The sequence below is a fragment of the Pinus tabuliformis genome, chromosome 5_2 (genome assembly GCF_031772625.1).
Source record: "Pinus tabuliformis cultivar Carrire ecotype Pingquan chromosome 5_2, CPIR1, whole genome shotgun sequence".
Taxonomy (NCBI): domain Eukaryota; kingdom Viridiplantae; phylum Streptophyta; class Pinopsida; order Pinales; family Pinaceae; genus Pinus; species Pinus tabuliformis.
In genome coordinates this window covers 565,871,314-565,943,402 of record NC_142306.1, presented here as the reverse complement: position 1 = coordinate 565,943,402, position 72,089 = coordinate 565,871,314, and the positions used below count along the sequence as shown (strand labels likewise).

Genomic DNA, 72,089 nt, shown 5'->3' with positions numbered 1-72,089 from the left:
TACTCATCTCAGAAGGCCAACTACTTGTCCAAAGGTTACAATAACCAGTGGAGATATCATCACTACTTCAGAGGTTCCAGTTGACATTTTCCTAACTGATTCTACTGGAATAAATGTGGTTTTCCCAATTGTTACAGGGATGGATTGAGCAATGTACTTAGGAACACCTTTCTTCCAGAATTTCCAAAAGTCTGAAGTGAAAGTTGATCTGCAAATAAGGAGATATGGTTATTTTCTTGAACTGGAAGGTAAAGAGCTATTTTTTCCTTTTATAAATTCCAGCTAACCCAATAGAATCAGAATGATTGAATGGCTAGAAACCTTACTGTCAAAAATGGAAAGGAAGAAGGATATTTTAAAAATTGATGAAAACATTGAACAAGGAAATTTTGACAGGGAGATAACCAATCTGAAACATAAATTCCTCAAATGCTGCTCTGAAGACCCAAATGCCTTTTGGCATGTGCATAAGCATGAAGTTGAGTTACCATTGAAAAATCACTTCAGTGGTAAATTAAGAAGATCAAAAGTTGTTCTGATGAACCAAGAACAGATGGTTCATTGTAAAGAAGAGATCAAGAGTCTTTTATAGAAAGGCCTGATGAGAAAAAGCAAAATTCCAATAGCCTACTTTGCTTTTTATGTAAACAGACATGCAAAGATTGTTAGAGGAAAAGCAAGGTTGGTGGTAAACTACAAACCACTGAATAATCTATTGGATTATGATGCTTATCCCCTTCCAAAGCCCTCCACAATCCTAACACAAATCTCAAAATCAAAGATTTTCTCAAAATTTGATTTGAAATTAGGATTTTGGCAGGTAGGCATCAAGGAATCTGATAAATGGAAAATAGCTTTTTCTATGCCTAACGGTCATTGTGAGAGGAACATAATGCCTTTCGGACTCATCAATGCTCCATCTGCCTTCCAGCGCATAATGGATGAGATGTTTGAAGGTATGGAGGAATTTATAAAAAAAAAAATACATTGATGTATTCTTTTACATTCTGATGATATACCATCTCATATTAAGCATCTGAAACTATTTCATCAGAGGATAAAAGAAAAAGAGATAGTCCTCTCTAAAACTAAGATGAAATTGTTCAGAACTATGATATATTTTCTTGGATATGATATCCAGTATGGTTCATATCAATTAATCCAAAGAAGTCTAGATTTCATAGATAATTTTCCTGATGAAGTTTTGGATAAAACACAGTTGCAAAGATTCTTAGGGAGCTTAAATTATGTCTCCAAATTTCTTCATCATTGGGCACAAGAAAGGAAATTACTGAATAAGAGATTACAGAAAGATCCCATTCCCTGGAATAAAGATTGCACAAATGCAGTCAAGAAAATCAAGGATAGGATTCGCAGAATTCAGCCTCTATGTCTGATCCAAGAATAATGGAAGAAAGTAATTATGACAGATGCTAGTAATATTGGATGGCGAGTTGTTCTTTGTCAAGAAGATCTAGAAAAGAAAAACTCATTGGAAATTGTCAATATGCTTTTGGACTATGGTCGACATCTCAAGAAAATTGGGCCAGCCTCAAGAAATAACTCAGTGTAGTTTGTTTGGGAATAGAAAAGTTTAAAGACTTTGTTATTTACACTAAGTTCCTGGTTAAGACAGATTGCCAAGCTTTAATGTTTGCTATTCACAAGTTTGAATTTGAAGATGCTGCTATGGCAAGATGGGTAATGACTCTCAGTCAATATGATTTTGAAATTGAATTCATTCATGGACATAAAAATTCTTTTGCTAACATGTTGTCAAGAGAATTTTTAGAGAAAAAATCTATTCACTCTTTATCCTGCAATTTTATAAGAAGATTTGAAGAACATGTTGAAATAGAAAGCAGACAAGGATGGGTCAGATATGATAAGAGAAAATAATTTTAGATCATGATGAAACATGGTATCCATTATCAGAAATCCGTTGGAGAGAAGGGGTTCCCAATCTTTGGACTTGGGAGGATCAAGAAATTGAAAATGATCTAGCTATCAGTGAGCTAGATTACTTGGTCCATATCGGCAACATTTCCTATGAGCTCTTTTATGAAGAGGACAACAGAATTGGAAATTGTAGGATTACTATTAGGCAGTTCAATAATCCTCTACAGAGCACTGATTTTGATCTAGAAAGGTAGGAGACTGATTTTTTTCAATGCATAAATTTAGAAAATATTTCCTCTAACTTATTTTATCATCTACAGTTTGATTATAGGTATGAATATTGGCCAACTTCCCAAATGAATCATGAAGATCCTTTTCTGGCCTGGTTTATCAAGTGGTGGAAAATCTATGGACTCTGCGCTCTCCTGATAAAGCCATATACCTTATGTCGACTAAAGATTGATGGGTTCTCAGAACCACATGCACACCTGACAGGAATCTTGTACAAGCATGTCGAAGACATTGTCAGACTTGAAGATGTTGAATTTATCAATGCACTAAGAAGGTGTGGACATATTCATTGGTTCATCACAAAGTCACCAAGATTGCCAACTCAGGAAAATGAAAGCAAAACAGCCTTCAACTTATGCACAGAGACAGAATTGGACATTCCATCAGAAACCCTTTCCAGGTATACAAATTCAAGAACCCAACATTGATGATGAGAATGATGATGAAAGGGTAGGATTAGGTTGCAATCAGATTAATGGAGATGTAATGTATTTCATCAAATTAAAAGCCAAAATTGGTTCCAAAGTGGAATACTAGAAAATCCTTATGGATACTAGTTCAAGATTAAATATTGTAAATAATACAATAGTTGATAGTCATCTCAGAAGACCAACTACTTGTCCAAAGGTTACAACAGCCAGTGGAGATATCATCACTACTTCAGAGGTTCCATTTGACATTTTCCTAACTGATCCTATTGGAATAATTGTGGTTTGCCCAATTGTTACAGGGATGGATTACACAATATACTTAGGAACACCTTTCTTCCAGAATTTCCAAAAGCATGGAGAGAAATTTGATGAGAAAACAAGGAAATATGGTTATTTTCTTGAACTGGAAGGTAAAGAGCTATTTTTTCCTTTTATAAATTCCATCTCACCCAATAGAATCAGAATTATTGAACGGCTAGAAACCTTACTGTCAAAAATGTAAAATAAGAAGGAGATTTTAAAAATTGATGAAAACATTGAAGACAGAAAGTTTGACAGGGAGATAGCCAATCTAAAAAATAAATTTCTAGAACGTTGCTCTGAAGACCCAAATGCCTTTTGGCATGTGCATAAGCATGAAGTTGAGTTACCATTGAAAAATGACTTCAATGGTAAATTAAGAAGATCGAAAGTTGTTCCAATGAACCAAGAACAGATGGTTCACTGTAAAGAAGAGATCAAGAGTCTTTTACAGAAAGGCCTGATTAGAAAAAGCAAAAGTCCAATAGCCTGCTTTGCTTTTTATGTAAACAAACATGTAGAGATTGCCACAGGAAAACTAAGGTTGGTGGTAAACTACAAACCACTAAATAATCTATTGGATTATGATGCTTATCCCCTTCCAAAGCCCTCTACAATCCTAACACAAATCTAAAAATCAAAGATTTTCTCAAAATTTGATTTGAAATCAGGATTTTGGTAGGTAGGCATCAAGGAATCTGATAAATGGAAAATAGCTTTTCCTGTTCCGGAAGGTCATTTTGAGTGGAACATAATGCCATTCGGACTCATCGATGCTCCATCAGCCTTCCAGTGCATAATGGATGAGACGTTTGAAGGTATGGAAGAATTTATAAAAAAAAAAATACATTGATGATATTCTTGTACATCTGATGATATACCATCTCATATTAAGCATCTGAAACTATTCCTCCAGAGGATGAAAGAAAAATGGATAGTCCTCTCTTAAACTAAGATGAAATTGTTCAAAACTATGATAGATTTTCTTGGATATAATATCCAGTATGGTTCATGTCAAGTAATCCAAAGAAGTCTAGATTTCATAGATAATTTTCCTGATGAAATTTTGGACAAAACACAGCTGCAAAGATTCTTAGGGAGCTTAAATTACGTCTCCAAATTTCTTCATCATTGTGCACAAGAAAGGAAATTACTGAATAAGAGATTACAAAAAGATCCCATTCCCTGGAATGAAGATTGCACAAATGCAATCAAGAAAATCAAGGATAGGATTCGCAGAATTCAGCCTCTGTGTCCGATCCAAGAACAATGAAAGAAAGTAATTATGACAGATGCCAGTAATATTGGATGGGGAGATGTTCTTTTTCAAGAAGATCCAGAAAAGAAAAACTCGCTGGATATTTGTCAATATGCTTCTGGACTATGGTCGACATCTTAAGCAAATTGGGCCAGCCTCAAGAAAGAACTAAAAGTAGTTTGTTTGGGAATAGAAAAGTCTAAAGACTTTGTTATTTACACTAAGTTCCTGGTTAAGACAGATTGCCAAGCTTTAAAGTTTGCTATTCACAAGTGTGAATTTGAAGATGTTGCTATGGTAAGATGGGTAATGACTCTCAGTCAAGTATTATTTTGAAATTGAATTTATTCTTGGACTTAAACATTCTTTTGTTAACATGTTGTCAAGGGAATTTTTAGAGAAACATTCTATTCACTCTTTATCATGCAATTTTATCAGAAGATTTGAAGAACATGTTGAAATAGAAGGCAGACAGGGATGGGTAAGATATGATATGAGAAAAATCATTTTAGATCATGATGAAACATGGTATCTAGTATCTGAAATTCGCTAGAGATAAGGAGTTCCCAATCTTTGGACCTGGCATGACCAAGAAATTGAAAATGATCTGGCAATCAGTGAACTAGATTATCTGGTCTATATAGGCAACATTTCCTATGAACTCTTTTATGAAGAATATGACAGAATTGGAAATTGCATGATTACTATCAGGCAGCTCAATAATCCTCTACAGAGGACTGATTTTGATCTAGAAAGGCAGGAGACTACTTTTTTCAATGCATGAATTTAGAAAATGTTTCCTCTAACTTATTTTATCATCTACAGTTTGATTACAGGTATGAAGATTGGCCAACTTCCCAAATGAATCATGAAGATCCTTTTCCGGCCTAGTTTATCAGGTGGTGGAAAATCTATGGATTCAGTGCTCTCCAGATAAAGTCGTATACCTTATGTCAACTAAAGATTGATGGGTTCTCAGAACCACATGCACACTTGACAGAAATCTTGTATAATCATGTCGAAGACATTGTCAGAATTGAAGATGTTGAATTTATCAATGCACTAAGAAGGTGTGGACATATTCATTGGTTCGTCACTCATGAATTCATTGCACGAATGCTGATACCCAATAGAGATGGGACTCAAATGGAATACAATGAATTCCACCTACAATCAGATCCAGAACAAAATCCTTTCATATCTATTAACTTTTTACAACCACCCAGAAATCACAAAAATGAGATTTGGGAATCCAAAAAAGAAGTGCATGTGCAGTACTTCACAAATTATCTTCTGGAAAGATTTTGACATCAGAACTATACTCATCCTCAAATTACTCATTTCGTATTCTAAATGTATCATGTCTTTTCTTACCGACAGTGGTGTAAAAATGTTTGTTTGTATATTTCTTCATAAAATAAAATATGTGTCTGTATATTTCTCTTTTCTCGTAGGCTTTTGAGTAAAAGTATCTACTTTGTAAGATCGAGTCATCCTTGATTCGATCCCAATATATTTTTTGTAAGATTGAGTCATCCTTGATTCGATCCCAATATCTACTTTGTAAGATCAATAAGATTGAGTCGTCCTAGATTCAGTCCCCATATGCCAGATGGTTTTCCGAAAGGAAAAGGGACAAGATACTATGAATTTGTCCATTCACATTTGAATCTAGACAATCTTTTGAGGACAGTTGTTTTACTTTTGAGTCATCAAGCCCTCTAGTCTATAAAAGAAAGAGGAGCTCATTTTGGGAGGGGGGTTGGTATGGGCGAGTAATGTATTGAGAGTTAAGAAGTTTGTAACCGATTGTATGTTTGGTAATAAAGAATATAACTAAATAATGGAAACTTATTTGCATCAATCACAATGATTTTTTATTTAACAAAAAAAATAATTAATTAATATAATAGGGTGGTGATGATGATGATAATTAATGTTCACTAAGACCAATGTTGTTTATCCAACTTTAATAAAGTAAGAGATTAATTGGGGCTCTTTAATATTTTATTTCTATGATAAAAAAATAAGAGAAAGTAGCTCTTCAAGATCACTATAGTTTTGGTGACTTAACAAGTCAAGGAGGTTGGTAGTGTGGCAAATGTTTTAGAAATGAGAAATGAATGTGAGTAAGATTCAGATAATCTAAGAGAAGATGTTTTTCATCTTCAACCCTCTTAGTATTGCAAAGGTGACAGATTCTTTTGTCCCAGGGTGTTTTGGGAATAGACCAACCCCCAATTTCACTTAGAAGCTCATGAGAATTAATTCTTATCTTTGCAATGTTCACCAATGCCCTATTTCACTTAGAAGCTCATGAGAGTTAGTTGTTTTTTCAAAGACAAAAAGATAATTTTGGTTAGCAAGCGTGGTGTTGATCACCACCTTATAATAGCTTAGCTTCCTTTTTCCCTCTAGCTCCTTATCATCCCACAATTTATCCTTAAATTTGGAGGTAATAGTATTTTTAATACTATATCTATTCCTAAAGATGATCTCCTCTTGTAGGCCCTAGTGGTCGAGCCAAGATTAGGCATCCTTATGCCATCCACATTTGAGATAAAGCTGAGTGTTTTGGCTAGAGTTAAAAACAATTTTTGGAAACTTCTTGAGTTCCATGTTGTAAAGCGTCTTCTTATACCTGAAATACCTAAATATAACCTAAGCTATGGAAGATATTTGTTGATGACACGAGTGTCATATGGTCTCACGGCAAGGAAGAGTTGCATCTATTTTTCCAGCATCTCAACAATCAATCCCCATTCATTAAGTTCACTATGGAACATGAAGTTAATGGATGTTTTCCTTTCCTTGATGTTCTCATTTCTAAGAATGAAGACAGTTCTTTCTCCCACCAAGTGTTTAGGTAGAAAACCCATATAGAGCAGCATCTTCATGCCAAATCCCATTGTCTCCTTGCTCAAACGATGGGTGTCCTCAACACGCTTGTGACTCGTGTGCTAAGGATTTTTTACGAAAAGAACCTTGAGAAAGAGAAAGACCATCTTCTTAAGGTGTTCGTTAATAATGGTCATAGTAGGCACCAAGGCCTGAAATCTTTCCTAAAAGAGAGCAAAGGTCCCAGAGTTAAGAAAGACCATAAGGATAGGGTATCAGGGGTTCATCTCCCGTTCATCCAGGGGACCACTGATAAGATTGCGAGGATCCTTAAGAGGCATGATGTTCCCTCTACCTTTAGACCCCTTAACACCATACGTAACTCCCTTAGGTCAGTAAAAGACCCTATTGACCCCAAGGACATGAAAGGAGTCTACGTTATTCCTTGTTCTTGTGGGACCCCCTACATTGGTGAGACAGGGCACTCCATTAATCAAAGGATTCACGAGCACTCAACTGACATAAAACATGGGAGGATCCGTTCTTCCGCCTTGGCAGAACATGTAGAAAATACTAAACATCACATATGTATTGAGGAGGCCTGTGTTATTGCCAAGATTGCCCCTTTTCATCACTGGAAATTTAGGGAGGCCATTGAAATTGAAAAGAGGTCGAGCAATCTCAATAGGGATGATGGCTGGAAAATTAGCAGTTGTTGGATCCTTGCCCTTTCTTCTTAGCCCGCCCCTGGTCCCCGCCCCTTGTGTTGTCCTTTAGTAAGTTCATCTCTGCTCTTCGATTTCTCGACGGTTTTTTTAGTAATCTTATTTAATTTTTCTAGTTCCCTTCTAGATTGGAAATAAGAGCAGATTGGTTCGATTTTATTATGTATTATAATTCCTTTTTAATTAACTTAATTATTATTATTTATTTATAATAACTATTATTATTATTGTTTAGTTAACATTATAACTATTATTTATTATTATTATCTAGTTAATTTCATCAGTATTATAATATTAATAACTATTTTTCAATAACTATGAATAACTATCAACAATATTTCTCCTACGGATTATAACTAGACAGATTAGATTATTTAACTAACTACATTAGTTAATCTTCTAATAAACCATTTAGTCCCAATAATATTAATATTACAATATTGTATATTTATGCCTTTAAATAAAATGAGTTAATTATAAATATTATCTCATTTCTCCTAAGAGAAATGATTAAAAACCAAATTAGTTATTCTTTTAATAAACCTTTACTACTTATTCATTGATAATATTAAGAGTTATTATTAAATAAATTGGTTTATTTAACTAAACAAGTTAGTTATTCTTCTAACAAATTATTTATTACATATACTTTTGATATTATAATATTAATATTTTATCCTTTAAATAATATCAAATTAATTATAAATATTAACTTAACTAAATAAGTTAGTTATTCTTCTAACAAATTATTATTTGATTTATTCCATATACTTTCAATAATATAATATTAATATTTGAGCCTTAAAATAAAATAAAATTAATTATAAATATTATCTTAACTAGTAATAATATATTCTTTCTACATAGTGTTAGTAATTGAAATGATTTAAGTTATAATAAACCTTTATTATTTATATTCTATTAAAACTTTTTGTCTATATACAATTAATAATTAAATACAATTCATTGATAGTATTAATAATAAAATAACTAACTTATAAATTATCTAAACTAATTCTCGCTATCCTTATCCCTTGGTCAAATCAAGTCAAATATAGCCATTGTCCCTATCCTTTGATCGAGTCAAGTCAACTATAGCCATTTCTTGGTCTATTATAGCCGTTTCCTAGTCAAATATAGTAGTTAGATGATCTTCTCTTTCTCTATTTAACACGCAGGATGATCTGGTTCTTCAACTCGTCCCGACCATGAACCACATTTGTTGGTTCAAAACACACTTGTTGATTTAAAATGTGTCGATAAATGATTGATAATGTGATTTACGCCAAAACCCATAACATATATTTGTTATAGTTGATAGATCCCTCAATTCTATAACTATATTTTCAATTAAAAAAAACACTAATTTCAAGAACAAAAAATTCAATTGTTGTAATTAATTAATTTATTAATCTATTACGCATTTCTCACAATCAACCCACACACCCGGCTAAAATAAAAGAAAGAAGAGAACAAAAAGACCGACCTTATTAGTCCATTTCAATTTAATTCAACTTATAACATCGTTGGGGCACCGGATGGCCTCCGAGGCCTCGACATAAATATAATGCTGACGAATGTGCATCGAATTAGTAAACACAATTTCCAACGAGATATCTGATAAGGCTGAAAATAATCAGCTTGCTAATAGGCGGTTGGTTGTATATGCCAGCCATTGAATTATTAGCTTGGGAAAATCCAACCGCAGGTATATACAACTGTCAAGTATATCCAACTGTTGGGCATTTATGACCTATAGACAAGTTCGTTATTTGTTGCCGTAAAATACACTTCTATGTTTTCTTTGTTGACATAACATATACTTGTATGCTTTCTGATATATATTTATGCTTTCCATAGGCATGCAATATTCTGACAAAGTAGTTATTAAACTTGTGGTTTTATAATGTCTGCCCAAGATCTCAGTGGAAAAGAATTGTCTGTGTTTTGGCGGATGCTGGAGCGTTTCCATGCGGCAGAGACCAGGGAGATCTTATCAAATAATCAGAGGCGCGTACCTGCAGTTTGGTCTCTACCTCACTGAAATGTTTAATAACTACTTTGTCAGGATCTTGCGTGCCCATTGACAGATTTTGGAAGCTTTCGAACTCCGGTCTGACCTGTGGAGATATTTTATGTGCATGTGGAGCTACGCTTGGCTTCAATTGCAAGAATTACATTTAAGTTGCGATGGCTGTTTGACCAGCAGTGGACAAAACGTTTGGTTTCCACTATCTTTTTGACGCCGTAAGGCGTTTCTCTCTCCGATTCTGCGAATCATACATTTTCCGCCGCCCTTTAGTTTGTTTTACGTTCGCCGGATCCTTCGAGGGCCGTCTATATCTGCACGCCTTCACCCGGTCCGGTAGGTATTGGGTGGGGCCTTGTATGCTGAGATCTCATGTCACGCTGGTCATATATGGATGTCTTCACACAGGATAATTCATTAAGTTTTTTTTCAAAGTTTCTTTAATGTATGGATTTTTTTTTTATAGAAATTTATTTACAACTTTTTTTTGAGTATGTGAAAATTAGGTCTATCTTCTATAATATAAACGTGTGGAATATTTTATTATACATTTTTTATCATTTTTCTCTTTCACATATTTTTTTTACATCTTTGGAGTAACACAATCCAATAACTATTAATTATGGTTTAACCCACTCCAACTTAACCATCACTCTAAATCCATCTCATATATTCACTCCAATTTAACTATCACTCTTAAATCCATCTTAACTATCACTCTTAAATCCATCTTTTTCAGGAACTCTAAATCCATCTTATATATTCCTAGTTGTTTATTCATTTCTAAACCATGAAATCATCATTATTAGGTTGCTTTTCTATTAACTTTCTCTTCTCATCATTATTCAAGTAATTTAATTGAAATAAATTTATTATTAATCAAAATAAACTTTAATCAGTTTAGCTGAATTTTTTTGTTATAAGAATATTTGAATTTTTTTGTTATAAGAATATTTGATTTGTATTAGTTAAGAATTATTGAAGAAAAATCCAATTAAGGTTAATACTAAATAAGAATTATTGAAGAAAAATCCAATTAAGGTTAATACTAAATATATTATTAAGTGAAACTTTCATACTTTTGGCTTTCCACATTTATAAGAGAGTTTCATATTAATTTTTGCTAATTTTAAAATGAATTATTGTATGCCTTGTTGAAACTTTATTAAAAGTTTATCTTTCACATATAATATTGCATAAACAACCTTGAGAGTTAGCTCATGTGGTCTATTTCTCATAGTTAATGCAGGTTACTATTGAGAGGTCACACGGTCAATTTACCTTGGAATAATGTTTCCATAGACATAGTTTTCATAGAACCACATCCAATATATATATATATATATATATATATCATAAACGTCAATAAACCTAAACTTTAAATTCCACAAAATCCAAATAAATTCTTTATTAATAATTAAATTACACCCAATTAATAATTCTCAATACCATACTCCTAATAAATAATAAACTTGTCAATCCTAATATAATATTCTAAAAATAATTAAACAAATTCAAACTTTATTATTGGATTTATGACTTCTATGAATTCTTAAAAGTGCACAAGTACATGTAATAAACTTTCTTACATAAACTATAAAATTTCTTTCTCATCTTTAACACAATTTATATTTCCTTAATATATGAATTCTTGAAAGTACACAAGTACATGTAATAAACTTTCTTACATAAACTATAAAATTTATTTCTCATCTTTAACACAATTTTTATTTCCTTAATATACTTGGTAACACCGCACATTCCATGCAACATAAAAATAAAAAAAATTACTAATATTAATGATTAAACTAATTCTTATTTGTTTATTAAAAAAAAAAAACAAATTATCTCCTCAATGATATACTTTTTGAAACCAAAACTTTTCCTAGCTTATTATGTCCAAATATATACCTATACCTTCATATCCTATTTTATTACTCATATGATTTTTTTCTTCAAATTAATTTACTACTCCTAAACCTACATCTACATCGTCCTTAATATCACTTCCATTGTAACCTTGACTCATATCCTTATACAACATGCTCTATGTGATTATTTTTTCTCTACATGCTATTGCATCTAAAATTTCTCCACATACTCTCACATCATAATATTTTGCATAAACATTATGTAACTAATCTTTGAAATACAATTAATAGAAATTGTATATGATAAACTTGATTGATTATCTAAATTCTTAGTTCTTTTAATTTATTTAAGCTATTTTAAACATATCCTTAATGAGGGTTCTTTGGAATGAAAATATTCTTCTTTTAATGAAGATAACGAAACCTTCAATTCGTGATGTATCATGATATTAATGTATTATGATACAAGTATTCATCATGTTTTTGGAGTTATGGTAGGTTGTGGCTTCCTAAAGGTATATTTTTCGCTTAATATCATTATCCATGTGTCATGAGGTGAAGAAAAATTTAAGCACAACTTGCAAGTTTGAGTGGTTGGGGATTCAAAGCAATGACACTAATTTATTGGATGCAAATCCCACATAACATGCTAGGGAAAAATCAACATTGTCACATATATACAACATTATTATTTCATATTATTTTAATCCAATGCACTTACACTATGCTTTCAAAAACTTCCTTAAAACCAACTACTACTACTAAATATAAGTCACGCAAAATAATTGCATGTTCAATAGAGAAGAAAACAACTATACTAGCAATTGCACCAAATGTTGCAAACAAAAAGTTGTAAGGTGATAGCAGAGGAAATTGTAGCATAGAAGAAAGAAGTTCTTAATGGTCATTGTAGCTTAACTTATGTGAATAACATATTGGAAATGGTTTATCAATTGTTGTCACATTTTTATCCTTTGTTAGTGTTGAGTTTGGATAAAACTATTGTGAGAATGTTTATTTATTCTACCCTCATCTCCAAGAAAATAGAGTACTCATAACAGAAACCAAATTGGGCAAGATGAGTTCCTCTACAGCATGACCATAAATTAGAAATGATTGTGGAAAACTAAACAATGACAATGTTGGCTACTCAAAACTTTCTTCCCTTACCTAAACACCATCAACAATGCATTGATCACCAAAATCAAAACTCGCGATCATCAGAATGTAATAAAAAATCACGATCATCAAAACATGCTCCGATACTTGTGTAACTAAGACATATTATTAAAAATATAGAACAACTTTCAAATACAAAAATTAAAGATAGATGTGGAGGATAAAGGAGACAAAATATTGTTTTCACTTACTACTCCCTACACAAATACAAAGAATACAATTATGCTAACAAAAAGAGAATGCTTTCCTGAGACCATCCTCATAATGTCACAATATACTTACATAATGTTAATGCTTCATTTATAGCTATAAAACAATGATTGTTGCAAGTAGACATGTGTAAAAACATTACAGTAACCAACATGGGGAGTTATATTGTTCTATTAATTGATCTTGGTTACAATTTTGGTATTCCACATGTTCTAGTCTACCATTTGTAACAAATCCATACCCCTTCTAACAAACTTCTTGTAAATATTTCGTAACTGGTGTGATGGACACTACACAAATGTTTGCCATTTTTAATATGTTATGAATGTAGGAAGAACTCTTCTCTTTGAATCCATCAAATATACTCAATAATAATAAATTTGGGTATTCGCGTATTTTAAGCATCACTGAAAATGTACTTCAATTAGTTGTAGATATAGCTAAGGACCTACTATTGAATAGCACAATTGGTGGGAATTTGTATACGAAATTTCTGATTTTTATTAAAGGACTTTGCCTGCAGATGCCCATACAAGCTTGGAAATTCATACAGAGAACCAGAGATTGACACATCTAGGCATGGTTTTTAGCATTCATCCCACATGACAAAAGAAGAAGAAAATGATGACACAAAATACATGACCATCAAATATAACATGGTTGAGTAGAAACACAAGGGTAAGTCATCCAAAAGACACTAGATTTATTTGTATTAACTGTAAGGGAAAAACCCTTTGTCTCTTTCACTAAATTAATTCACATCGTTTGTAGAAAGTCTCGACCCCCCATAATGGTTCAAATCTTCATATATAAAATAATTAGAGCAGAGAATGGACACAAAAATTTATCACTGCGAAAATAACAACGTAAATTAATGTTTTCCTGAAGACTCTACAATCATCATTCATAATGCTTTTTTTTTTTCTCAGGCAATGTCACTCCCCTAAGACTACATTTTGTTCTCCAAGCTATTTGACATTGGGACAAAGTGTATAGTTTCCTCCAAACCATTTGACAATTTGCTAGAAGTTCCTTCAAGCAATTGTTTCCCTCGAGCTTAAATGTCCCAGAGATCCCATAGTTATAAAATTTAAGGGACTCTAGAGGAACGACATGCCTCCAGCCTTCTGGTTCAAAGAGAATCCATTTATATTTAAGGTACCACCACCTACTAGCCATAATGGATTTCCAAACAGTTATGCACTAATCTTGGTAATTATGAGTTTATAGGGTTTCCTTGTCCTCATTTCTGTGTGTGCACTTCCTTCTCCCCTTTGTCCTATTCTATTCAAATGACTTTAATTTCCTCTTCTAATGCTTGGGTTTCAGTTTCAAGTTAGTTAGGGTTCCTTTCAAGTAGTTAGAGTCCTTCCTTAACCCTCACTTATATAAAGTTTATTTCATTTACATATTGTGAACGTAGTAATGTGTTCATAACAACCTTAAGGTATTTGCATTTAATTATGATTTTATTTATGATATATCATAATTATGACATATACATACCATTGTGTGATATTCCAAGAAAGCACCTGTTATATTATTAAAACCATTAACATTTGCAGTTGCAGACATTACAATATTATATAAATGCAAAATGACTCAAGTCATTACAACCCTCCTGTAAAAAATTAGACAGTGTCCTCAGTGTTCAATGTTGCTATAGTTATCTTGCATGCAATTGATTTTTATATGTCTTATAGAGTCTGCTCTCTTACTGGAAACGAGGTTAGTGCATAAATCAAGTAATCATAAACTAGAACATATCATCAAGTTAGCTCAAACATCCAAGTTATTATAAATCATGTGGAAGAGTATTATAGCTTTGATACTTACCTTGATTTGATGAATTCTTCTTTCTATGCACATGGGTTTGTTTGTCTATCGTGGCTAGGACATGGACAAAATCATGTCTTCCAGGACCAAAGTGTGGGATCCAAGTGGTTGCTCGAATACTTTCAGTACCCTCCAAACTATTTTTTCAGGCACTGCTTCAACAACATATTTCTCTAGAGCTTCTAGGTACCTTCCAAGCTAACGACCTAGGTACCCACCCCATTTTCATGCTAGATCAATTTCCCAAGGAAAAAAGGGTATCCAAAGGTTCGCCTCTACCCTAAATCATAAAGGGACTCCAGATCTTAGACCTTCACCCATATACATATACATATACATATACATATATATATATATATGTATATATAATCCCACTCACAATTATGGACACTACCAACCCAGGTAGTCTTCAGCCGACAAAAAAATAGAGATACTCATTACTTATCATAGGTACATTTCTGACCTAAAATAGGTGTAGTCATTACCAATCATGGGTATATTTCTAGCCTAAAATAGGTGCATACAATCCCATATATGTTTGTCCTAAACACATTACCCAACACATACTCATACACATGGCACAGTACAACTCTAATAACAAAATGCACATACACATGTACCACATATGCACATATACACATGAAATGGTATGTTACACAATGTGGTATATAACCTAGAGACCACCTTGTCTCTATGCATGTGAACCAGGCCATAACGTATCACTTGTTCTTCACATATTCTTAAATTCGACATGGGCACAATATAAAAATTATGTTCACATGATGTTCAATAATAAATCAACAAAAGTTCTCTTATGCTCAATAAATTTCCCCATCGGGTTAGAAATATTTTCATGCCATTCATATCATTTAATAAAGTTTTAATAATCATCTTTGGCCCACTATGATTTTGTTGCACCACACTAAAAGCTCGTTGGATCATCCATCATTTCCATGGACTCAACCAATCCACTTGGCTACCATATGATGTTCCATTATTGCCATGTTCCTATCAGTTTGCCCAATAAATTTCAATATGATATGCATGTATTACTTCTTTATCAAGAATTTGTGGCTTCCCTACCACCTTAACCAACTTGCTCCATGGTCCCAATCATGTAAATCAAAGGACAATCTAAAATCATAAGGCAATGTAAGAGGCACCAAACAACAACATCTCCATCACAATGAAAATAAAATCACACAGAAAGCAGCATGACCATGCAAATTCAAAAACCATTGAAAGTCACACAAGTAAAATTAAAAATCACAAAACTAAAATAATTTTAAGATTTACAGAATGTCCCAAGTTCAACATCCATGGCATTGTCAATCATCACTCAATGTATATACAAGTTAATAAAATTAATTTCCTTTCTTTTTCCACTTGTGGGGGCATTCTCGTTTTATGTGCTTCCCCCCCACAGGACCACATGAGGTGGGTTTCTTTTTCTTCTTAGTTTCATGGTACCTTTTCCTACCATCATCATTTCCCTTCTTTTAGGGTTTGGCCTAGTATGTAAACTCCTAGAAATTTTCTTGCAATCCAAGGCATTGCCTTATAAGTTTCGTTATCTCTACGTTGTAGATACTCAGCTTAGTTTCCCATTTCCAGAACTGAGACTTCAAATCTTCTATTCCTCCCATATGCTGGCATACATATCCACTTGTTAGTTCATTTATGAAGAATGAAAACACAAATCTAGATATCGATGGTCATCTTTTCTAGATGGACTCAACATGTTACCCGGGTACTTGCAACCTCATTAGTATGCATCACATAGTTTAGAGGACAATTCATCAAGAGGAATAAACCATCACAGTGAGTGAGTTTTAATATGTGATACCAGGAAATAATTTATTTCTAAGGACCATCCAATACATGCAGAATTGTGTGTGTTGTTTGCCATTATCCAAAGTCAAATCCAACTCAGGCTGAAAATGTAGTTGATATAGAAAAGATAGAAGCTTGTGCATAAAATTTTCCCTTGTTAATCCCACAAAACCATTATGAAAAAAATATTCATTCATTACAACAACAGAAAATCATGGTTATGAATAAGATAGACAATGGGTAAATTAAGGGATAATGGAGAAGTGAAGAAGAGTGCATTAATCACGAAGAGAACAAAAATAACGCAACACTATACACTCATCAAATTCTAATGAGAACATGGACTAATAGGAATACAATTATTTATTATTATTATTATTATTATTATATATATATATAGATATATATATATATATAGTGCACACTCTAATAACATTTCAATGTAAAACTTATAAATGAGATTAATTTTCAAAGATACTCGGACACAACCTCACATCTCATGCAAAGGTGATTTCCTACTGCAACCAAGAAGTATTAATATAAGCTTACAAAATCAATCACAAAATAAGGGGAAAATTTCCATAGTGTAGAACTAAACCTTAAAACACCTATATGAACCTCTGCCAATAATTAGGCATTTGGGTGAATTAGGAGCATTTTTAATTTTATATATGAAGAAATGATTTATGTGTTTGAACAATGATCTGCGTATTGAATGTAGGCTTTCTAGTTTTTTTTTTTGTTCTTACTTCCTTTAAACACCTAGTAAACCACAGTGAAGAAATCAAATGCATTCACTAAATTTTATTAAAAAATGATTAACACATATTAATTCTCCACAACATGCACATATAGAATGGAATGGATCTAGTAACATTTCACATTCCACCATGAAGAAAATTGCAGATAAACCTTAATCATGCTTATTTACACTACCCCTTAAAGAAGAGTAGGGTCATGCAAGGAGATGGTATCTATTTTTGTTCATTATTGGGCATCATATTATTCCCTACAATTAAAGGATGTTGAGTTTCCAAGATCATGGAAAATCATAATGTCAAATATAAAATGGGACTTTGTAGTTCATAAAACCCAAAAACACCATATTTCAGGTTCATTTGTGGACCACATTAATGGAAACAAAACATAGACGACCTTTCTTGACTACAAATTTACCTAAAAATCTATCAAAATAACCTAAAATGCTCAATGTCAACTACATCTACAACATAATGTCCTTTACGGAAATATTATCTTGACAAATATCATTCTTTTGTATTCATAGACAAGGACAACTACATTAGTATAATAACCATGCAAAACTTGTACCACAATTTTGTTACTAAGACAAATAGAGTTTGAAACATAACAACAAAATGTAAGCATTAAAACACATGGTCTTTATTGACAAAAATAAACAAATTTGCCACCATGTACAAGTTTGTTGACAAAGCGATTATGTGACATTCAGTTTCTATGGAGCAAATAGTTAACAAAGGAACAAATTAATTTAAATATATCTGGGACCAACCACGAGTAAATATCTTATGCCAAACAATGGAAAATAATAGTGCTTATTATATGTAGGTATGCAAACAAAATAATTCACCTTTCACCTCGAGGCCTGGCGTTGGAACCCAATGCTCTAATACCTCTTACAACAAAGAGCCACATTGTCCTTCCTTATAAACTCTTGATTCAGTTCCTTGAGAGAGAGAGATACACAATATCAATTATACAATTTAAAGCATATTTTACTATAGATTTTGGATTGTCTTTCAGATATCATTCCACACTATAAGCTAATTCTCTTCATTCCTCTGCCTACACAGAGAAAAAAGAAATTCAAGAATAAGGAAAGCTTAAGTAAGTTTGCAATATTTCAAGAATATTTATATCATGAGAATAATCATGAGAATATTTTGAAATCTGATTAGGAAAATTAATTATTTGTTTAACCTCATTTATTATAAAACATTTTCAGACTCTTCAATTGATATAAATCTCAATATACTTGGAAATCTCTTGCGTTCTCGGCGAGTCTACAAGTCAATTATGAAACATGGTGGAAGTTGGAACTTGGAGGGAGAGTATGTTTTCTTCATAACGTTGTCTGGTAAAATTTGACCTATCAACAGTAGAGGGATCAAATTCCCCTGAACTTATCTCGATTGTTGATTCACCAAATATTTGGCAAATCAACAATTGAAATAAGGATGCCCATCAAATTCAATGCACACACCGCGTGGTATTTTTAGCATTCTGTATATACTCATTGAACGTCGGGACATGTCCAAACATTATCCCCCTTTCTTTTTCATAACTTCTTCATTCAATTTGTTGGATGTGTTGAAGTAGAAATTAAATGCAATTCTCGTGAATAAGAAAATAATAATTGGTGAAAACCGACCACCATAGAAATTATTTCGGATATTACAATTTTGATAGAGATATTTTTGGTTACTTTTATCTTGGTTGTAAATTTTAAAATATTTCATAAATATAACTATCGACTTCACTCTTGTCCATACTATTTTGAAATCTACCATGAACTTAATTTCAAATAAAATCTTTATTCATATTAATTGTTTAATAAATTATTTCTTTAAAAGAAAAAACCATGTGTCCTAAGTACGCAGAGCTTCTCACCCCAATCCCATCTATAAATCAAACTTAACCAGCATTTGTATACCCTAACAAAAGTTAACAAACACTTCTATACCATAACGAGTTACATGATTCGAATATCCTCAGAAACTATGCACATATCAATTACTATAAATCAAACTTAACCAGCATTTGTATACCCTAACAAAAGTTAACAAACACTTCTATACCATAACGAGTTACATGATTCGAATATCCTCAGAAACTATGCATATATCAATTACTAATTTCGAAAGAGTCTCTATAAATTGAATTTACCTTTTTAGGTTCCCTGCGTATCTAAGATTTCATCTAGAATAGTAAACAATGTACCTTTTTTTTTGAATGCAATGCGGCATGGAGAAAACTCAGGCTTGAACGTGCCCATAACTACTCAAAAGAGAAGTGGAAACCGACCAACCCCCAATCCTGGTTTGGGATATTTTGAGAAAGTAGACATCATTTTAGAGAGACGAGTGCATCATTGCTATCTCTATTGATATGAATATGCATAAGGTAAACCATTAAAATGAGTTTCTCATGAGCTAAATTTTTAATTTTTTTTGTTAACTATTAAACAATTATTATTAATTATTAGTTTACTAGTACAACCACATTAAAAATATTAATGTGGTTGATATGGCTGAAGGCTTCATAAATATAACAAAAAAATTTATTGCAACAAAAAAACTATTGTCCCAAGAATAATGTCTTACCAATACACTCATTTATCTCATTAACCATATATAAAAGGTTGTGTCAACTCTAATTTGAGAAAAAAAAAGAATTACACGTATTATTGTGAAATAGACTATTTTGCTAAATAAAATTTTCTAATTAAAATATGAACTTATTGGAATAATCTCAAATCCCTAGGGAATTGGTGGGCAAGGAGCCACTTGGCACAAATCTAATTTAACTTGAAAAAAAAGAATTACACATCTTACTGTAAAATGCACCATTTTTCTAAATAAAATCTGCTTATATATTAATTTCCCCATCTAATTAGAATATGAACCTATTAGAATTGGAATAACCTCTAATCTAATTTCTTAAATTTATTAAAATTCAATGTAACTTAACAAACTTTGGAACACACTATAATTGTTGATAAGCATTCAGACAAGCATATGTTGAGCATGTTCCCTTGAGAATCAATATACGCCTTCAATTAAAAGAATAAAATAAAAAATCAGTGGATCCTCATCCTAACTATTGTACACATTACGGTGTAATTATATATATTTATATTAAAAGTTTAATACCATGTTTATCTAAACTAAAAGGCCAACTACCATCATAGTCGATTGAAGTGTTCTATATTAAGTATTTTGAAGTTGTTTAAATTATTATTTTGAAGTATTATGACTCCACAGCCGCGCGATCGCTTCTCCTGTTGTGATCTCATTATGATCTGCACTGGAAGATCTGCAGCTTCTCCCATTGCGACCTTGTTGTGACTGGGATCTTATCTCATTATATTTTATCTCGTTGCAATCTGCACCTTCTCCCGGGATCTCATCTCGTTGCTTTTGTTGCTGGCATTGGTCGTCTTCTGGTATCTACTGCTGGGCAATCCACTGTCATGAGATCTATGAGAGGAAGCATTGCTGCTAGCCGATCTACTACTAGATCCAGGGCTTTGTCTTCAAATCTGATTGCTTTAGCATGATGGTGGTGGATGAGATTTGAACCATTGCGAGCGTGACTATCTTCGGTGAAGTCTCCCACCCTGGGATGCTTGGCATCGATATTATTACTGGCACTGTTAACGAGTCTCACCACGATCTCCTAAGCTCTCTTCTTGACGATCTGGACTTCATTACACTTTGACTCTAATTCCATATGGCTCAGCTCTATCCGCCTCTGGGGGCCAAGCTCCTGCCCATATCGTCAGTGAAGCCCCAGCTCCCACTATCCAGGTGGTGGTCCAAGCCTCACTCGATGAAGCTTTGAAGTTTTCTGAAAGTACCCTAATTTGTCGGTTCAATGGTTTTTGGCCTCGACTGACAGCTCTCCATAGTTGGATCTCGAAGGTATGGAAGCCTGTCATTTCTGATGAAATTAATATCTACCCCTGTGCTAGAGGTTTCTTTATAGTGGATTTTGAAAACCCTAAAAGCAGACAATGTATTCTAGATTCCGACCCTTGGTTTTGGGAAAACTCAGGCCTATTCATGAAGCCATGGAACCCATTATTCAATCTCTCAACAACAGTCATAACTATCATTTTGGAAATGGTCATACGTGAATGACTTACTTAACGCAGTTGAATCCCAAAATGATATCTAATATAATGCACTGCGTAAAACCCCCATACTTAAATTCAAAAAGAGTGAAGGGATCTCTACTTGAATGGTTCATGAGGCACAATACTTGCTAAGGTTTTGCAAATGGGGTAGCAAGCTAAGTGGGCTTGATTGTGGGGAAAACTCCACAGTTAAGCGCGCTTGAGCCAGAGGCGATCTGGGATGGGTGACCTCCCGGGAAGTCCTGGTTACCGAGTGCAAGCCCCGGAAGTGATGATTGACGCTATGTGATTCATTTCACTAGTTTCAATCCCATTTCTTCACCCCTGTGAGCATCACCCGATGCAATGAGTGCTAAGTGAACTATTCAAAAATCATGAGAAATTAGTCAGTTATGACTACCTCTCATGGAAATGGTCATACGTGAATGATTTACTTAACGCAGTTGAATCCCAAAATAATATCTAATATAATGCACTGTGTAAAACCCCCATACTTAAATTCAAAAAGAGTGAAGGGATCTCTACTTGAATGGTTCATGAGGCACAATACTTGCTAAGGTTTTGCAAATGGGGTAGCAAGCTAAGTGGGCTTGATTGTGGGGAAAACTCCACAGTTAAGCGCGCTAGAGCCAGAGGCAATCTGGGATGGGTGACCTCCCGGGAAGTCCTGGTTACCGGGTGCAAGCCCCGGAAGTGATGATTGACGCTATGTGATTCATTTCACTAGTTTCAATCCCATTTCTTCACCCCTGTGAACATCACCCGATGCAATGAGTGCTAAGTGAACTATTCAAAAATCATGAGAAATTAGTCAGTTACGACTACCTCTCATGGAAATGGTCATACGTGAATGACTTACTTAACACAGTTGAATCCAAAAATGATATCTGATATCTAATATAATGCACTGCGTAAAACCCCCATACTTAAACAGTCATAACCTTAGCACCAGATTGTGTGAGATTGCCAAATCTACCCTTGCATCTCTGGAATTTCTCCTCGCTAAAATCCATTGGAAATGCAATTGGGAAATTTTACTACAGGTGCCTAGAGACAGAGGAATATGCCAAAACCACCTATGCACGCATCTGTGTGGAAATGGACTTTAGCGTCGGATTCTCGGCTGAAATAAACCTAACAAGTAAAGACTATGTGTGGAACCAGAAACTCGATTATGAAAGTGTCCTCTTCAAATGTCGATCCTGCTTTGAGATATGCCATCTAGCCAAAAACTGCCCAAAAGCCTCCTAGAAAAATTATACTAGAAAGAATCACCACAAATCTACATGGTGGGAAGGAACACAAAAAGAACATTACACTGTCATCAAGGAAGAATACTCTCCAAAAAACTCTGAATCACAAGAAATCAGGCAAGAAAGAAACAACTCTCAAGATAAGCACAGGGAAAGCCCCGCCCAACAAGAAAAAAGTGAACTCGACAACCCCTCAAGCATCAACAGTTATGAGGATTGGAATACCGTACAAAATAAATCTTCATTTAACAGCAAAGCAGATCTCCCAGATCAAACTTCTTCTCCGAATATCTTCAAAAGGATGAACACAACAAATTGCGAAGCTAAGATACCAATGTCCCAAGAACCAGAAGAGATGAAGGAGATGCAAGATAAAGGAAGTTGGAAAACGGTAGAGAAAAAAAAGAAAGCTACAGCACCAATCTCGCCAAGAATGATGAGAAGCCAAACAATTAAAAACTAAGAAAATTATAGGTATGATAGACCAATTTGGTCTTAGTGGATGTCAACCACCATCATCATCATCATAAACTTTGGAACAAAAATAAGTTGATAAGGAATATTTAAAAGTTTATATATGTGTGTGTGTGTGTGTGTGTGTGTGTTGGGGTTGGGGGGGAATAAGTTGATAAGGAAAATAAAAAGGAAATGTAATGAGAGAACATAAGTTATGAAGGTTTTATTTATTTTAAATAAATAAATATGTTTCTAGATGAAGTTTTTAAAATATTTTTTTAACAATGACCTAGATGTGATGTGAATCAAGTTCTATATATTGTAGTTGTGTTAGCTCAATATTACTCTACACTCCATAATATTAAATTTGCTTTGGCGAAATTTACTTTCATTGATTATGACAATATTTTAATTGAAACAATCATATTATAAATATAGCTTTTGTAATTATATCTTATACATTGAATAGGAAATTTACAATACTATAGATATCATTTAAAATATCTTACTTTTTTAAAGCAAATATACTAAGATTATTTTATTTATTTAAAAAAAATATACTAAAATTATCTTAATTATTTAAAGAAAATCACTATCATCACTTATTATTATTATTATTATCATCATTACTTATTTTTAATATTTAAAATATGTGTTTGCTGTTATTAAGTTATAATTTTACAAGGGAATTTAATATACATATTCAAATTTTCTTAAGAAAACAAAAATCTTCAAATTGAATTATTATTTCTAATTATTTTTTACATTATTATATATTTTAATTTTAACAAAATTTGATTATAAAAATATAACATTTATTAGTATATAATTAATATAGAAAACCAGGTAAATTTACATTATGAAAATCGATTAATGTGATGAGAAAACAAACATAAATAATGAATGTATATTGTTTTGTTGTACAATTTGTTAACAAATATTAATTCAAATTAAAAATAATTTTAAAAATTTTGACCTATTCCAAAATTATGATTGAATACCATATCAAAACTTCTTTCAAATATAACCAAAAAAAATTACAAGAAAAACAAAACTTTGATAAAATAATTGAGTATTTTGATTGAAATCATTATTTTAATTATATATAGATATATATTACATTACATTGTTCTCCTGCAACTTGCCTCTGAACTTAATAATTAAATTTCAAAAAGCAATCTAAAATATAAAATATTATTCATCAACACCTTAATTTACATACCAACCTCCTCACTTCCGGCTTTCGTTGTAATGGGCAACTGCATGAGTACTCACAAATAGATATATGTCATTCCTTTGTTCACACCCCAATTCATCCCTCCGCAACTTGGTTTTCACAGTTGTGCTTCTTTGTAGGCATATATCCTATATGTCATTCCTTTGTGCACATCCCACTTCATCTTTCGACAACTTGGTTTCCACAGTTATGCTTCTTTGTAAGCTACAAAGCCGGTTATTTGGACAGAACAGAATAGGTGTTCTTTAGTATTAACTATTACTAATTTCGGTTAAATATTAATAATTTTAATAATTATTATATTATTATTCTTATTATTAATTAATAATATTATAAATTATTGTTTTTAGTAAAATTTCCATTTTTTTCTCATGTTTTTATATTTTTGTTTAATTATTACTATTTTTTTTGGTACAATTATATTTTCCATTTATTATATGTTTTTTTTTTAATTTATTTATATATATATATAAAATATGGTATACCATTCTTCAATCGTGTAACAATGAGTTTCATGGTAAATTATGATACACTATGGTATCTAGAGAAATTCTTCAAATATTCACATTTAGACTTAATTGAGTATATAGAATAATAAATAGATATTTTATAAATTTTATAAATCAAAGCTTTATCAATTACTTTAAATAACATTTATTTTAAAAAAACAATCAAAATAATTAATTGTAAATTTAAAACCTATTTTTTCTAAATTACAATTTATTTAAAATTATATTATATAATATATGCCACCTTTTATTAAAATATTATATTTTACTATCCAAAATGATCATTTCGATTTATAAACTATAACCCGAGTTTGATTTTGGTTAACTATCTCAAATAATTCAATTTAATAACAATTCAATCTAACCTATATATTTGTATATTTTATAATTTAATATCTCACTTCTAGTATTTTATCAATAAATTTGTATGAGATTCTCAAAGGCCATAAATTACTTACCTAACATGTAAATATATTTGCATCATTTCTGAAACCATTTTGATTTTTGGTGATAAATAAAAATTATTTGGGTTTTATACCTAATTTCTTATTAATCTAGGTTTGGTTCTTCAATTTATTTTTTTCAACCTAATATTCTTTAAATAAAAATCATATAATCTCAAGGGTCAACTAAAATTGGAACTTGGTTTTGATCCTATTTATGATATCTTGATATTAAAACATATTATCGACATAAATTAAGACTAGTAATTTTTAAATAAAAAATAATTTATTACTAAAGAATCAAACTCACATACTTGTGAATATTAGGCTATTATGATTTTGTTGACTAACACAAACATGTTGGGGATAACTCTCCCCCAACCATAGGTTCAACTACACATTTTCTTTCTACAATTTGCCACCCCTGAGTCATCAATTTACTACCTCTTCTAGTGAATCCTTCCTATTCTAAAATTCTCATAGGAAAAGAATGCCTCACATACTCCTAATCATCTGTTAAATAAAACAATTTGTTTCAAAAATGAAAATGAATTCTTCATGTACATAATCTGTGCTTAAGTTAAATTTCATTAAATTACTGAGAGTTTACATAAAGTAAAGACATATCTAGTCTTCTATGGGAAATGTTTGAATTGAGCATATGTAAACAACAAAAATTATTATCTAACATGGGACTAGCAATGTGCTTGTCTTGGGGATGGCCATCTACCCATATATGGGAAACCATATTTCTTCCTTGAATGCCATGAAACTAGTTCATAACTATAGAAAACAAAACTAATATGAAAATGTGCAACAAAGACTGAAACAGTGTTGAACCTGATTCTTGGTAGTAATCAAAGCCATGTTGAGAGTTAACTAAAGGGATCATCCTGACCTTCCTTCAACCATGGTGGTCTTTCCCACTCGATAAGAATCTTGCTGAAGTTGGTTTCTGCATCCCACTATGGTTTCTCTTCTATTTTCTTATCTTTCACTGTTTCCTTGCTACTAGTGGCTTTTCCCTTCACATTGTTGCTCAATGACCCTTCTTTTGAAAAGGTATTATGCATGTTCAACATTGGCCCCGACTTCCCAAGACTAGGTGGTTTTACACCTTGAGAAACCAAGTCTAGAGGACTCGAAGAAGAAGAGTCAAAGCCATATGAGGAGTTGGTGGGTGTTGGAGGTAGGGATGGTGGAGGGAACTGAATTACCAGACCACCAGCCAGAACACGTAGATCCACTCTATCCTGGACGAGATGAAAGTTGAGGTCAATGATTCAGCCTTCCACAACATGCATAGTCTCATCTTGGTTCCGCAGGTGCTAGCTGAGAAGGTTCCTTAGTGCCCAATGGTCTTCCCCGATAGTTTCATTCTCCTATGCTTTTAGTTTCGAAATAATTCTTCTAATGGACCACAAAATATCTTCATCAAATCGTTTTGCCCCTAGAACATGCCATGGAGCATGAGGTTGACGCTATCTTCCCCTCCCTCCTATCCTAGGATAACCATGCTCACAGAATATGGTTGTCGGCTTGTGTCATCATGAGTTTCCCCTTTAAATACCACAAACCTCCGCTTTGTCCTCAACAATGTCAATTGTATATTGAACAAGCACCTACGTATAGAGATGAGATTTCACATCCTAATTCAACATTAAATGCCAATACTATGTCATCCAACCAACACATCTCATGTGTTGAATGAGACCTGCGGTGATGGTAAGCAGGTTGTGTCGTTATCCTTCCACCATTAATGTATTCTATCTAGTTGTGATGAAGGCTCTCAATATTGTTTGTCACCACTTGTACATCCAAATCCAACGATACATAATGCATGTGTTATCATGTAATTTATTTTTAATTTTTTATGGTTTTATTAACTTAGTTTTTTCCCATAATTTGATCTTACTTATTTTATTAATTTGTCTTTTCCCCATATATTTATTCTTACTACTTTTTACTCTTTTCTAAAATAATCTCCTTTATTTATTTATTATGATTTTTCCTTTATAATTTATTATTTTATTAATTATTATTTTCCCTTTTATTATTTTTTATTTGATTTATTTTGTTGTTGTTATTATTATTAATTTAATAGTATAAAAATTACATATTCTTCCACCACTTCAAAGTTACAATAGTAGTTATTATAAAAAAAATATCTAAAATCATAAATAAATATCAAAACATTTAATATATCTTTTAAATTTTAAATCAATAAAATAACAATTTTATTCACCTTCAAACACATTAGGTTATTTGTAAAAAAATACCACACTACATAGAAAAAAACATAAAACTTAACACACAGCCTTTTAAAATGTCATAACACTTAAATGGGAAATAAACTCAAAACTTGAAACACAACCCTTTAAAGTGTTACACTTACCTCATAAACAAGGGTGATAGTTGCATAACAATATAGTCCTATCTCCTTATGTTGGGTCTGTTTTTTGTCGTTATTTGAGAACACTTTGTTTCTACAAGATACATATTTGCACTACTCACGATGAAAGCTTCATCCACACCTCTGCACTCTGCACAAAATAAGTTAACCCCTGGGATATGCACACTTTGTAATTGTTATAGTAGTTTCACTAAACCAGTGAAGATATAAATAATTACGCAGTTGAATTAAATGAAGGCAAGGAAAACACTCAACAATATTATATATGAAGCAAGTGCATACCTAGAAATTTAAGTCGCATAAAATTAATCTATCAATTTCACTCTGAGGTGCGGAGGAAGCTTGCATTATGCCAAGTGCGAAGGTGCGAATAAAGCTTTCATTGTGTGGATCGTGGAGATGCATACGAAGTTTTCATTGTCTAGAGTGCGGAGGAAGATTTCATTGTGCAAAGGGTGGATAAAGCACAAAGAAAGCTTCCTCTGCACTCCGTACAATGAAATTAACTCAATTAAAAATAAAATATTTAGACATACAACGTCTTTCGAACTTTAAAAAATTAAAACATAGAACTACAAAGCTTCAATAATCAAAATAATAAAAGTTTCCATACATTATGTGTTTTCATTGGATATTTTATTGACTAGTGTGGGAACCTATAGTGATGGATATTGACTATGGTGCAAAAGACTCTGCACCCAGTATTAAAAAATTAGCTATGGCTTAGTCATACTATTAACATATATCAACATTTAATATCATTAATTTTGACGCATTTTATAATGATTATTGGTCATATGGAAGTACAAAACACTAGCCACATGAGACTTAGTTATTCATTTTCAGTGTGAATCCATAGTGTATCGCTTAGAGCTAGGGAAGAGTGCAACCTAAAAGAATCCATGAGACAATGAAATTTATGTCATTTAACCAAAGAATTAGTGTGGTTCTTTATTTGATTAACATATCTCACTATTACAAGGGATAAACACAAACATGTTATCCATATCATTTGTACACATCAACAACTAAACCAATTCACCATATACTGCTAAAATCAAGGATTACTAAGAAAAGTAAACATTTTTCTTTCCATAACGAGAGATATTTTCTGTTGTAATGGAACATTAGTGTTAATCCTTGCAATTAGAGCATTAATCCATGTACTTTAACTAAATATTATATCATGGAATCTTTGTAATGAGAACAAGTAGTGTACAAACTGTTGAAAGCATTTAGTACAAAAACGTGTGACAAAGGACAAGTGTGTATGGCAATCATATATGGAAAAATTATGTTGAGATGAAAATGTTTGTGGAGGTGCGGGAACCTACAGTAATAGATATTGATTATGATGCAGAAGACTCTGCACTCAGTGTTAAAATTTTACCTAAGGCTTAGTCCTACTATTAACATCTATTCAATGAATCGATTTGCAATTAGCCCATAGTTCATGTAGAAATTTGATAGAAATTGCAACTGCTCAAGATTCAAACTAAAAAACAAGAGACACAATTCTACTCTACTAATCTGCGGAATGAAAACCACAATTTAGAAAAACATGCATCCACATGAAATAAGAAAAACAACAAATACACAGTGATTTCTAGGGAAACCCAACTAGGAAAAACCCCTCAAGCCTCTTTGCATTAATCAGTTGAATAGAGAAACTATTACAATTGCCAACTCCAACTCTAAGCTTAACCTGCAAAAGAATAATTCTTCTCTCTTCTTAATGAAAAACTCTGGCCAATACTTAGCTAATTATTTTCTCACCAAGGGTCTTATTTCCTTACGCAAATCTTGAGGAAATTAGCCCCTAAAATATAGGAATTTCCTCCAAATTGATTTCACAACTCCCAAGGATTGATCTTCTGACTCACGTAGCACCTATACACTCAAACTAGTTTACAATTGTTGTTATGTTGCCTTTTCATCTCCACTTTAGCTGAGGAACTCAAATTCCTTGCAAGAATTATCTATTTTGGGTTGATTGACTAGTTAACTGACAACTCTCTGAGTTAGATTGTTGTCCCACTGCACAACTGACCTTCAACTAACTCTATCAATAGTTAGAGGTTAGTTAATTGAATACAACTGAAAATAACTGAACTGGATTACTAAAATTTAGCAATCACACATGCATAACTGAACTCCAAGCCCTCTAACTCAAATTTACTGAGCTAACTGAGTGACAAGATCCATGTCACACTAGTTAACTGCCTCCAAGTTGTCCTGTTGATGTGGAAATTTGATTTACTCAATTTAACTAAGGCTAAAGTCAAATTGATCATTCCTTGCTGTATTTTTTCAACAGTTCAATTGCTTAATAACATTTATTCTAACACATTGTGTAATGATTACTGGCTATAAACATATCAAGAATATTATATCCATCAATATTATAAAATAGTATTTTTGGCATTTATTCATCGAATCTACGGGTAATCAACACATTGTTGAGTGATTAATAGCATTTACTACATGTAAACAAGTCAATAAGATGCACAGAGCTTTGCAGCGAGTATCCATCATAGCGAATTAAAATAATATTTGAACCCCCTCTACACGCATCTTCCGCGCATTGTCTTGTTTGATGGTGATATTTTGAGGAATGTTACATAGATTCAATCAACGTCTTGTGACACGAATTAGTGGATATAAAAAAATTAACAAATACTTACTTAATTTACGATTAATAGAAGTTTTATTTCCAATAAATGTAAGTATGTTCTACATTTGTTCAGAAAATCGACACATAATTAGGACATCATTCAAGGGCTTCATAGAATATTAAAATAATAATTAAGGCTTAATCCTACGATTAACAAAAGCTCCCTTCCTGGTAAATGTAAGCATTTATTAAGTGAATCAACACGCAATCAGGACATGTTTTGAATTCTTAATAACATTTACTCTAATGCATCATGTAGTGATTATTTCTTATAGATAAATCAAGGTTGTATCCATTGATATTATAAAATAGTATTATCAACATTTATTTGGTGAATCGACGCGTAATCAGGGCATCGTTCGAGTGCTTAATATTATTTACTGGTCATATACAAATCAAGAAGGTATATTTGGCTCCATAGCCAATCCCAGTTCTAGCTGATTGGAAGGATGTGTGGAAGAGGAATATGTGTAGGAGAACCTTTGTTCCCCCATTTCTACACCTATGCATGTTCTTGCGAAATGGATTAGTGGATATTAAAAACTTAATTAAGGCTTAATCCTATGATTAATATATATATTTTCATATCTTAATGGAAAGTACTATCAAAATCATAAGTGTTCGTATGAGAGTAATGGTGAAATCATCATATATTTAGAGCTTAAGTGAATGAAAACTTGTTGAATTTTGTTATTGGTCATTGTTTCTTGGTTCTTATTTGTTTATGCTACAGAGTTGTCACATTACTATGTTGTTTACAGTAAGAGTAAAATGTAACATGTTCCACTTGTCTAAAGGTTTTCCAAGTCAGAATGAACGAGGGAACACAAGCCAATGAAATATGGACCCTTGTTTAGAATCCAAAAGTGAAATGGAAGACAAAGCTTAAGTATTCTTGTTTCAACTTTGAAAAATGCAGCATGGCACAGTATACATTACTGAGTAAACCCATAATCTTTACGAGGTCAAAGGACAAAGTTTAGTACACAGAAAGGAATGAAGTGGCAACTTCAATTGACATCTCTGAGAAATTCATGGCTAATAGATGTACTCTTTATGGAAAGAACATTTATGGTACTCTTTATCTTATCTACTCAATTATCATCTTTTTATGAACAAGGATGATGAAAGAGTTGAGAGACCTATGTAATGATATACAAAATTAGCTAATTGATGGTGATTACATTTTATTCAATACTTAATGCTAGCTAGAATTAAAGGTAGCAAATTAGAGAATGGGTTCACAACAACTCTAGGTTTCTTGGAAGAAATATGTAAGTATGTGTTAAGAAAAGCACCGAATCTGAGATTTGTGCTTACTTAGGTTATGTATATATGAAAAAAGGTTTATGAAGCAATGTAATCATGATGATTACTTCAGGAACACTGCCTTAGAATCCATGTGGGTATATTTATATTTGCTACACCATCTACTTAGACAAAATTACATTGAATGTAATAAAGAATCAACTGTAATTTGTCCAAGCTTCATAAACTGTGAACTTTTTTCTAATTGCATGTAATATAGTTACTGTTTACTATTTCCGCTATCTGAATTTATGTCAAATTTGAAATTTGTAATTATTATCAAAAATACAATCATTATGAATTAATTGTACTTTTTTCGTTGCAATTGTGTCAATAACTATTGAAAGAAATTAAATTGGTGGAGCATGTAGATTTATCATGCATATTCAGTCTTAAAAGTAGAAAACTGATAAAGCAAGTTCAATTACGTTGTTGCAAATATTTATTTAAGAGATGATTTCATTGAATGGAAATATATAAAAAAATAAAAGGATATTGATCCAATTATTACTATCAAACTATATGTTAATATTGAGCAGCTTTTATTTTTGTTTAACGATACTATTCATGGCGATAAATGGATGAATAATTCAATTCATGATTTTTTACTGCTAAAATCATAGGCAATGATCCATTATCTCTTACTCAAACCAATGTAGGCTTAATATTGAATAAGATGCATCCATGATATGGGAAACATGTGATTGGCTCTACCTTTAGGTCCACTAATAGGTTTTCTCCATAGCTAACATGTGGCATAGCATTCATTCATGTGTGTGGGAGAAAATTTGTGTTCTTGTTTCCATACATGCATTCATTCGCATAACCTTTCTCCTACACGTATTTTTATTTCAAATCAAATGTGCAATGAAATCATACAACAAAGTTTATCCATATAATTACATATCATTCAAAATACCTAACTTAAATCCTCTAGAAATATATGTGTAAAATAACATGAAAATTAACATTTAGAAGCGTTGTACGGGTTGGAGGTGTGTGGAAGAATTGTGCAGAGAGAATATGCGCGGACATAAAACTTTAAAAAATTCAATTTAGTTTTTCATCTTATTTACCTAATGTTATAAAGTTCATAAAAGCTCATATGCATGTTTACTATTTATACAAGATTAGTAGATAATAGATACCAGAACATGTACTTAGATATTAATTATATGTTCTCATATTTTATTTTCTCACACACAGATTCTCCCACACACACCCCCTGTTTTTCACATCCTTTAATCTGAATAACTAAATATATAAAAGTTTAAAATGAAAAAATAACTTAAATAGTTATAACAGTTTTTGATTTCCCAATTATTTTTGTAGATTTCTATTTCAAAGTTTTTTCTTCTCTCTGTACATACACTCTCTCACATATACATCCTCTTCTGCACATTCTTTTTTCGTCACACATTCTTTATTCTTATTACAGTTTAATTTTCTAACATCCGGACTTGTGCTTTTATTTTGAAAAGCAATAGTGTGGGTCTAATCAAATTATCGATGGTTAACCGTAGCATTCACATCAAAGAGAATATTTCTGATAAGGTAGCTTAATCGCAATTGTGAACCCACACAATGTACAAGAACCATGAATCTTTGCAAATACAACTTCCTTCATTAGATTGAGGATATTTGCAAATCAATCATGACAATCATCATAGCCTTTGTCAGAGTCTCTAGAGCTACTAAAACACAATTCCTTTTTACCCTATTTTAAAATTGTTTTGCAACCTATGAGAAATATATAAATTAAATTAGGAAAAAAAAATTTGGTTTACAAAAATATGGTAAAAATAAGTTTTTTCACCTAGAGTATGGTAACCGCTAAATCAGTGACGATCTACATTGACATAGGGTATAACTAATGAATTAAAAGAGGTATATGTATATGTATATGTATATGTATATGTATATGTATATGTATATGTATATGTATATGTATATGTATATATATATATATATATATATATATATATATATATATATATATATATATATATATATATATATATATATATATCCGTTACGCTTGGGCATTAAACATTATTTATTCGATGAGTTTGATAAAATGTTATTATATTGTTCATTAGAGGGCATGTTGAGAACTGTGTAACATCCCTCTTCTAGATTCCTAGTTTGATAACGAGATAAGATGGAATCATTGTATGGTCCAGTTTCATTATTGTTGTTGCATTTGTTTTTTTTAATTGGGTCATTTGATTATTCTATGTTATTATTGAGTCTTATAATGATTTGTGTATTTATGTTCTTGATTGGGGTTTTAAGGTCTGGCCTGAGTAGGCAATTCCAGGAGACTGGATTTATGCTTATGTATCTCACTTCTAACTACCTTCTTGGGGGTTTTGTATCTTTTCTCTTGTAGTTTGTGACTATTCATTTCAATAGTTTCTTTTGAGATTACATCTTAGTTCATTCAACTGCAAGACCAGGTGGGTTGTTTTTGTTCTCGACAGGGTTGGTGTTATGTTTAATGTAAATAGTTTTGTTAATTTAGCATGTTCATAGCACCCTTGTGTTCTACTTTTTTGTTTTTTATGGTGAAAAACAAGATGACACGTCAGTGAGGAAGAGTAGGGCAAGGGGTTGGTAAATGAGGGGAGTAAATCCAAGGTTACATGTTAAGAAATGGTTAAGGTGAGGCTATTAATCCTTACCTTGTCAATAGAATTGATATTAACGACCCTAATTCTGATCAAAAAAACTTTGGCAATTAGCTTAGATATTTAAAGATGCTTCTAGAAAAGCTCATAAGAGATAGACATGATGAACATAATATGAGAATCTCATTCACAAATGATCTCCAATGTAACCAGTGGTAGATGCATAATATATTAGTGAGTCTGCAAAGGGGCCAACGGTGTCTACAGGTAAAACTAGACTCCTTTGAAGGCAAATTGGCTCACATGGAGAAACATGTACATTATGTGTTTCAAACTCCGTCGTCAACTAGTTCAGGACCAGATAATATTGTTTGGTAACTACCCCTAATATTCAATGGCTCTTGGTTGTGTATTGATCCTAAAAAAAATTGGTTCTATGTTCCTTTTTTTTGGGTAGTGAAGTGATTTTTCACAATTTTTACTGTGTTCTTGCTAATTACCTACTGGCCGATAAATCTAGTAAGAGTGAGGCTAGTAAGATTTTGTTGATTTGTTCACGAAAATGTAATTATTTTGCATAAATGAAAACCTAAGATTCAAAAAAAACTCATACCATTTTATATATTGGCAAAAATAAATACATATTACGAGTTATATACATGCAGCACAAACATATAGAGCCGAAATTCCCCATAATTATATAATTGGAGGAACTTATTACTTATGCAATGGAAGAATCAAGGCATGTGACTATGTGCGGAAATAAAGTGATTATTAATTTTTTTTATCAATTATAGGATTTGCAAACTTAGCCACAGAACTTTATCATAAACTCCATGCAATTTAAAACATGCAAAAAGAAACATAGCGTATGGATATGGAGTTCCAAACCCAATTTTTTAAATTGTAAAAAATAATTAAATAATAATTAATATTATGCCACAAATTCATTGTAATGACAATAAGTAACATAGAAACAATTGGTACCATTGAGTACAACAGTGTGTGAAAAAAATACAAATACCAAAAAGCAATCATCTAGAGTAGAGTGTATGGGAAAGTAGTGTGCAAAATAGAAATGTATGGAACAAGTATACAGAGAAAAAAATGCCTATGAATGTGCGGAAGTTGGAATGTGTGTAAAGGAAACATCAAAATAAACATCTAAATACTGGACACGAATCTAGTCAAAGTAAAACATTAGCTAGTAGCAAAGCAAGTTATCGAATAAATGTTATTAAGGACTTGAAAAATGTCTTGACTATGCCCCGATTCGTCGAATAATATGCTGAAAAGCCTTACATTTACATAAAAGAGATCTTTGGTTAATCATAACATTAAGCCTTAGTTAATTTTTTAATATGCATTAGTCCACAATGTGGGAAGTTAATTGAGTTTATGTAACATTCTATCAAAACATTCATGTAGAATAAGAAAATATGTGTATCAAATCACATGAAAATTGATGTTTTGCAATATGGAGAAGAATTGTGCAGAGGAGGAATATGCGTGGAGGTGCAAATGCGGGAAAATAAAATTTCTCTACCACATAGCCCTCTTTCGTACATCATTTCAATCTGCTAAGAGTAAATGTTGTTAAGCACTCGAACGATGTCCTAGTTACGTGTCAGTTTACCAAACGAACCCTGAAAAGGCTTATATTTACCAACAAGAGAGCTTATATGAAACATATTATTAAGCCTTAATTTTTTTTTTAATATGTGGTGATCTGCATTGTGAGGTTGGTTGAGTTTATTTGACATTTCACCAAAACATTATTGTAAAACGTTAAAATATGTGTCAACAAACATGAGAGTTGACCTTTTTGGAATGTGCAGAAGAAGTGTACAAAGGGATAGTGTGTGTGGAGGTGTTGAAGTAGAGGGATAAAGGTTCTCCTGCACATATGCCTCTTCTGCAGATCCTTTATTCCACACACTTAAAATTTAAAAACTTTCCATCCTACAAAGTCAAGTTACAAAACTAATTTTAAAATTCCAATTTGAAATTAGTTTCAAAGTTATGAATTTATTTAATCATAGTATTAAGCCTTAATAAATGCTTAATATAACCTTCTCTACAATGCAGGAAGTTGATTAAGCTTATGTGACATTTCGCCAAAACATTGTCATGGAACAGGAAAATATGTGTGTTAGATACCATGGAAGTTGATGTTTTACAACATGCGGAAGAAGTGCACAAAGGGAGAGATTATGTAGAAGTACGGATGTAGGGGAATAAGGGTTCTCCCACACATATCCCTCTTTTGCACATTGCTTCAATCTGCTAGAATGAATACTAGCTACAAATCCATTTGCACATTCTTGATATTTTTAAAAGTAGTGAACATTACATAACACTTTAAATTAATTGGTATTAAGCATTCAAACATTGCCATTTTTACGCAAGGATTAAGCCTTAATTAATTTTTAAATATGCAATGATCTACACTGCAAGGGGTCAGTTGATTTTATATGACATTCCACCAAAACGTTGTTGTGGAATGTCAAAATATCTACATCAAAAATGAGATTTTGCAGTATGTGGAGGGGGAATGTATGCACAGGTGCAAAAATGGGGCAATAAATGTTCTCGCATACATATGCCTCTTCTGTACATCCTTTAATCCATATATTAAAAATTTAAAACCTGTATTAAAATTAGAAAATCAAAAAAATTGAGATTAGTTTTAAAATGTTAGTTTTTAGCCTAATGTGAATCCCTAGAAAATTAAAGTACTCATGTAACTCTTGGTCAAAAATCAATGTGTCGAAAGGAAATACATAGGGAGATGTGGAATGTGCTCCATTATTTCGCATACTAAAAATTTAAAAGTTGTCTACCATATGGAGTCAAGTTACGAAATTGGGTCGTGGAGACAGTGATTTGTCTACCCTTCTTTGGCATCCAATATACATGTAAACCAAATTCATGCCCCAAACCTTAACCATACAAAAACACTAATTAATTGATTAATGTGTAGTATTGTATGGAAGGGAAGTGTGGAGGGAGAATGTATGCGGAAGTTCAGAACATTGTGGAAGAAAGTTTGTGTTCCTTGCTCCACACTCCCATTCTCTCACACGACACTTCTTCCTCACACTGATTAAAAACACACATAATTTAATGTTGGATAATAAGTGTTCAATTCACAAATGTGAAATCATTAATGCACTTAGTATTCGAAAAGCGTGAATACCAAGGTTCGTTGATTCTATTTTGATAAAGTTTTTAAATGAATAGGAACAATAATGTGAAAGAAACATCAAAATAAGCATGTAAATATTGAACACAAATCTAGTCAAAGTAAAACATTGGCTAGTAGTGAAACAAGCTGACAGAGTAAATGTTATTAAGCACTTGAATAATGTTTTGATTATGTATTGATTTTCCAAATAAATATTGAAAATATTATACTCACAGGGGAGCTTTAGTTAATCGTAAGATTAATCCCTCTGTTTTTTTTATTTTGTAACAAAATATCATTTCAGGTTTTTGTATAAATTGCTTAAGATTTGTGTCCGAGATTGAAAATTGGGTTTGAAATAACACAAAAAATAACACTACCCTAAACAAGCAGTAACCCAATGCAATAAAATTAATATTTAAATGTCATTGTATCGTTAAATAAATCTAAATAAAAACATAATTACAATATTAATAAAATAGTATGTTGATATCAATTTCCAAATCATGCCAAGCATAGCAATCATGAAATACAATCCTATTAATTGGACTATCTTGAGTGGGAATTTAAGAAAAGTGGATATGGTTTTTAATAATCAATATTGGAACAATCTTTTCTAATTGCAGATTAGGAAAATAATTACTAGCTATATTGATGACAATCAATGGTAAATGAATGCCATTAAAACCAATAGCAATCAAATGTCCTTTCAGAACTTTGATGTCAATTCGTGATATAGATGTCTTATAGCCTTCCATGTACTATGTGTAGGCTCATTGGCTCTGAACTCATTTCTAAAAGCTATGGGAAAGTGGCTTGCTTCGTTTGTTCTTAAACTTGTGAGTGTTATAGAGGTTTGATTTATCATATGTCTATTGCTTTTTGAATTTCCTAAGTCTTGTTGTACGCTTATTAGCACTGAACTCGTTTCTAAAATATCTAAGCAAGCAATTTTATTCATTTTTTCTAAAACTAACGAGTGTTATCGGGATTTTCTTTATCATATGTCTATTGTTTTTTTATATATCTAAGTATGGTTGATATCATCATTGTCAGAAATATTTTTCTAGTGAAGTGCCTTTTGAAATTGTTTTTGTTTTAAGCCAAAATTACTTTAAATGGAAACTTTGTTAGGATTTTGAAAGACAATTTCGATATTCTTGGCCTTATTAATTTGGTGTTTCATTAGACTCCATCGTAGTAGTTCCACGGAACTCGTAAGCTAAACGGGGAGCATTGTGTCACTCGATTTCTATTATTTTGTGAAATAATACAAGGGTTTAGTTTTTACTCTTCCAATACTAACAGTGACACAAATGGCCCAAGGAAGCAATGGCAGAGGCATGTAGAAAGTGTTATATGTAGTCAATTAAGATAATTTAAAAAAAATTAATGATAATAATTTAAAATAAAGTTACAATTATGTGCATTTATTCTGGAAAAGTGCTTTTAGAATTTTAATTTAATTATTAATGACTATGAGGTGGATGGCAAGGATTTAACCTCCATAGAATATTATAAAATATTCTTAGTTGTGCATATAGGCATGCCTATTTAGGAATAAGGCTTTTAGAATTTTAAATTAATTATTTATAATTATTAGGTGGATGATAGGGATATTATAGAATATTCTTAATACTACACATATCAAATGTTGAGATTTATTTTCAAAGTAATTATGCTCTTTCTACTTTTTTAATTGATTTTAAAAATAATGTTATATAAACATGTGTTATATGAATATGAGTTATGGTTTTTTGGGCATGTGGTATTAGTAAGCCATGGTATTGGCCCATGGGATTGTAAGAAAGAATATTTATAAGTTAAAAATCTTCATGATAAAGCGGGGTGAATCTCCATGGGAAGAATGTATGAGTTATGGTTTTTTGGGCACGTGGTATTAGTAAGCCATGGTATTGTAACGAAGCATATTTATAGGTTAAAAATATCCATGATAAATTTGGGGTGAATCTCCATTGGAAGAATCTTAACTCATATATTAATTTTTTTTATAATTATTATTATTAATAATGAATTATATTTTAGTTAATTTTTAGTATTTCTAAATATTTTTGGCATTTAGGAAGTGTTTTGATACATATTGTCATTTATAAGTCATTTAATTTATATGTTTGAGCTAGTAGCATTCACAAAATGTTGAGATTTATCACCAAAGCAATTATGTATTTTTTACTCTTTTAATTAAATTGATTAATTAAAAAAATTGTGTGATACTAAAATAGTATAGATCCATATGTTGAGATTTATCTCCAAATAAATTATGTATTTTTTATTCTTTTAATTAAATTAATTAATTATGTCGGCTCTGAAGCGATTACACAGCAAAACAAAGCACGAAACCCTAGGCGTCGCCGCTCGAACCTGCGTAAGCCACTATAGGTGCGGCCACTGACAGTCCTATGGCATCAGCTGCAGGAGGGGAGAGCTCTGCCTCCCCTCCACTGGACAAGCCCACAACTGACAAGAAGCTATCGACAGAGAATATGCACTCTGCAAACGCAGACCCAGAAACAGCAAAAGACAAGCCAAGGACGCAAGAAGAACAAACGGACTCAGATCGAAACATAGAGGACGACGCCAGCAATAGTAGGCACAATACGACGAGAGAAGCTCAGACTAAAGTTACTTCTGCAACCTGTATTCCAAAAGCAGCAGAATCGATCAAGGTCGAACTGCCAAGCCACCGCATAAATGGGGAAATCCAATATATGCAGGACTATGCACTCATTGGAAAGTTCTTGGGATTCTGGCCCACCGAAAAAGCCTTGCAAGGATGGATCGCCTCAAAATGGAAGCCCAAAGGACAAGTGACTCTACAGCTTGGCCCAAAGGGCTTCTTCACAGCCATTTTCAACTGTCTAGAAGACAAAACAAGAATATTCGAAGGAGGACCGTACTTCTTCAACTCTTCAGGTTTGTATCTAACGGAATGGAAGCCCAGATTCAACCCTGATAAAGAGGACTTTAGTTGGGCCCCTGTCTGGATCAGAATGTATTCCCTCCCTGTGGAATACTGGCGAGAAGAAACACTGGCAGACATAGGCAACAAGTTGGGGACCTTCATCAAAGTTGCAACTGAAACCAAAACGCGCAAATACACCTCATATGCCAGAATCTGCGTCAAGATTCACCTAACCAAGACCCTAGCAGACACGGTAAGTCTCTTTCACGATGACTTTGAATGGAAACAAACTTTAGATTATGAACACATCCCTTTTCGTTGTAGGAAATGCCATGAACATGGCCACCTCTTCCGTGATTGCCCATTAAATGTGCAGCCCAAGGCTCCTGCCAATGAAACCAACACAGACCCAGATGGCTTTACAAAAATCCCCAACCGCAGACGACATGCAAGGAAAAACCAAGCAAATCCGCCTCAAGCCTCTAAGGCGAACCCCCAAAACCTCTTCGCCGCTCTTGCCACATACGATCCACAAACCAGCCCCAATGCAGATGACCCAGATCAGCTGCACCCGACCCCGCCCAACCTCAACCGCTCAACCCCCCCATCTTCCTCCGCTCCAGCCTCCTCCGAACATGTTAACCCTCCCTCTACAGAAAAATCAATCTATGTTTCAGAGCTCGGACTCCCAAACATTTCCAAGGGGAAAACCTTGCTGAATGAGCATCCCCAGGCTTCAGAAATGGATCTTGATGCAGCCCTAGCCCTGAGTCTTCATGAAAGTGAAGTGGGGGAGACCCTCATTGCCTCTAACAATATGGATGAAGATCGAGATGATGTAGATCTAGAAGAGTTCAACATCTCCAAGCTTGACATCTCCAAACTGGAGACAGCGTGCCAGCAAAAAGAGTATACCTCAATCCCTCCTTGGCAAATAGACAAAATCGAAGGAGTCCTAACAAGGGTTCAGCATCATAAAAGTTTGGGCATACAAGGAGGCAGTCACTGGGATGGAAGGAAAATCCTTAAAGAAACAAAGAAAAGGGGAAGAAAAATAGATCTACAGAGAACAATAGTATTTGGAGAACTACTTATGGATTCGGGGCAATTCCCCAAGTTGACCAAGTTTTACAAACCCAAAGCTCAATCTCCATGAAGCTCATCTCATGGAATGTAAGAGGACTCAACAGTCCCTCTAAACACAGAATGATAAAAAACTTGATAATGCAAGAAAAACCAGCAATAGTCTTTCTTCAGGAAACAAAATGCAACAGCACGACAATAGATAGTCTCAGCAATAAAGCTTGGGCAGGCAGCAGTTCAATCTCAGTAGATGCCTCAGGGGCTTCTGGAGGTCTAGCCATTCTATGGAACCCGCAGATTGTGTCTCTTGATAATTTTCACGCTACTCTGCATCTCATACAGGCATCATTCCACCTCATCGGAACCAAGATCCATGGGCATCTCACCAATGTTTACTTCCCGCAAATAATTCAGCAAAAATTAGACCTCTTGGAAACGATCTCCCTCCTTAATGAAAACAGACGCTTCCCTTTATGGATAGGGGGGGGCGACTTCAACATAATAAAATCCATGGAAGAGAAACAAGGGGGGCGCACCAGACTCGACAGTGATAGCAGCGGCTTCAAGAATTTCATTCAAAACAATCAGCTCATGGATGTCTCAACCTCCAACGGCATCTACACCTGGTCGAACAAAAGAAAAGGAGCCCACTATATCGCCTCACGACTAGACCAGTTTTTAATTTCAGATAACGCTATCCACCTTGGAGGCGACTTCAGTGCAGCAATCATCCCACAAGGAGGCTTGGACCATTGGCCCATTCTACTCCACTGGTCAAGACCTAGCAACTGCAGCAATAGACCCTTCAGATTCGAGGCCTTTTGGCTCTTAAACACCAAATTCAAGGAAGTGGTAAATCAAGCCTGGAAATCCTTCATCCCGCCGGCAGGAGCTAAGATGTACCAGTTCCAACAAAAGCTGAAACATCTGAAGCAAACTCTAAAAATATGGAATCGGAATCATTTTGGCAACATACAGGAAAGCAGACAGAAACTGGAACAGCAAATGAAAGCACTGCAACAAACTTTCATTTTGGAAGGACGCACAGAAGAGCAAATTCAACAGGAGCAGGTCCTCTGGAATCAAATTGAGGAACGTCAAAAACAAGAGGAAATTCTATGGCGGCAAAAGTCTCGAATAAACTGGCTCAAAGAGGGTGAGAAAAATACAAAATTTTTCCACAAATCCACCATCCAGAGGCGCATGCACAATAAAATCATTTTTGTCGACAATCAGCAAGGTGAAAGAGTAGAGGCTCACGAGGATATGGAGAAAGAGTTCACAGGATACTTCAAGGACATTCTAAAGGAACCCAGCGGTAATAGGGATGAGGCAATCCGGGACATCACACAACATATTCCCAAAATTATCAATGAGGATCACAATACTCAATTGCTCCAGCCAGTTTCAATAAAGGAAGTAGAAGAGGCCATGGCTCAGCTCAAAGATGGCAAAGCGCCCGGGCCAGACGGATTCACAGCCAATTTCTTTCACGAATTTTGGGAACTCATTAAAACTGAAGTATGGGAGCTGGTGGAAGAATCCCGTAGCATGCACTGGGTCCTCCCGGCCTTAAATTCAACCTTCATTGCCTTGGTGCCCAAAGAAGTGGCATCAAACAAACCTGAGAAGTACAGGCCAATAGCGCTTTGTAATGTGATTTACAAACTCATCTCAAAAGTCATTGCAAATCGCCTCAAACCGCTATTACCCTTGCTTATATCTCCAGAACAGACGGGGTACGTTGAAGGCCGACAGATCATGGACGGAATTATCTTATCAAATGAAGTCATACACTCATTAAAGATGCTCAAGAAACCAGGTATGCTTCTCAAACTAGACCTTTCCAAAGCCTTCGACAAGCTAAGCTGGAATTATATTCACAAAATGCTGTTGGCTTTTGGCTTTAATGCCACCTGGACCAGATGGATCATGAACCTCATAACCACTCCCAGTTTCTCAGTCCTTCTGAATGGATCCCCCTCACCTCCTTTTCACCCCACTCGTGGCATCAGGCAGGGTGACCCCTTATCTCCGTTCCTCTTCGTTCTAATGGCTGAAGGCCTTAGCAGGCTCCTCAAATCGGCTGTTTCCTCCCATGCTCTCAAAGGTATTTCCCTCCACGGTCGTGCTCCTCAATCGCATCAGCAATTCGTTGATGACACTTTGCTCTTTGGGCACCCTTCAGTAAAAGAAGCCTCTGCTTTCAAATCGCTTCTATCTCTCTTCTCTAAAGCCTCTGGTACATCTATTAATGCTGCAAAATCCCAACTCTTTTTCTTCAACACTCCCCCCTCCACGCAAAGGAACATAGCCTGAGTTCTGGGATTCACAATATCCCACCTGCCCTCTAAATACCTGGGCGCTCCCCTTTCCGATTCAGCAATCAAGCAAGCATCCTGGAGATCGCTATTGGACAAATTAGAATCCAAGCTCTCTTCCTGGACTTTCAGGGCTCTAAATCTGGCAGGCAGGCTCGTTCTCATCAAATCGGTTTTACAAGCCATGCCGCTCTATCTCTTTTCCATATTAGCAGCTCCAAAAGGGGTTCTGAAAGCTATACGCAATCTTCAGAGAAACTTTCTCTGGGGATCCACAAGCCTGAACAGGAAATGGGCTCTTGTCAAGTGGACAGAAGTATGCAAAAACAAGTCAGAAGGAGGGCTAGGCCTTCGGGATCCGCTGCAAAGCAACAACACCATGGGAGCTAAAATCTGGTGGAACTGGGTCTCTAAGCCAAACACCCCCTGGGCACAACTATGGCAAGCCAAATATGCTAGAGGCAGTCAATGGAATGACCTCATCCGAATCAACCCAACTTCGCAGGGATCACTCATTTGGAACAATGCAAAAACACAAAGTCGCTTCATTCAAGATCATAGCTTCTGGGAAATTCATTCAGGCAAAACCGCCAGATTCTGGGAAGACTCATGGCAGCAACTTCCCAATCTAGCCAATTTACTCCACAAACCCCTATGGCAGGCCCAAATGAATCAAGGAAGCATCCCACTGGTACATCAGTTCTGGCAGCCCTCTCCAACCCACGACTTTCAAACGTGGAAACCGACACGACTATGGCAAATAGATTGGCAGGGAGAAGCATATACAGACATCGATCAGGAACTCAACAATAGGAAAATCCGCCTCTCCTCTCAGCAGGATAAACTCAGATGGGGCTACACAACCAAAGGCACTTTTACCACCAAAGAAGCTCATCACTTGCGCTATTCCAACCTACAGGCGGACAAAGATCAACTCTGGGAAAAAGTCTGACAAGCTGGGTTATGGCCCAAAATCTCCACCTTTCTTTGGCTACTCAGCAAAAAACGCATTCTCACTTGGGACAATCTGATAAAAAGGGGATTTATAGGGCCATCCAGATGCCCTAATTGTAACATAAATTGTGAAACCATCAATCATCTAATGGAAGAATGCCCATTAGCAAAACAAATCTGGGAGAAAGTCGAACACTGCAATATGAAGGCACACCCCAGGATGGAGGACATAACAGCAAACATAAGGACCTGGGACAAAACTCCGTTTAAAAGCAAGATCCTCAACTCCGTGTGGCGCATCATACCTGGCTTTCTGTACTGGACCCTATGGAAGGAACGCAACCATAGAATCTTCAATAGCACTTTCAGATCCATAGATGACCTCTGGCTTCTTCTCAAAAAAAATATACAAGAAACTCTGGCCATCAGAGTATGGAATGATAGTGATATGCCAGAAAGTCCTCAGGAACGCTGCATTCTGAAAGAGTGGAATCTTGAACTCAAGTCCCAAGTCACGACCACCACCAAACCTTCCACCAGATCTGCTTCTCCATCTTCTTGGTCCCCTCCTGAACCCAACTCATACAAGCTGAACTTCGACGGCGCTGCCAAAGGCAACCCTGGCCCAGCAGGCTACGGAGGAGTTATTCGTAGACACAACGGAGAGGCAATACAAGTATACTATGGCACAATGGGTACAGATACTAACAATGCAGCGGAGTTAGAGGGTCTTTGGAAGGGAATATGTATAGCTGAACAGAATCACCTCTCCCCTCTGGAGGTTGAAGGCGACTCTCTTATACTCATAGCAATAGCTAAGAGAATACAAGCTGGAGCTAAGGCAGTCAAGGTAGCAAAAAGCTGGAGACTGCTAAGCCGTCTAGAAGCCTTGGAGGAAAAGCTAAACACCTCCCACAATTTATCCTTCCATCATGTAAGGAGAACGGCCAACCAGGTAGCAGATCGGCTAGCAAATCAAGGGGTGTCACAGTCGATACCTTTCTTTTCAGGCTCCCTAGATACAGTTGAAGATGCTCAACTCAAAAAGGACTGCATCTCTTTGGTGCAAAAAGACCTCCCCTCCCCGGATGCGGGTGCATGCGAAGGATGAGCGGCAGGTGGCTCGTCACATGGGCAGCTGCCAGCCCGGACGAGCCACCATAAACCAACACGCCCAAGCAATGAATGCGAAGGAGGAATTAGACAGCGGAAGGACCAGTTGGGCTCCAGAACAATTCATGGTGATAGGGATTAACCTTGGGAAGTTAAATTGGTTTAAGGTGACATTCAATGCGCAGACTAGTACAAGGATTATGGCAATCCATAAGAGCGTTCACAATGTGGCATTCCCGCATTTCTCAACGAGACCTGAGCAAATTCTGAAGGCGACAGAGCACACTCTGTCCAGGTGCAAGCTTTCACCGAGGATTTCTGTCAAGAGAGGTAGGTGCAGAATGCCTGAGAGGCAAAGGATGAGCAGCAGAAGAATTGGTTCGAGGGGCCGTCCTGCAACACAAAGGCCCGCCACTTCACCCTCCTCCTCTTTTGATATTCCTCCAGAACCGGGCAGCAGCAGCAGTCCGCGTCGAACAGTTGGCCACCGAATTGAGCGAGACAAGGGAGCACTCATGGAGTGTGGTCACCGGGAACATCCAGCAGTTAAATACCGCATCCCTTGCACATTGGAGAACAACACGCTCATAGTTTCAGTTACTGTTGAGCACTGCAGCGACCTCCGGAGGCCACAAGACAACCTGACTGTGCCAAGAGTGGATATGCAGGTCCCCAGGGTGGACTTAAGGCGACCCACTCAAGCTGACGAAGTCGAAGCCGGTCCCAGCGAGCCCGCTCAGAAAGGGATGCGCCTGGATGTGGAGGAAGATAAGAAGCTAAAGGGGTTAGCGATGGAAGATGAGCCTTACCTCACTGATGAGGACTAGCTCAGAAGCCTCTCCGTTCTCTCGGCCAGGAATGCTACTCTCGGTCCATCTCTTTCTGTTTTACTCAGTTTGTATGTCTGTCAAAGGGTCAATGTCCACCGCGAAAGCTTATGTGTCGTCCATGTCTGTTTACGTGTCGATTATGTCAAGTAATGGGTCCATCGTGTCAAGTTATATGTCCGCTGTGTTGGCTCAAAAGCCTGTTGTGTCGATTACATGCTGGTTATGTAGGTTGAAAGAAACTGGTTCCTTTTTGCCAGGTATTCTAAATGGATAGTCATGGGAAATTCTCTTCGGAGAACAAAGGCTTCGGCCCTTTTTGTAAAATTGGATGTAAATTTTGGTTTTTTGTAATATAAATTAGTGCAGTCTTACGGAGAAAAAAAAAATTAAATTAATTAATTAAAAAAATTTGTGATACTAAACTAGTATAGATCCATCTTAATTGTGGATCTATCAAGCGTTGAGGGAATAAAATATATTCAAGTGTGAACCTCCTTTAGAGTGAAAACATGAGAAAAGTTTTATACCTAGAGAGATTTGATCTCTTTAGGCACTTGATAGAGCCCTAGTTGAGATTGATATCTCTCTTTGAAATATATTTTACTTAACATGAGTATTGAAATATATTTTTAATTAATTATGATACATCATGCTGCCACATCATGCTGACCTCAAATACCACTATAGCTTTATTGGAACCAATCATATGCTGCCATGTGTCATGTCGTACTTCCATGTCATGCTGACACCAAATACCACTGTAGATTTATCAGAACCAATCATATGTTGCCACATGTCTTTATCAAAGCCAATCATATGCTTGCACATGTATCTTATCATAATCAATCAGATGACACCACGTGTCCTACTTGAGGAGAGAGAAAAGGGCTCGTTCGCCTCTAGTTTTATGATGAAATCCTTTGTAAACCTTTATCGGTGTTCCCTAGTAGTTTTAAATGCAATCGAAACTTTTATGATATCACAACTTTTAAAAGGTTTAAACTTAAGAGGTTGAAATTCCCTAATCGTCAACCTTCTAATGTGTTGATGCTCCGACGTGAAATCTCCTCCAAGATTCGATGTTGCAACCGTCGATCTTCTATCTTTGATATATCAAACCTCTGATATGCGATGTGCCTATATGCCATGATGCTCTAATGTGCAATCTTCGATCTTCCATGTTGTTGGACCTTCGATATTCCTTCTTTCCTAAGGCATAAATCCTTGAAACTTCAGAAGACCATATCTTTTGATCCAGGAGTCCATTTTTGGACTTCAACATATCATTGGAAATTTTGTTCATAGCAATTTCTAATGGAGAGGATCTAATATAGGCTTTGAGTGTTTCTGTGGCTTAGAATATGACTATAATCTTCTCTTCTCTTTTGCACTTTGGACAATGGAAAACACATTTTGCAGTAAGAGACAACAACATACATCCGACAAGGCTAAGGAAATGAAAATTATCCAATTTAATTAGCCATTATTTGCAAACCAGACATCCAAATGAGATTAAACTAGTTATGATATGACGATAAGAACATATCGAACTCATTGAAGCAATCCAAACCCTCAAAATCAAATAGTAATATGACCAACCATTCAACTAAAGGGTCCTCATAGTGAAAATTAAGTGAATAAAGGGGGGATTGTGTTTTTACCACAACAATAGCAACACACAGGAAAGAAACATTTCTCTCTGGAAAAATGATGGAAATCTAAGAAAAAGGAATAAGGTTAAATCAATCAAAGTGCTAGGATTCAAATTTTCAATGAAATCCCAATAACGAATAACAAATTTTTATCATTTTATATATCTCCAAAATTGATTATAATATTCATGTTTGACAACAATTATTTAATTGATACCAGCTTAAACTTAAAAAATAAAAGCATATCATTGTGTTTAGTAATAAATATGAACCCTCATTGTCATAGGTAGAGCCATTACTGCCAACGGACATTCATATCCTCGACAGGGTTACCTCTTAGCCCAAAAGAAATGTTAGTATCCCATCTATGTTTGAATATTTGAAAGGAGACATAATTCATTAACAACTCTAAAAACAATTTTCTTGGCTTGGTAACCAGATATTGACAATGCCATTCACAAGTGTTAATAGTCATGAACAATCTGACTCGTCATGAGACCTCTCATCTTACAACGAATTTTGATAAGCCATTATCTTCGTTTGGTGAACAGATATGGAAATGTCATACCCATCAAGACCCATGATCATGGTAGGTTGGCTCATTACTTAGACCCCCTATCTTTCAGGCATTTTACACAACTTTTAATTTACACTCTGATACTTTTATCATAAATGGGGAGACATATTTTCTCCTTAAGAGATTGGGATGACTTAGAAGAATTATATAAATGCTAAATGTGTTTGTTGGTTTTTGTTCCTTTAGGAAGAGTTATTTATAATATAAGTTGTTCCAAAAAAAGAATTATCTCTTATGCTATAAAGTGAGATTATCAAAATGATAAATAAAAAAATAATAATAAGAATTTCAATAGCGAATAACATATTTTTATCATTTTTTATATCTCCAAAATTGATTATAAGAGTCATGTTTTACAACAATTATTTAATTGATAGTAGCTTAAACTTAAACAAAAAAACATTATCATTGTGTTTAGCAAGAAAGATGAACTCTTATTGTCATAAGTAAAGCCACTACTACCAACAAGCGTTCATAGCCTTGACAGGGTTACCTCTTAGCCCAAAAGAAATGTCAGTATCCCATCTATGTTTACATATTTCAAAGGAGACATAATTCATTAATAACTTTGAAAATCATTTTCCTAGCTTGGTAACCAGATATTGACAATTCCATTCACAAGAATTAATAGCCATGAACAAGTCGGCTCGTGATGAGACCTCTCATCTTACAATGAATTGTGATAAGCCATTATCTTGGTTTGGTGACCAGATATGATAATGTCATAACCATCAAGACCCATGATCATGGTAGGTTGGCTCATTACTAAGACCCCCTATCTTTTAGGTATTTTACACAACTTTTAATTTTCACTCTGATACTTTTATCATAAATGGGGAGACAAATCTTCTCCTTAAGAGATTGGGATGACTTAGAAGAATTATAAAAATACTAAACTTGTTTGTTGATTTTTGTTGCTTTAGGAAGAGTTGTTTATAATATAAGTTGTTGCAAAAACATAAGTTGTCTCTTACGTTATAAAGTGAGATTATCAAAATGATAAAGAAAAAAATATAATAAGAATTTCAAATATGAATCTGAAAGATAGAAATTTGATAATTAACTTGATATTCTTCCTTTTATCAGTGAATTTTATTAACTAAGAGTAAAAAACTCCTGTGTATTAGACCAAAGGTGGGTGGAAAAGTCCCTCCAACTAAAAGGTTGGTAATATCACTAGGATTAATCCGAAACAAAGGTGAAATCTACACACAAGGGGATTACAAATGGGACCAAGAAATATTGTGGAAACAAATCCAACCAAGAGACAAGAGAAAAGCAATCCAAATAAAAATGGAATTAAAATAGAAGCAAACCTACTGAAAGAAAAATCATGAAATAAGAAAAATTCAAGTGAAACAAGATAAAAGCAATATCTTGATATAAGCAATAAATATATTGTTATGTTCTTTGCATTATGTCAATAATATCAAATGTTGTCTCGGTTGTTCAGGTTTTTATTCAAGACTTTTATTTAAATCAATTCTCTAACTTAAAGGAGAGTTGTGATTAAAGTTTTCATATGAGAATTTAACAGGAATGTTATTACCTTTATCAAATATCACTCTAAAACATGTAACTTGGAATAAACATATCTCGAAAGAGAATAAGCAGGACAATAAGAACAAATCAGAAGTAAAGGAAATCTCCATGAATGAGTTTTATTTGCACCGAGGGGTGAAAAGGAATGCCAATAGGAGAAGTGGGGAATGTGGAATTAAGTAAAACCAAGACTTAAATAAAATTCCATCGAATAAATTTAATTTGCATTTCCAACTGCAAAACCTAAAAAATGTCGATTGATTGCTTAAAACTAAGATCCATCTCTTTTCACATTCTACATATGCTTGAAATCCATGAATGTGGTACAAACTTCAAATATCTTTATGAAATAATGCCCATGACTTCATGTAATAACCAGAGCCATAACTCCATTCCTTGGACCTAGATCCAACAATCTTCATCCACCAAAGCTTGAATAGGTTTCAAATATGCAAAGTATGGCATGATCTTGCCTCAAAAAGACCTAAAAACTATATATAGTTGAAATATTATTAGATTCAGGAATTTTCAACACAACATTTGGTAAATTTAAAAGCTTTTCATATAAGAAATTTAGATATCTAATCCATAAGTAATTCCTGTATAGGGAATGGTTTCACATCAAAATAGCCCATATCATCATCTTTTTGTGGAAATATTCTAGGAAAAGGGTCTACTCTAAACAATATCCTCTCCAGCATAGCAAATCCATGTCGTCTGAGGAATTGGAAGCCATTGAAAGATAAAGATCTCATTAGTACCAAAGCTCAACAATACAACCAAACCATAAAATACCCAACTCAAAGCTTAACGTTATATGCCTCAATACATCCAAAGCATAAAAAAACTAACTCAAAGTTTAACATTATATGCCTCTTATTGTGAGACATGGGACTCAAAAACTCTCCAAAATGAGCTTGCACGTTGGGGTGTCCATGTTTATAGATAGCATACCATACCATGTCAATCTGGAGCCCGAGAGAAGAAACCAAGTGTTTTGGACAATCCATGGAATTGTGTGGAATTGAAAGGTGAAAAGCAACACCAAAATTGTTTCAAAAGTTCTCCATGGAAGGTTTTCTCCAAGGTGATATTACCAATATTTTAGTTGGAGGGCCTTTTCCACCCATATTTGGTTTCATATATGGGAAATTTTTACTCTTATCTAATGGAATCCATTAGTAAAAGGAAGAATAAAAGGAAGATCATTAAACTATTATTTTCCATGTTCACATTGAAGTTCTAACATTGTTATCTTCTATTAGCATTTGAATGATCACTTACCTTAATACACACAAGAAAACTATTTTATAATAAGCCGTATCCTAAAACAAATACCAAGGTTACAAAAGAAACGCACCAATTTAGTATTCTATAACTCTTCCATGTCATCCCCATCTCTTAAGGAGAGGAATTGTCTCCCCATCTATTAGCACAAATTATCAGAGTATAAATTAAAAGTTGCATGAAAAACTTGAAAGATAGGGGGTCTCCATACTTAACCAGCCTACCATCGTCATGGACTCTGATTGTTATGACATTATCATATCTCGTCACCAAGCCAGGATAATGGCTTACATCACTACGCTATAAGACAAGGAGTCTCATCACAAGTCAACTTGTTCATGGTTATCAACACTTGTGAATGGCATTGTCATCTCTGGTTACTAAGCCAGGACAATTGTTTTCAAAGTTATTAATGAAATATGTCTTCTCTGAAATACTAAATAGTAGATGGGATACTGGCATTTCTTTGGGTTAAAAAGGAAACCCTGTCAAGGCTATGGATGCCTGCTAGCAACAATGGCTCTACCTGTGAAAATGAGAGCTCATCTTTCTTACTAAACACAATGTTAAAATTTTGTCCTTTAGTTTATGTTGTCATTAATTAATGGTTGTTGTAAACATGATCTTACTCTTATGACTTATACAAGAATTGTTCAAAAATTATTAAACTTTGTTTTGAGGGATTTCATAGAGTCTGAATCTTAGCATTTTGATTTTATTCTGCTTTGTTCCTTTTCCTTTTAGGATTTCATTAATAATAAACCAGAGATGACTAGTTCTTCCTAGTGTGTCTCCATTTTTGTGGTAAAAACACAACCCCCCCCATTATTCACTTAATTCTGATTATGGGGACCCTTTGATTGAATCTTGGTCATGTCGCTTTCTGATTTTCTGAGTTTGGATTGCTTCAATGTGTTTGATGTTTTTTTGTCTTCTTATCAAAACTCTTTTGATCTCATTTGGTTGTTTGGTTTGTAAATGGTGCCTATTTGAATATTGGATATTTTTCACTGCCTTGGCCTATTAAAATGTATATTTCATTTTCATTTTATAAGTTATAGTTATTTGTAAATGTTTTAATATTTATTTAATTCATTACATAGCCCTCGAGACCAAGACCAAGTCTTATATTACAAAGTGGCTTTTATATTATGAATTGGCTTATTGATAAAAGTTGAAAAAGGCATATTAAAAAGAATGCACATATCAAATCTAATATCAAAGCTTTGAGTGATTGGGACTTTGACATCGGAAGAATCCTTTTGAGAATCCCCAATATCAAAGTCCAAACTATATTATGAAGAGGCTTAATAAAACATTTATCCAAAGTTTCGAACCCATTTAATAAAGTGGTTGTAATTCTTTGCATTACACATATCGGAATCCATGGATATTGTAATATTAAATATCTTTGATATAAGCCCCTTTAATATGCAAACTTTGGTTCATAAAACCAAAATATTTTACATATATTTTCATCCATGTTCCATGTCATTGTTCCACTCCCACATATTAGAGGTAAAGCATATCAAAGATTTCCTTTCGAGATACATTTAAAAAACTCTTATATGGCATTACGTCGATATTCCGATAGCGATATAACCTCTAATCTCTGACCTCTAATATAACCTCCTGCTCTGATCTTCGATATTCATATCCCTATGATCTCTAACTTCTGATATTCATATCTCGTTGATATTCCGATAACCAATCCTTCTGACCTCCGATAATCATCTCCCTCCGATCTTTGATAATCATATCCCTCTCACTTCCGACTTCTGATATTCCACTCACCTCCGATATCCAGACCCAATACATTATTTAAAAAGAGTTCAATAAGATATCGCGTCTGCTCCATATCGGAGCCTCCCGATATCGGTGTATCGACGTTTTTCATTTGTGCGCATTGTTAAAAGTTCCAATGAGCTTACCTGCAATACCACTCAGCTCTTTCCACGTGTCACTCTTGCTCTGGCCACTATTATTATTATAAATAAAATGCCACATAATTAATTTAAAAAGGGTCTCATGGCATAAATGAATTTTTATATGTATTATAGCGTTTTGACCTATTTCACCATTTTAATAAAATCCTCTATTCACAACTGATTTTATTATCTGTTATAGCAGAGAGGCTTCCATGGCTGACGATGGAAAATAGATCCAGTCAATATTCTCGAAGGAACCCCACCAAGTGGCATAACGCTGGATAAGAATAGATAGAGGTGGTTGAAAAGTGTGATTATATCCTGTCATAAGCAAAACAAAATCATCAACAAACTAAACTGAGCATTTTCCTCAACTGTGTCCATCTACATTTGACCATAAGCCCAACCGAAGGAATCATTTTGTTTCATTTTCTTTTAATTAACTCTGAGATTAAAGAGGCAAAGTAATACTAGAGCTTTTAGCTTGTTTGTATAGAAGGAGTTAAGGCTCATTTGCACTGTGATGAGATCATATCCATCTATGCAGACATGGAATCAATTTAGAGACAGTAGAGGACCTCCACTATTGTAATTATATGTTGTTTTATGTAATTGATTCATTTTTTATAGTAAGAATTATTTTTGTAATCGGATATATAACATTATTTCTTACTCTATTATTGAAAATAAATTCTTCAGATTTCAATTTCATTTCTGCAGTATGAGTATGTATGTGGCTTTTCATCACTATTGTTGATTGTTTACTAAAATGCTCATTTAGAATCTGGTCAAGCTATCTTGCAGTGTTAATCATAAATGAGATTCGAAATTGGAACTTGTATAAGGAAAGATTGCAAAAGTAAAAAAGAACCTTGTCAAAGCATACAATAATAGCTCTAAATAAATTGTTGAAGTTATATGATATCAGAACTTTTAAAATGAGACATAAGAAAGAGTTGTGATATTGGGCGACTATGATATGGAGCAGATGTGACATTGTAATCAACTCCCTTTAATAACTTTATCGGGTCCATTATATCAGAGATTTGATATCGTAGGTTTTACAATTGTAACCATTTAAAAGTTCTGATATACAGGTGGACATGATATTCTGATTAGACCATCGTTAATACGTATATCGGGTCCAGATATCGTATCCTGGCAGATATCAAACGTCGGAGGCCAGAGGCGCATTGGGATATCAGAAATTGGAGCGGCATGGATGTCAGAGCATTGGCATATCAGAAGTTTTAAGAGGTGACACATAACAAAAACTCTAATATGAGGGATTCTCTGATATAAGGAAGTGGAGGAAGGTTACGTGGTATGTGGGTCGTCTGTAATACTTCAGCCACTTTATAATATATATCACTAAAACATATATTCGTTTGTTTGTATTAAAGCGATTTGTCATATGGTTTAGAGTTTATATTTGTATGTTTATTAAAAAAGGTTAAGCCACTTAACATATTATAATATGGTTATTGTATGAATCTTGGTCTGAGGGGCTATGTTTTATTAATTAATATAATTAAAAAAAAAAGACAAATTACAAGTTTATTAAGTTTAGAAAAATAAATATCTTAATTAACTTAAAAGTCTAAATAGTAAAACTAAGGTTAAATTTGCAAACCATACAAGAAGATGAAACAAGCATTAATGAAGAAGATGGCTAGGTTAAACAAAAGAAATAAATACTCTAAACCTAAAGGGATGCAAAAAGGGTCCCCATGTCTATTATGATAGAATAAAATGGGAGTGTTTTGTTTTCACTACAACACACCTCTTCCTCTATTTTAGTACACGTCAAACAAATATATCTAGAACTCAAAAAACCAATTTTATAAGTTTTTTAATATTATAAATGGATTATCCTTCCTTTTGTTAATAGGCTTATAGTTTACATTATATTAGAGTAATATGTATGCAATACATACCTTAGAGTTATAATTTATCTTTCATTTATTCCTCTGTTGTACATTTGTTGTGTAAACGAATAACTAGTCTCATTATACTAGTCGAAACCACCGCTCAAACATATATAGATCTAAGTTACAAATCTTGACTTCATGGATTTCCCCAAATATTAATTTATCCCGATCAACACCAAGAAATAAAACAAATATGTACTGGGAATTTTTTCCAATGTTTTATCTAAAAAGTTTAGTCTCATGTATCATTAACAGTAGGATCTTCTATTTTCGTAATCCTATCGACGTGTCTTTGCGCCCTTCCGATGCAAATTCTAGTATTCAATAATATCAAAGAACTATTCAATGATTTTGGTACTTCTCCATGTATTTAAGTTTTTGATCTTAGTGGAGAAAGTTCTTTGAAAAATTAAAAAATTGTATATCATATTTCTTTTTTATAGTTTCTTATGTTTGGCGGGCGCTGAATTGAGGTTTATTCTAACTTCATTAAAATCGATAAAGAGGATCGAATTTCATATCGAATATATTAGTGATATCATATTATTTTATTTTAGTTTAGTTTTAAAAAATTTTATGATTTCTTATATTTGGTGGACCGTGAAATGAGATTTATCCTAACTTCGTCAAAATCAATAAAAGATCGAATTTCATATGAAATATATTAACGATATTCTAGAATTGTTGTGAGAGAAAATATTAACTTATAAAGATTTGAACACGATCCCATAACTTTGAAAGAGTTCCATATAGTCAAAATCCACCCCCTCCCCTAGAAAGACGTCTCCTGCTATAAACTTCAACTTCCATAAAGTAAAAAGAAAAGTGAATTACTTAAATACAGTTATGGTCGAATAGTCACTAAACACAAGTTAGTTGGTGGAATAGGCAATCTGAATATAGAATATTACTTTTTGTTGACCCAGTTTTGATTTTGTTATTTTTAACTAATGAAATCCAAATTAAATGATTTTTAATATAAAATTAAAATAGATAAAAAAAAACATTACACCCTTTTCCCACTCATTTCAAATCTTAAATAAACAAAAAAATTTAATATCAGATCCCATCCAAATACATTAAAATATATTATTCGAATATATGATCTTTCGACAAGATTTGATATGTCAAATTTAGAAATTAAATTTATTTATATCAAGGTTATTTTTAATTTTAATCCATTCCTATGAAATTTAACTTAATCCATTCACTCTATTCTATTAAACTTAAAGCTGAGTAAGAACTAAATATTAAACATTCTGTTACGTGGGTATATTAATTTAAAAAAACATGTTGACGCGTTGCTAGGTATAGTATTAGAAGAGAGGTTTCTTAAAAAAAAATTCAATAGTCACTTTAATCCAAAATCTAATAACACTTTTTTATCGTAATCAAATTTGACTATGAGACTTCTTATAGAGAATATTTATATAGAAATTTTTCCAATGATAATTAGATGGGTGATTTAAAACTTTACTACGGGAAGAGGTAAGTAGATTTTTATTGTGAAATGTAGATTTTTATTGTGAAATGTAACAATACATACAAGTTTATAAGAATGTATCTTAATTTAAGATATATTGTAGATAAAAAATTTGAGGTTAAAAACTTTTAATATTATAAAAAATTGAGGAAATATTTGTTTTTTTAGGGATTTAATTTGTCTTAATGTATGATAGAGATGGAGTTAAGAAGGATCTAAACTCAACCATTATACATGTGTACATGCACCATACTTCAAGTTCATGTTGAGAACACAAGGAATTATATATCTCTCAAGTTGAGCAACAACTATTGAAATATTTTAATCAAAATGCATCTTAGCTTTCAATTTATCATAAGTCAAAATAAACCATATCACTTAAAATGAAAACATTTTCAATAATAATAATAATAATAATTAAAAAAGAAATTACCAAAAAGCTAATGCATCTAATAAATCCAAATTTAAATAAATCTAATAATATATATGTATATAGATAGTTATCATAATACAAAACATGGATCGTCTAGATGCACTTCGATGGGTTCATGCAATATGTCTATAGTTATCAAATGGTTAGGAGAGCTCAGGGCGTGAATACTTGGTTGTGTAAACCACTTTGGAAATTGAAATGTCCAACGAAGTCAAGATTGTTCTTATGGTGCCTCCTGAAGAACAAAGTGCCCACATGGGACAACATGTAAAAAAGGGACAAACATAGGCCTCGTTGGTGTATATTATGCAAAAAAAATCAGAAGAAACTAGTTTTCTATTTGTTCTTAAGTTGTCCTTTCATTATCAAAATTTGGGAGGCCAAGTTGAGTTTACTAGGGGTTACACTTATGTGGAATGGGTAAGTATTTTGGAAACTTGGAAAAATTGGTGGAACTCAACGCATGATGAAAACTTGAGAAATATTCCTTTGATCATCACATGGGGCATTTGGTTGGCAAGAAACAAAGGCATTTTCCAAGACACCCCTTCTTCACCTTCACCTATTTCACCAGAGTGTGCCTCTATTTTTGCTTTAATACCTTTGCCTTCTCTAAGTCAGACTCCTCGGATCATTAGAGAAGAACAAATCAGACCACATATCCTTTGGACATATTTTAGTGGTGTATCTAACAGATGTGGGGTAAGGTTGCTAATACACATTAATGAACACAAACTATTAAAGGCTTTAGTTGGTCTTTGTTTAAGATCAAACAACTTCACAGAACTCCAATCATTGAAATATTTATTGTGCCGGCTTCAAGAAATTGAGATTGGCTCAATTCAAAGTTTTGGTGACTCTTTAAATGTTATAAAGTGGTTTAATGAAGTTCAAAGATGTCAAAATCACATTTTGATTCCACTCATAAAAGACATATTACAACTTAAAATGGGTTTTGATTCTATATTGATTTGCCACATATACAAGGAGCCAAACGCCTCCTTTCTAAAGAGGACCTCCAATAGGTTTTGGGCTATTGGCTCATAAAAAAATTGGAAGAGAAAATCCGTGTGTCTAATCAACAACCTTACGAGAGATGATCCCAACCTTACCAGAAATAATCTAAAGATATTTCCATTTAGCAGTTACATTTTACTTTATGATGCTTCATATTAACTAGGCTAATTTTTTATATTTAGACATCATTCCTACTTTTATTTATCTATCGATATAGTGGCTACAATTGTTTTTAAAATAATAGTTTTTATGTAATGGTCGTTTCTCCCCTAACAAAGAGACCCATATATAAACTTATAATTTTTTGCTTATAAATTTTAGTAACACATATTTTTTTGCTTCTGCTCAATATCGCTCTGTTTTTTTTACTTCATTATCAGCTCACAGTTTTCAGAAATGCTTAATACATCTAGAACTATAACTTTTTATTGACCGAATAAAAAGCTTATTGACTTAATAAAAAGTTCGTTAGATTTTTCTCAGGCAAAAAAAGAAAACATTAATAAGTATAAATATAAATATATATCGATTGGCGTAAAAACATTGATGGCCATAAATTCAACTTTCAAAGTCAATTATTAGAACTAAATCTTATTCTCGCTTAAAGTTTGCCGTGCAGCCAAAGAATTTGTACCTTAAAGAATTTTGCCCAGCATTTTGGGGACGCTTCGTTTTCTGAAATTTTTGCGCCCTAAAATGGATTATCCGTGGAGATTAACTACGAGAGCAGCGAGCATGGAAGAGGCCGCCGCTAATTTTTGCGATTAGTCGAGCTAAGAGGTGCCTCCAAGGTGGCCAATCGTAGAACCGTCCTAACAATGAGCAACTGGCGGGCACGTCGCCGTATACAGTTCCGGACTCGCTCCGCCATGTGGCGACCGAAGAATTGTATAATGGCTATCGAAAATCGTATACAGCTCAGGAGTCGCGTCGCCATGTGGCTATCAAACAAACGATTGAAGGTGCTTGCTGTTCATACATCTGAATGGAAGCAAGCCACATGTTTTCACATCGTTTTCAAGCCACATGTTTTCACGTCGTTTTCAACCCACATGTTTTCACGTCGTTTTCTTGCAAGAGAATGATATATAGAGCGCATGGGTTTTCGAAGCAAACCAACGAAGATTAGAAGGAATTCTAGGCTGTGAGGGAAGAGCTTTGACGATTTCTCAGAAAAGATATATAATAGAGACACTCCATCTGGAGCTGCTGAAAGATAAAAGTCATTGAATGATTTTATAGTTGATACATAATTAAGCAGAAGCTTTGATAGAGAAAGTTAAGCAAAGATAAGAAGATTTGCAGTATTGTTGATATTTAATGGCTTTCTGCTATAAATCGGTTCTTGGCGAGAATGCGACTCGAACTGTGGTCACTGCTGGAGAAAGTGGAAGGTGGGAGATACCTTCGGCAATGCGGAAAACTATGGTTTCCGCGGATTCGAAGCTGAAAATATCGAATGCATTAGAATTGCCGGTTTCGACTCCTGTGAAGACGAAACCTGCTTTTCACGAAGTGGAAAAGGGTGCAAAGTGGAACCCTCTCCAGAAGCTGGCGGCCGCAGTTCTTGATGTGGCGGAGGAAACCCTGGTTCGTCCGCTTGAGAAGCAACGCCCGTTGCCCAAGACATCCGACCCGGCGGTTCAACTGTGCGGCAACTTCGCGCCGGTGCCGGAAACGCCAGTCAAGCACGACCTGGAGGTCGAGGGCCGGGTACCGCAGTGCTTAGATGGAGTTTACGTCCGTAATGGCGCGAATCCCCGGTTCGAGCCCCGCGGCGGCCACCATTTATTTGACGGCGATGGAATGATACATGCCGTGACGCTGAGACACGGGAAGGCTAGTTACAGTTGCCGGTTCACGGAGACCGAAAGGCTCGTTAGTGAGGAGCGGGCGGGGCGCAGTTTTTACCCGAAGCCCATCGGGGAACTCCACGGCCACGGCGGGCTGGTGCGCCTGCTGCTTCACGGTGCCCGGGGGCTCTGCGGGCTGGTCAACACCGGGAAGGGCATGGGCGTGGCTAATGCCGGGCTGGCCTTCTTTAACGGCCGTCTGCTCGCTATGTCCGAAGACGATCTCCCGTATGCCGTCAGGGTGACGGCCGACGGCGATCTGGTGACGGCGGGCAGGTTCGATTTCGACGGGCAGCTTCACGGGTCCTCATCAGTCATCGCGCACCCCAGCATCGACCCCGACACGGGCGAGCTTTTCGTCCTCAGCTACAACGTCGTCCGACGGCCGCACCTCCGCTACTTCCACTTCAACCGCGATGGCACAACGTTTGGCCCGCCCGTCGACATCAACATCCGACATCCGACAATGGTGCACGACTTCGCTGTTACGAAGCGCCACATCATCGTTCCAGATCAGCAAATGATCTTCAACATCTTCCGCCTGTTCGTCGGAGGATCGCCGGTTTCGTGTGACAGGGACAAGATCCCGCGCTTCGGCGTCATGCCGAGAAACGACACCGACGACAGAAGGATGACGTGGATTGACGTCCCCGGCTGCTTCTGCTTCCATCTGTGGAATGCCTGGGAGGAGCCCGACACCAACGAGGTTGTCGTTGTCGGATCCTGCATGACGCCACCCGACGGAATCTTCAACGAATATCCCGACAAACAGCCCCTGAGAAGCATCTTGTCGGAAATAAGACTGAACCTGACAACTGGCGCCTCCGCCAGAACTGAGATTTTTCCGGGCCTAAACCTGGAGGCTGGGCAGATCAACAGAAGCTACGTCGGTCGACGCTCACGCTACGCTTATATGGCCATCACGGAGCCGTGGCCCAGGGTATCCGGAATCGCCAAGGTCAACTTGGAGTCTAGGGAAATCGTGGCCAAGTTTCTCTTCGACGAAGGTTGCTACGGAGGGGAGCCATACTTCGTCGCTCGCTCTCCTCCTACTTCTTCCGCAGAGGACGACGGCTACGTGGTCACATTCGTGAACAACGAAAATACGGGAAAATCGGAGTTCGTGATCCTGGACGCCAGGACCCCGAGCCTCGACGTCGTGGCCTCCGTCAAACTGCCCTCCCGGGTGCCCTACGGCTTCCATGGTACGTTTATAGCTGGCGACGAGCTCGCGCGTCAGCGTGTGTAGGACCTCACATTTTCCGTTGAATATATAAACAGCGCCCCATTAAAAGTTTGAATACAAGCTTGAAAATATTTGATGTAAGCATTGCCTCTATGTTTTCTGTAATTTAAATTGAGGTCCGTAGTTTTGTTTTTCTCAAATGTCTGGAGAAGTACAAAAACCAACCAGTTTTATTTTCTGAGATGTCTGCAAAAGTAAAACCAGTTTTGTTTATCTTATATATGCAGAAATAAACCAGTTTTAATTTCTGAGATGCCTGTAGAAGTAAAGACAGGTTTTTTTTTTGAGATGCCTGCAGAATTAAAATCAGTTTTATTTTCTGAGATGTATGCAGAAATCAAGTTTCTTGCATGAAAAAATACGGAGTTTCTACGTAGAGAAAGAGTGAGAAAGATACATTGACTTTCTACGTACACGTGTCATGTTAGTGTGAAAGGTGTCTTTTTGGCGTGAAACCTGGAATACTGCCAGTAAAATTCCAGTAGGAGTTTTTGGCGTGAAACCTGGAATACTGTCAGTAAAATTTCAGTAAGAGTTTGCAGCCAAACAAGAAAATTTTAAAGGATCACGGCCACTCCCCTTTAACAATTAATATTTTTCATTTTCTGATTTAATCTAAACCCAATGGAGGATGTATGATCCGGTGAATCTCATTATGAACATCGAGAGTCTTTAAGGTAAGATTTGATAGTTGACCATTAAAATCATGATTAATACAGTTATTTATTAATTGAAAGTATTGAATTAACACGAGCAATTCGGTATGGAAACCTTATTGATTTTCATACGTGATAAAGTCACACTATTCATGAGTCTTTTGGCTCTTAATTTCAAGCACGGTATATATTTAAAATCATTTCACACAAAAATTAAACACACATAAGTATTGATTTAAGATTAATCCTATAATCAATTAATTGCAATTAAATAACTTATATACGACGAGGAATTGTTTAATAGGCACAAAATAAGTAGGAGGAATTGTTTAATAGGCACAAAATAAGTAGGAGTTAAATCTCAACTATTTTCCGGTAAAAAAATTTAATACCCTCGTTTAAAGAGTACTTGTCTTTGATCTATTTGATATTGGTCTCCCTAAAGAGTACTTGAGTACTTGTCTCAACTATTTTCCGGTAAAAAAATTTAATACCCTCGTTTAAAGAGTACTTGTCTTTGATCTATTTGATATTGGTCTCCCTAAAGAGTACTTGAGTACTTGTCTTTGATCTATTTGATATTTGTCTCCCTAAAATTTATTGTCTTTGATCTCTTTGATCTATTTGATATTGGTCTCCCTAAAGTACTTGTCTTTGATTTAGTCTCCCTAAAGAGTACTTGAGTACTTGTCTTTGATTTATTTGATATTTGTCTCCCTAAAATTTATTTTGCCTTTGATCTATTTGTTTAGAAAGTTTTGCATTTCTAATCATCGTCAAAATCATGTAGAGTAAACCTTCCTAAAAGTGTAGCTAACAAGTTGGATTCTTGTGTTCCACCTGTGAAAATCTTCCAAATTCAATTATTGTGAATTGAATATCCACAAATAGTTGCATACCCTCACTAAAGTATCCATATAGGTTGCTTATACATGTTCATTTGCGGTACCTCATATAATCTACAAAATATAAGTTGGTTCAGTAGGTTCTCGAAAACACAAGTCCCGTATAATCTACAAAATATAAGCTGGTTCAGTAGATTCTGGAAACATAGGTCCCATATAAGATTTTATTATATGCATGGCTCACTTGGAAGAACAAAATATTGACTTGGGAAAACTTAATGAAAAAGGGTATGTATAGAACTGGTCAATGTGCACTGTGCTGGATGGCCACAGAAAACAATTATCATTTATCATCTCGAGTTGCACTGTTCGATTGTTGTGCGGGTATGGTTTAGGACCTCAAACTAATTTTCACTCATATGGTTCATGACTCAATTGATTCTTGTTTGATGGGTTGATTTCCCTCACTTTTATTTGTTTCTTTGGAGATGTACAAGTGCATGGACGACCTGCAAAGGATAAAGATGAGTTCTAGAGGAGATTCAAGGTGTAGATAAGTGGACTTCCCTTCCAATTTTTTTTAGCTTTTCCATAGCAGTTTGCCAGTCCATTTTTAGTTACATGTAAAACCTTACAACAAGCTATTTTTCTTTATGTTCACAGACTTCATGGCTCAATCAAGGGTATTAGGAAAGGATTAAAATAAGGGGAGGAATGCCCCCATTAATAATGCCCTGCCTTCCAATTTCATCAGAATATGCAATTATTGAATCTGTTGAAAGTGGGGTTGCAACAACAACTTCAAATGTTGAGAGAAACATCCTTTTAGCAAGAAAGTAGGTTCAAGAACTGAAATAACCCTTATGAAAATATGTTACAAATATCAAGGGCCAGGGAGCAATTTAAAGGGAGGCAATGTTCTTTGGACATTCATATTTTGCAACCATCAATTAAAGATCACCTATTTCTGTGTGAAAGTGCATTTGTTGGGCACATCTTGTGGACTTGAAGAAATTCCACGAGTGAGTACATCTAAGAGGAAAGAACTAGAAAGAGAGGCCAATGTTGGTGTGGCAAATCTGGTTGAACCATCTAAGAAAAAAAAGAATGAGTATACTCTTGCATTCTTGAGGAAAATAAATTATCCATTTGGGAGTTCCAGTGGGGGTGCAAGTCAAGCAACAAAAAAGAGGGAAGTTGGTTTGATGGACAAGATATTTCAAAAAGAGTGGCTAGAAGAGATTGACCTTACCATTGCCATTTTTTTCTATCTCAACTTCATATCATTTGATGTTGCACAATCACATTTATTTATTGAAATGTCTCGCTTTCTAGCTCAAGGGGCTCCATTGGGGTATGTAACTCCTAATTCTGAGAATATTACAACCACATTATTGGTTAAGGCAAAGCAAGAGGTGAATAAAATGCTTAAGCCTATTAATTCAGCATAGCCTTCATGTGGGGTTAGTATTGTTTCTGATGGATGGGTAGATGCAACACACCATACACTCATCAACTTCATAGTGTTTTCCTTGGATGGACTAGTTTTCTTGAAAGTAGTCGATGTGCTTGGAAAATACAAGGATGCACAATATATGGGTGAGTTCTTCATTAAAGTTATTGAAGTTGTAGGTGTTTATTCTTGCATGCAAATCATTACAAACAATGTACTTGTTTGCAAACTTGTTGACATGACATGGAAACTAAATACCCATAAATATTTTTGGCACCTTGTATTGTCCATTGTTTGAATTTAGAACTTAAATCTAAATCTTCTAATGTGCCATGGATTGGAAATTTTATTGACGATGCATGCCATATCCGTAACTTTTTACAAAATCATGCCAATTTCATCACAATATACAAAGAGTATACGCATCTATCATTACTGAAGATTGTAGATACACAATTTTCCCTTGCATTCATCATGCTAAAGAGGTTGAGGGAGGTCACGACTACTCTTGGGGCCATGGTTATTTTAGAGTTTTTGTCTTTTTAGAGAAATACAAATCACGCAACATTAAAAAAATTCAAGGATACAGTGTTAGATGATGCTTGGAGAGAGATGGTAGATCTCACTATTAAGATCATGGACTCTATCAGTACTTACAGTTTACAGACACATACCAACTCATCCTAGGAGAGATTTATCATGGGTGGGATTCCATGATTGAGTCTGTGAAGATCATTATTTTTCAAAATGAGTGGCATGAGTATGAGACACCAACGGATGCCTTCTTCACCACCATATAGGATATTCTTATGAGTAGGTGGGATACGAATTGCACACCTTTGCATTGCTTAGCTCACCAATTGAATCCAAAATGCTACAACAATGAGTAGCTCAATGGTGGAATTTCACATAGATTCCCTCCTCACATGGATGCTGAGATTTCACACAGGAGAAAGGATGCATTTAGATTGATATTTCAAGATAGAGCATCCCTTGATGAAGTGGAGGATGCCTTTGCAAAGTTTTCCATTGACATTGGGTGATTTGTAGGCTATGATGTGATTAGAGACAAGGGGGCTAAGAAGCCCTATGCTTGGTGAGAAACTCATGGAGCAACATTTTCTCCTCTACAATAGTTATCAACAAGGCTTTTCTCTTAGGTTACTTCATCCTCTTGTTGCCAGAGGAATTAGAGCATATATGGAAATCTATATAGTTTGAAGAAAAGAAAGCTTGAGCAATCCAGGGTATAGAGTATGGTGTATGCGCACACCAGCCTTCATCTTATTTATAGGAAAAGGGAGGAGTAGTTGAAGGGAAATACAAAGATGTAGGATGTATTACCTGATGATATGGGTTTGGAAAACAATGTTGAGTTGGCATTGGTTATTTTAGATATTAATGAGCCAATGTTAAAGCTTGTCACTTTTGATGATGATGATCTTCTTGAGTGGTGTTGGCTTGTTGGGGCCTAACCTAGGTTCGGAGTTAATTAGCCAAACAAATCCTTGTACTATTGGCCCTTTCGGCAACAGTCCGCAGAGCCCAGACTGAGGTCTCACCCGAAGCAGTATGGGGGGATGCTAGAACCAAGTTTTCGCACCCTTGAGATGTTTGAGGGGTTGATTTATTCCAACTATGAATACCTTCGTGCAGGTTACTTCACTCACTTTCCTAGCCTCCGAGGCTTTCGTGCCCTTGTTGTATTCATCTTCACACAGCCCTAACCAGGGGTTGTGGGGATTTCGTGTTGCTACAGTAGCAATCTGCGCTTATTTCCCCAAGTCACAACGCGAATATTACTTATCTTCTTATAACAATTGCTTCTCTTCTCATAAATAGATACCATATATTATATTCACTTATTCAACACATTCATATAAGTTTTCGCAACAAACAAATAGTAAACTTGCAATTCATACCCAATATACTTCAATACAAGAAAAGATACACAGAAATATGGTAAAACTTCTCTTTATTAATATTCAATCGGTTACAGACTCAACCTGCCCTGCGCACTCAATTGCAAGGGTTCGCACACTCAACTGCAGACTACTAGGCCTTTCCGCACTCAGCTGCAGAGCCTTCTCCTACTCTACGACCCAAAGACACGACTCTACACTTTTACTCAATGCTTCCTTATTAGATCTTCATTGATTCTTCTCGCTATTGTTATCCATTTACATTTAGAGCCTTGCTCTATTTATACAATCCCATAGTACGCAGACCATGGGTAGATCTCTCAAATTGACATTACATTACAAAAATGAGGGCGGACAACCCTCTAACTCATTTACCATCCTCGCGCTCCGCACCCACAAATCACGGATTCTTTACATCAGACTTAATCAAAACTTGGGTTTTAAGCCCCAAAACTTACCTTGGGGGGATCCGACGCCCAACAAGCCCCCAACACAAACATCCTGACTTGCCCTCAAGTCACTCTGTCGATGCGGATATCTTCGTACGGACACCTCCCAACTCTGCTCGGACAACTACAAGGTTGGAAAAGCACTGAGTGGCTGCCTGTTGTATCTCTTGTACGCGTTGTTCTGAGACCGTGGTGTCGGAGCTGCTCCCTTGTTTCTATTCCCACGTCTCATACATCTGCGTGAGCTTGCCTTCAATTGTTGCAGTGATTACCAAGGCCTCATTGATCCAAGGCTGAACACATGCCTTCAAACCCACTTCTCTGTGTTGCACTGCATCTACTTGCTCCTTAAGCACTTTGGTCTGTTTCATTCGTGCAAGCCTTTATGTGAGGGCCACCGTCTGCACGGTCCCTTTGACGTTTTCATATTACTGCTATAACTCACGCGCCTCTATTTCTAATCGATGTATGTTTGGGTCCTCCTACAAAATAGTGAGGACCTCGAACGATTCTTCCAACATTTTGGTGCATTCCCTCACTGCACTACTGATCTCCTCCATCCCCGATGTAATGGCATTGGTGTGTTGTTCCCTTACCTATGGAGTAGTTGAAGGCTCCCCCTTCAACCGCAACTCTACTATTTGAAGGTTCAGCTCCAGCTGAACCTTGGCCATTTCTTCCCTCACCTTGCACACTCCTGCTGCTAATCTTTGGATACGCGCCTCTATTGGTGCTTCTGTTGGGATGGAAAGCTCAGGGACCATCTAGCAGGCTTCTTCAATTACCTGTACCATCTGGTTGTTTTGAGACATGACCTTGTTGCACTGCAAGCTCAACTGATCCATGTTGATCCTCTGTTCACTCAACACCTGCAGTGTGCAGCTCTCCGTAGCCTGCAGTTTTGTAGTAATCCCATCCTACAAAACATAGAGCATCTCTCGAGGGAGGGTAGCCATGTTGATCCATATTCCTTTCAATGTACTGACCACAGGCTTGTTGGCCTCATTTGTTGTAACCAGTGCCCCTTCTGGCAGCACTATTGTGTTGGTCGTATGAGCGCGCAACATTTCCTCAGTCGTGGTTGTTCCTACTAATAACTCAGTAATGAATCCTCCTATAATCTGATCGACCCAGTGATCAACAGCACGCGTGATCTTATCCTCTGATGCTTCCAATCTGCGCACCAACTCTGGGGTCCACACAATAGGACTGTCGAGCTTTCACCTTCCTTGGCTATCTGCTAGCTTCACGATCCCCTTGTACAGCTTAGTAGGGAAAGAAGCGAAGAAAATTTCGTGGATATTTGTGTACAAGTAGCAGTCTAACCACTCTTCTTTTGATAGTCGCGGATTCTTGTTCTCCTGCGCCGCAAACTCGTGAATTCTTCTATCCAGCCAACCTTCAAATTCTTTCTTAGTTGGATTCCAATGATACAACATCAGACGTCTCTATGCAGATTCCGGTCCTGGCAACGAAACCATTTGTTGGCTTGTTGGGGCTTGACCCAGGTTAGAAGTTAATTAGTCAAACAAATCCCTGTACTACTGGCCCTTTCGACAACAGTACAGGGAGCGCATATTGAGGTCTCACCTGAAGCAGTATGGGGGGATGATGGAACCAAGTTTCTGCACCCTTGAGATGTCTGAGGGGTTGATTTAGTCCAACTATGAATACCTTCGTGCAAGTTACTTCGTGCACTTTCCTAGCCTGTGAGGCCTTCACGCCCTTATTATATCCGTCTTTGTGTAGCCCTAACCAGGGGCTATGGGGCTTTCGCGCTGCTATAGCAACAATCTGCGCTTATTTCCCCAAGTCACACCGCAGATCTTACTTATCTTCTTATAATAGTTAGTTCTCTTTGCGTAATCAGATACCTTATATTATACTCACTTATTCTGCACATTCATATAAGTTAGCGCAACAAACAAACAGTAAACTTGCAATTCATACCCAATATACTTCAATGCATAAATTAGGAAGAGATACATAGAAATATGGTAAAACTTCTCTTTATTAATGTTTCAATCGGTTACTGACTCAACCTGCCCTGCACACTCAACTGCAGGGCTCCGCACACTCAGTTGCAGAGCCTTCTCCTACTCTACGACCCAAAGACATGACTCTACACTTTTACTCAATGTTTCCTTATTAGATCTTTATTGATTCTTCTCCCTATTGTTATCCCTTTACACTTAGAGCCTCGCTCTATTTATACAATCCCATGGTCCGCGGACCATGGGTAAATCTCTCGACCCAACATTACATTACAAAAATGAGGGCGGACAACCCTCTCACTCATTTACCATCCTCGCGCTCCGCGCCCACAAATCACGGAGTCTTTACATCGGACTTAGTCAAAACTTGGGCTTTAAGCCCCAAAACTTGCCTTGGGGGGTATTAACTCATCCTGGGAGAGATTTATCAGGGGTGGGATTCCATGATTGAGGCTGTGAAGATCATTATTTTTCAAAATGAGTGGCATGAGTATGAGACACCAACAGATGCCTTCTTCACCACCATACAGGATATTCTTGTGAGTGGGTGGGATACGAATTGCACACCTTTGCATTGCTTGGCTCACTAATTGAATCCAAAATGCTACAACAATGAGTGGCTCAATGGTGGAATTTCACATAGATTCCCTCCTCACATGGATGTTGAGATTTCACATGGGAGGAAGGATGCATTTAGATTGATATTTCAAGATAGAGCATCCCTTGATGAAGTGGAGGATGCCTTTGCAAAGTTTACCATTGACACTGGGTGATTTGTAGGCTATGATGTGATTAGAGACAAGAGGGCTAAGGTGCCCTATGCTTGGTGAGAAACTCATGGAGCAACATGCCCTCCTCTACAACAGTTATCAACGAGGCTTTTCTCTTAGGTTACTTCATCCTCTTGTTGCCAGAGGAATTAGAGCACATATGGAAATTTATATAGTTTGAAGAAAAGAAAGCTTGAGAAATCGAGGGTATAGAGTATGGTGTATGTGCACACCAACCTTCATCTTATTTATAGGAAAAGGGAGGAGTGGTTGAAGGGAAAGACAAAGATGTGGGATGTGTTACCTGATGATATGGGTTTGGACAACAATGTTGAGTTGGCATTGGTCATCTTAGATCTTAATGAGCCAATGTTAAAGCTTGTCACTTTTGATGATGATGATCTTCTTGAGGGGTCATCCTCCACACCATCAGATGTAGAGATTAAATTGGATACACAACAGGAGGATGCAAAAGAGAGCAGTGGTGGTAGTGATGCTAAATTTGATGAGCTATGGCCTATGCGATTCTTCCATCCCAATTTGTGGTTCCAATATCAACCCTGTTTTTATTCACTATTTTCCATTGACATTCCCGCATATAATATATGTGACTCAATGAGTTAGGACTTAGTTTCCATGTAATACATTTTGATTTTGACGATTTAATGAAAAAATTGTAGTTTATGGTTAATTTCTTGTATTTGTCAATTTATGGTCATTAACTTAGTAATAGGTACTAGTTGTATCATTGATGATTGTATGTATAATGTATGCTAAATTTGTATCATCATCATGTACATGTTTTAGTTTCTAAATTGAAACTTTGTCATATATATATATATATAGTGTGTGTGTGTGTGTGTGTGTGTGCTCTTTTCGAGATCGATGTGTCACGTGTTGGATACTTGTATCTTCGTGTCTTGTGTTGCTTGTGTCATTGTGTCATATAACTTACACTTAGTAAAAGTAAATATTTTGATTCTCTGTTGTGTATAAAAAAGTTGTGTTTAATTTTTTTTGTAATTCGAGCTTTTATAATTCAAAAATACTGATTACTTAGCAACATTATATAATATAGATTATGCATATTTTTATTTGATTTTTAAATTAAAATTAAAAAATTAGCCATCATTCTTTACATTCTTTACAGCGATTGAGAATCCACCCAGTTATCAATTATTTACAAAGTTCAAACATCTTATCATTATAAAATCCTTAGGATTGCTAACATCTTTTATCACATAGCTTTCATGATTTAACTCCACGTTCTACACCGTCAACTTAATATAACACTTTAATTTTTTACACATTACATTGTGTGTATACATTAAAATTTTATTCGGAGACGTCGTGCGTATACTCAGAAGGGCAGAAATTAATAAGACGCCAAGTAGAAATCCACTACGAACTATAAGAGACAAATATAAAAGCAACGTATAGAAATCTAGTTAGAGCCGTGAAGGGCAAGAGCAAAAATTAATAAATAAAACACAAGGCAGAAATCCAATGGCAACCATGGGCTGAAAAATTTAAAGCACAGGCCAGAAGTCTAGTCAGAACACTGAAGCGACAAAGTACAAGACATAAATATAATTATAATATTCTTTGTCCGTGGGAAAATATAATTAGAATATATATTTATAGATGAGAATAATGGTATTTATGGTGGGTATTCATTAGGTTGTTATTAAATAATTTAATATTATATATGGAGTCTAAGGGTATACTAGTAATTATAATAATTGTTTTATTATTGGGTGTATATGTATATTGTTTGTTATAGTTTTATTGAAAGTTATTATCTAATTTGATATAGAAGAGATGTTGTAATGTTGTGTATATTTTGACTCAATTAAATTACATCAAAGTTAAAATTAAATTAATAATTATAATTAATGATCAAACTAAGATAGATTTATTTTAATTCTAGATCTATCAAGCCTCTAGAGAGATCAAATCTCTTGAGATGTAAATTTCATTTAGAGTGAAAAGAGATTTATACCCTCCTATCTAGGGTGGTTGTATGAAGAGATATAAAGTTTTACAACAATAAATTAAAAAAAGTGATCATAATTTAGCTGTCAAAATCAAAAGCTATTAATCTGTTTCTTTCCACCAGA

General features: G+C 34.9%; 2 protein-coding genes across 2 annotated transcripts; both read left to right on the top strand.

Annotated features, from left to right (window-relative positions):
* The first annotated feature begins 45,136 nt into the window (after positions 1-45,136).
* LOC149160218 (uncharacterized) lies at positions 45,137-46,099 on the top strand. Its single transcript, XM_089434543.1, has one exon. The coding sequence runs from the start codon at positions 45,137-45,139 to the stop codon at positions 46,097-46,099; it is 963 nt and encodes a 320-aa protein (XP_089290669.1).
* A 13,822-nt stretch (positions 46,100-59,921) lies between these two features.
* LOC149160217 (9-cis-epoxycarotenoid dioxygenase NCED4, chloroplastic-like) lies at positions 59,922-61,998 on the top strand. Its single transcript, XM_089433662.1, has one exon. The coding sequence runs from the start codon at positions 60,102-60,104 to the stop codon at positions 61,881-61,883; it is 1,782 nt and encodes a 593-aa protein (XP_089289788.1). The 5' UTR covers positions 59,922-60,101; the 3' UTR covers positions 61,884-61,998.
* The last annotated feature ends 10,091 nt before the right edge of the window (positions 61,999-72,089 follow it).

Coding starts and splice junctions, on each gene's coding strand:
- LOC149160217 (XM_089433662.1), top strand. CDS start 60,102: ATGGCTTTCTGCTATAAATCGGTTCTTGGCGAGAATGCGACTCGAACT.
- LOC149160218 (XM_089434543.1), top strand. CDS start 45,137: ATGGAAGAATGCCCATTAGCAAAACAAATCTGGGAGAAAGTCGAACAC.